We start from the raw sequence: 72,089 nt of genomic DNA on the forward strand, positions 1-72,089 counted from the left end.
TTATCCTGCAATTCTCACAAACACATTAGTCCCTCAACTAGGTTTGTCGTCAATACTCCAAAACCAACTAGGGGTGGCACTAGATGCACTTACAGAGACTTCAACCCACGAAGGTTAACGGTTGCGCGAGTCCACGGAGGGCTCCACCCACGAAGGGTCCACGAAGAAGCAACATTGTCTATCCCACCATGGCCATCGCTCACGAAGGACTTGCCTCACTAGGGTAGATCTTCACAAGTAGGTGGTCTCCTTGCCCGTACAAACTCCTTGGTTCAACTCCACAATCTTGTCAGAGGCTCCCAAGTGACACCTAACCAATCTAGGAGACACCACTCTCCAAAAGGTAATAGACGGTGTGTTGATGATGAAATCCTTGCTCTTGTGCTTCAAATGATAGTCTCCGCAACACTCAACTCTCTCTCACTGATTTGGATTTGGTGGAAAGAAGATTTGAGTGAAAAGCAACATGCAGAAAGCTAGAGATCAAGATTCATATGGTTGGAATGTAATATCTTGACCTCAACACATGAGTAGGTGGGTCTCTCTCGGAAAATATATGTTGGAAGTGTAGGCATGTTCTGATGGCTCTCTCCACGAATGAAGAGTGGGTGGAGGGGTATTTATAGCCTCCACACAAAATCTAACCATTACACACAAATCACCAAACTTGGTGGGACCGAATAATGAAACTCTGTCAGACCAATTCAGTTCAAAATGTGAACGCTAGGATTTTTGGTGGGACCGACAAGTCAACTCGGCGTGACCAATTTCATTAGGGTTAGGGCTGTCGGCGTTCTGGGAACGGGGCTCCCCAGACATGCCTGCCTGCAGCCCGCGGCGTGGCTGGGCTGGCAGGTCTGTACGGCCCATCTTCATCGACGAGGTATTTAAGACCCTCGTGAAGGGCCAAGCCTCGCGAGGCGGACAACGGAAGACCTTGTCAGGAGCGGCCTCGCTAGGCAGGCTCACGAGGAGCGGAGAGATCAAGGCAAGGAAAACCTCGCGATGTCCTCATGACGTGAGCCATGACGATCGAGACCAGGTGGGCGCCAGGCGGGAGCCAGCGCACGCAGTGTCCTTGCTTCCTCTTTGGTGCAAAGGGGGCAAGCGTAGGCACGGAGTACCGAGGCATCAAGGAAAGGTTTCCATATCGATGCAACAAGACCAAGACTAGCAGGACGGCAAGACGGAGGTCACCGTGGAGCCCAAGACGGCGTCACCAACAGAGCCTTTTCCAGGCGAAGACTACTTTTGTCAGGATAAGCTGTACTAGCTGTCCCCTTTCAAATTGGCCATTGTTGGCTCCCTTCCCGCTCAATATTTGGGGAGAGGACCAGGGCCTGTATAAGTAGAACTAGCCACCACGGTAGGAGGGGGACAGATTGGACGATAGGGAGAAAGAGAGAGAAAAGGGGGAGAACTCATTCAGAGGCATCTCACCCACACAAGTTCACCAAGCACAAGAACACCTCTACCTCAGGAGGTTGTTCTTCCCCTTGTACTGTTCATCATCAGCCCAAGAGGAAATCCACCACCACCACACTGGAGTAGGGTATTACACCACAACGGTGGCCCGAACCAGTATAAATCTTGTGTCTTTGTCTTGTGAGTTCATCGAGTTCGTCCGCGAGATCTTAGAGAGCTAGGGTGTGGATCGATAGGGAGAAAACCTTCGCGCACATCCTAGTGTTCAAACCTCGACGGTTTTCCTAGAACCCGTGATCCGACATTTGGTGCGTCGGGTAGGGGTGCGCCGAAGCTTCCTTCCGCCGCTCCGCGCCCCGTTGCTCCGTCGTCTCCATGGCAGACGCGTGCCGCACTTGTGCTGAGCACCATGCTGCCCTCGCCGCCCGTGTCGCTTAGACGGCTCCCAACGGCGGGCCACCTCGTCGTTCCCTGTCGCCTACCGCCAACGCCGGCACCGGCCCGGCGGGGAACGAGCGGCAAGCATCCTCACTGCACCCCTCGGTGTGGCAGGACGGCCGCACCGCCACTCCATTGCTGACCCCGGACGGTTCTTCTTACCATGCACGTCACCCTACCATGGACGCACGGGTCATGCTCCTCATGCTGCACGAGCTCCTGCGCTACGGACCGGTCGACAACCTCTACGAGGACTGGCTCGACCGCATCGCCGAGCTTGTCTGCGCCGTAGGGGGCTCCCCTACGCCATCCCACTATCCGCCTCGCCCTCCGCCAGCTACAGGCGACGTAGCTCACGGAAAGCCTCCACCACCTCTGCCCCAAGACGGCGCCCTGGCGCCAAGGCGCACGGGTCGCGCCCCACGCCTGCGCGTGAAGAAAGAAGCTGTCAAGAAGTCCCTCGACCGCAAGAAAATGCTCCGCCGCTCCTCGCGCCACCGCGCCAGGATCGGCGGCTGCGGCAAGACCACGCGTCACCTGTAGCGGCAGGGCGCGGACCCCATCAAGACCAAGCTCCATGCCCATGGAGGGCCCCGGTGACCACAGCCGGCTGCCGCGCTTTCACCCCCGAGCTGCGTAGCGGTCCCTGGCCGGGCAAGTTCAAGCTGGATCTACCTCCTCGCTACAATGGCATCCCCGACCCCGCAGAGTTCTTGCAGTTCTACGAGCTGAGCATCGAAGCGGCCAACAGCGACAAGAAAGTCATGGCGAACTGGTTTCCCATGGCTCTCAAGGATGGCGCCCGCTCCTGGATCCTGAACCTGCCACCGGGCTCGATCTCCTCTTGGGACGAGATGTGCAACCGCTTCGTCGCCAACTTCCAGGGCACTCACGACCGCCTGCCAGCTGCGGCTGACCTGCGCCGCGTCAGGCAGCAACCGGGAGAGACCCTCCAGAAGTACATCCAGCGCTTCAACAACCTCCGCCTCAAGATCCCCAAGGTGACGGACGAGGCCATCATCTCTGCGTTCTCTGATGGCATCCACGAGGTCAAGATGAAGGAACAGCTCGCTATCCACGAGGAGTTGTGCACGTCCCTGGAGTTGTTCAACCTGGCGACCAAGTGCGCAAGAGCTGAGGAAGGGCACCTCTCCCACCTCGACCTCCCAGCCACAGACCCGGAGGAGAAGAAAGCTGTGACAGCCTGGGTTTTGCGCTTTCTTATTTGCTTGATTTTTCATTTGAAATTTTTTGAAACTTGGAGTTTCTGAATATTTTCATATGGACTTAAACACTTCGGCATCCTTGGCTTTCACCCAAGTGCTTCACTTCCCTCCTAAATCATCATTTCACTTCTGACCCACCCCAAAAATAATCTTTGGAAAGAAAAATATTCATTTTTTCTCAAAAACCCTAAGCCAGATCTGTTTGCTTTAAAGCAACCCCAATTTTTATGGCTCAGAAAAATATGAGATAATTCACAAATATTCTGTGAACCCTAGTGCACCTTCCTCAGCAAAAATATTTCATCACATTTTGGAATATTTTTGCAACAGAAAATCATTTCTGTTCTGGACAGAAATGGGGGTTTCTACAACAACTACCATTTTACTTGCTCCTTTTGACCTGAACTTTCTTGTGCATCTTTACCTTAGTAACTTATCACTAGCCTCCAAAGCACAGCTTCAAACTCCAAGCCATTTGACCACAGTAACATCACAAAGTTACTGACCAGAAACTTACTTGGTGTATGAAAACTTCTCTACTGCACCTGGATCCAAACCAAATAATGGTAACACTCAAAACTACCACGAACAACATGCTAGACATTGAGTTTATGCTTAGATCGACCTGATGTCATATTTCACGCGATGACCGTGTTCGTCCAGGCGTGCTGGCATGCAGCCGAGGCGCCCGAGCCTCTATTGCTCGCGTGCTCACTTCCCCGCCTGCCCAACCATGCCAAGCCTCGCCACCATCATCGTCTCAACATTCTTAAGTCCTCCCTGGCGCTCGCCGACGCTGGAGCTCGCTGCAGCGAGCACGGGCAAGGTCAGGCCAGCCCAACAGTGCGGAGCGCACTATGCTCGTCGCCATCCTCTTGATCCTGTGCTCGTCTCCGCCCGCCCACAGTGGCCGCGTGACCTTCGTCGCCTTCTCCCCCTCTCACTGACGCCGCTTGTCGCCGCGCGCCGTGGACAGGTGTCCACCGGCGGAGCCCAAAGCACCCTTGCCGCTCGCCTATAAATAGAGCCCTACCCAGCCTCCACGAGAACCATCCAGCACTCACACACACCCCACAATCGAGTAGGAAGCTGGAGCCCAGCCGAGCAGGCCTCGGCCCGCCGTCCCCGAGCTCGAGCTCGCCGGCGATCCCCTCTGGTCGCCGTAGTAGCTCCAGCCCCTCCCAGGCCTGGGCGACCCCTCCAGGGCCTCCGCCTCTCTCCAGTGAGGCCGTCTCGCCCGCTTGGAGCCCTTGGACTGGCCTCTGCTCGCCGTCTTCCTCAACTCCGGCGAACTCCATGTTCTGCCTCCGCTTGCGAGGTTGATTCCGACGCCGTCCGACCGCCCCTAGCTACGCTACGGGTACGGGCAGGTGTGCCTCAACCCCCTCTTGCCATCCCTCCCTCTCGTTTGGGCCAAGGAGCCCTCATCGCCGGTGAGAGCTCTGGCGAACCCGCGGCCCCCTCTGTTTCCTTCTCCTTTCCCCACCTGACTAGCGGGGCCCGCTAGTCAGCAACTCAGTATGCACGCGAAGCGGTACGAGTGGTGGCGCCCCTGGCCTTTACGCCTTCTACGTCACCCCTAGTCTATTTCTTTTATTCAAATTCATTTGAATTTACAGAGCACTTCAAACAGTTATAAATCTTCAACCATAAGTCCAAATGAATTGATTCTTTTTGCATTGTGTTCTTTGATTAGAAATCTAGCATCTCACCAAAGATGAGATTTTTTTGAGATGTTTAGAATTTCTGGTGATTTTCAGAAGTGTTCTTGTTATTTTGTTTTTTGTGTTTAAAATTATTTTCAGAAGGTGAGGCTTGTCTTGAGGATCACCAGGAGGCTTGTGAACCTCATCTGTACTAAGGCAAGCGACAACAACATTTTCATGATGCCATTTCAATATTTGTGATTTTCTTACTTGAATGAAATGATTAATCCATGCATTTAAATAATTATTGAGTTATTTATATTCTGTTAAATATTGGTTAGTTGTTATGCTTTATTTACAGAATGTTTGAAACTAGTTTAGTGGATAAAGCAAGTTAAGATTTATTTGAGGTGATGTTAGAAATAATTTTGTTATCCATGTTAGCAATTATTTAAAGCTATGTTTTTGCCCTCTTAGATTGATAAAAATTTGTCAGAAAATGTTCTGTTAAATACTTGTTTAATCATATTACTTGTCTTACAGAATGTTTGAACCCAACTTAGTGATAAAGAAAGTAAGATTTGTTGATAGGGAAATCTTTTTGACAAGCATATGAGAAATTTATCAGAGTTACTTTCTTGCATAAGAAATTAATAAGACTTGCTGCAAAATATTTTGGTTAAGTTGTGAGTCATTTGAGCAAGTAGAGTAATTTGAGTTGTTGACGTTATGCTTGGTGTGTATAAGGATGACATCGGTCATTTTTTATCATTATATGATGCATGTGTTGTTTTGCATTTCATGGCATTCTATGACACCGGTCATTTTTAGTTTAAAGTTAAACCTGAATATAAATCAACTTGAATATACCCTTGACTGGGTCATGGTGCCGCTGAATCGAGTTACTTTCTAGTGCAACCACATTTGACTTTGTGGGGAGGCCTTGACTCGGTCCATTGACACGGCCTCTGGTCGGTGCCTCCATCTAGGGAAGGTTATGTCGTGCTTGCCCTGGCCCGGTAAGAAGACATTATCTTGTGTGCTCGTTGATGAGATTATGGTACTGAGTCCCCGAGTGGGAGTGTTTTGACCACGACGGTGGTCGGGGTGTCTTTGGTAGACACGGGGCCACCCAGGACCAGCCCGTTGGGGATTTGGGTCGGAGTGCCCGGGAGAGTGCTGTGGCAATGGAGGGGTTTTGTCGGAATGCCGTTGGTCCACCCAAATGGGAGTGCGAGGCCATGGGTTCCGTGGTGTGGGTACAGTGTGCTACCTCTGCAGATTGTGTAATCTATCGATAGCCGAGTCCATGGTCACGGACACCTCGTAGTAGGTCCCACCATGAGTCAACATTTAATAAAAATTGCACACTAAGATATGAACTTTACATTGTTGATGGATGGCAGAAAGGCCATCAAGGCATTTGGGACCTAATGATGGTCGTGGTTGTGATCCCCGTAAGAATCACGAGTTGTTCTTGAGAAAGACCACTTTGGTGGTGTGTTTGTGATCTAGAGATGATCACGGTTGTTAAGCTATCCCGAGGGACGTTCGAGCATGATCACAGCATGTTGACATATAGTGTTGCATTATTCATAATTGGTTAAATATCATGATATTGTTTGACATTATGATTATGCCTATTGTGAGCTTGCAAGTACATTCAATGCACTGACCTGGCGTGTCATGCCAGATTTCAGGAAAGTATCATTGGAAAGGAGCGCTGTTCGAGTCTAGATCGTGTCCACATCGGTGACCCTATGATATGGAGCTTCCACCACGACGTTATTCTGCTGCCACGTAGTTGTTCGGATCGAGGCCCCTTTATGTTCACTAAATAATGTACATATTGTTCAGCCGCACCGAGTGTGCCGCTTGGCCTCGACAGCTATTGTAATGTAACTCTGTTTCGCTAGCATCAATAAATCAGTTGTTATTCTGTACCAAGATGTTGTGTGTTGCCAGAAGACATGGTCTCTAGGCTGGCAATGCATGGTAAACCGGTCGCTCTGAGCTGGGGTGCCACAATGCTTGGTATCAGAGCCGCGCCGACTGTAGGCCACGCTAGACTATGACGCGTTAACTGGACACTAGATATGAGTTTTAGTTGAGTGCCAGTAGTAATTTGTGCTGATTGTTGTGTTGCATGCATTCGGTTTATATATTTTTATGCTAACCTGCTAATGGTTGTGGGTGTAGATGGCTTCGGTGCCGTATTCGTGCCAGTTGCAGCTGATGCCGTACACATCGCCGCACCTCCTTCGCAACATGTGGCGTCGGCTGTACCCTCTCGGAGACGACCCGGTCTATCATGTGTACCGGGAGCATCTAGCTGATTTAGTATATGAGTATCACGTAGTGGTCACTCTGTGCACTAGTTCCGATTCCAGCTCTTACACTCGCACTTCTTGGAGAGGTTATGCCTCCACCACTTCTCAGGAAGTCCAGTTTGCTACATTCGAGGTCCTTGTCGAGCTTCGCTGCAACGAGGTCCGAATGCAGAACCACCCAGGTTTCTACTACTACCCATCTCTACACGACAATGGTCGTGTCCGTTTCCCTCTCATTGATCCAGAGTCTGATAGTGTTGCTAGCCACCTTGCTCGTTATGTGACTGCTAGCTATCTCATGATCCACGAGCTGGCTCATACTCGTACTGCTTTAGCCACTACTTTGGTCACTTCTAGATCCGCCACTACTCTGTCTTCACTGGGATTTACCCCTTATGTCCCAGTCAGTTCTAGCTCCCCTATTTCGCCGGTTACTCCCCCGAGTAGCACGGGCGTCTTGGTCGCGAACCCTCTCAGTACTCCTGCCGAGTGGGTCTCACTTATCGCTACCCCTGTAGCCTCGATGCTTCATCCTACCCCTTCCCCTGAGGGAGAGCCCTCGAGGCAGCGCCGTCGTGTCACCTTTAACCCGGAGGTTTCCGTTAACCACGTCAGTTCGGGATCCGAGACCACTTCAGGGGAGGATGCCGCAGCACCAGCAGAGCAGTAGTATCTTTGAGTATTCTCAGTTGTCTGAATGATGTATGGATGTAGTCGTACGAGTCATGATGTTTTGTTGCATGTATGGGAGTAGTGAACCAGTCATGTTGTTTACTTTTCATGTATGAGTCTATGTATAATTATGTTGAGACTTTATTCGCCGTATTTTTCGCTCTTCTGCTTTCTTCCGGGATTTGTCACTGGCTTTTCCCCAATTTTATTTTTGGGTGTTTCTCATCTCGATTGTGTTGTCTTGGGAAAAATTCACAATAGGATGACACGGGTAGGCAGCAGTAGCAACATTCGTGAGGGAACTCCTGTTCGTCGTTCCGCACGACAGGCAAGATATTCTCCCGAGCCGTACGTTCAGCCACCACCTCCACCACCTGATCCTCATTCCGCCGAGCAAATTCTGCGTATGGTTGAAGAAAAAAGGAACAATGATCTGATTGTAATATTGATAAGTGTTCAAGCTATGGTTGGACATAATGGAAATCATAATGGTCATCACTCAAAGTTGTCAGATTTTCAGAGGACTAATCCACCCAGTTTCAGTCAGATTGTTGACCCATTGGATGCAGACGATTGGTTGCGCACAATGGAGAAAAAGCATGAGATTGCCCGTACTGAAGGAAATTCTAAAGTTCCATTCGTAACTCATTACCTCGAAGGCGCAGCTGCCATATGGTGGGAAAATACAAAGGCCATGTGGCCGATTGATGAGGAAATCACCTGGGAGAAATTTAAGGATAAGTTCCGAAAATATCATATCCCTACTAGAGTTATGAAGGCCAAGCAGCGTAAATTTCTCGCGCTCGTCCAAGGAAATCAGTCTGTGGCTGAATATCTGCAAAAATTCAATCATTTGGCCCGTTACTCTCTGTATGACGTGGCCACCGAAGAAAGGAAGATTGACAGATTTCTTGGAGGTTTAAATCCACAATTTTGGTGTGCTCTCAGTATGTTTGATTTCACGGATTTCCAAACTCTGGTGGACAAGGCATTCATTGCTGAACGGGAGCACAAGCTTCTATCCGATAATAGGCCTGCTAACGACAACAAGTGCAAGTTTGAGCCAAAGAAGGATGGGCCACCTTTGCAAAAGGCTCATACCTGGCAGCAGACTCAGGTGGAATACAGGCCAAATTGGCAATAGAATGTTAACAAGACTACCACTCAAGTCAAGAATGTTGTGGCCAATCCAATGCATGAGGAGCGTCGGTGCAATAATTCTTGTTTCATTTGCGGGCAGCACAGACATTATGCCAAGCAGTGCCCCCAAGAACAACAAGACGAATGCCCTAAGCCGACCGCAAGTCAATTTTATGGAGTCGCGGCAAAACCAGCAAAACTTCACCAGGCACGTGCATCATATCTCCGCCGATGAAGCCCAAGAGAAGCCGGAAGTCGTCATTGGTATGTTTTCTGTTAATGACATACCTGCCCTAATTTTATTTGACTCTGGGGCTTCCCATTCTTTTATTTCTCGGAGTTTTTCCGCCCAAAACAATTTTCCTTGCACAATTTTGGGCAAAAATGTGCTGGTACAAACCCCGGGATCTATAATCAAGAGCAATCTGGTCTGCCGTGATCTGGAGATCAATATCAACGGGGTCTGCTTTCCAACATCTCTGATAATCATTGAGTCTGAAAAGTTGGATATTATATTGAGTATGAATTGGTTGACCAAATATCAAGTTTGCGTAAACTGTGCAACCCGAGAAGTCAATCTGACCAGTCTGGATGGGCAGCTCACCAAATTCTATGCTTGCAAGAATATACCCAAGCCAGAATTAGTGTGCACTGCTATGGTTGAATTGGAATTTATTCCTGTGGTGAGTGAGTACACTGATGTGTTTCTAGATGAACTGCCAGGCATGCCACCAGATCGGGAACTGGAGTTCGCCATAGATCTTGTGCCTGGAACTGCACCGTTATACAAGAAGTATTACCGGATGCCCTCATAGGAATTAGTGGAGCTAAAGAAACAGCTTGACGAATTACTCCAAAAAGGTTATATTCGTCCCAGCTCTTCACCGTGGGGATCACCTGCAATTTTCGTGGGCAAAAAGGATGGCAGTCTCCGTATGTGCATAGATTACCGCCAGCTGAATGAGGTCACCATCAAAAATAAATACCCGCTGCCAAGGATTGATGATATGTTTGATCAGCTCAGTGGGGCTAAGGTATTCTCTAAAATCGATTTACGGACCGGATATCATCAGCTCAAGATTAAAAAGGAAGATATTCCTAAGACCGCATTCACTACTCGGTACGGTCTTTACGAATATACCGTGATGTCCTTTGGTCTAACCAATGCCCCTGCTTTCTTCATGCATATGATGAACAAAGTATTTATGGACTTCCTTGACAAATTCGTAGAAGTCTTCATCGATGACATCCTCATTTACTCCAAGGGTGAAGAAGAACACAAGGATCACCTCCGAGTAGTACTACAATGGCTCCGCGACCATCAGCTATACGCCAAGTTTAGTAAGTGCAAATTTTGGCTCAAGAAAGTTGGGTTTCTCGGACATGTACTATCCGCTGAAGGTATAGCCGTGGACCCAAGCAAAGTAAAGGATGTGCTCGATTGGGTACCACCCACGACCGTGACACAGATCCGGAGTTTCCTCGGATTAGCTGGATACTATCGTCGTTTTATTGAAGGGTTTTCCAAAATTGCTAAACCCATGACGGAGCTGCTCAAAAAGGATACAAAGTTTAAGTGGACAAAGGACTGTGAGAAGAGTTTTAATGAGCTGAAGATACGACTGACAACCGCACCTGTATTGACTCTTCCAGACATTTATCGCAGCTTTGATGTGTACTGCGATGCCTCCAGACAAGGTATTGGTTGCGTGTTGATGCAAGACAGCAAGGTAGTAGCATATGCATCGCGACAGCTACGACCTCATGAGGGAAATTATCCTACTCATGATTTGGAATTGGCTGTAGTGGTTCATGCGTTAAAAATTTGGAGACACTACCTCATTGGAAAAAGGAGCCAAATTTTTACCGACCACAAAAGCCTCAAATACATTTTCAATCAGCCAGATTTAAATCTCTGTTAGTGAAGATGGTTAGAGTTGGTCAAGGATTATGACCTTGGAATAAATTACCATCCAGGCAAGGCCAACGTCGTTGCTGATGCGCTCAGTCAAAAGCCCGTCAGCTTAAATGTCATGTTAAATTCATTGCCCACCAAACTCCAAGAGGAGATCGCTCAGCTCAACTTGGTCATCATAGAGGCTGACCTCGCTAATATTTTGGAAGTTACCCCCACACTTGAGATGGAGATCTACAAGGCCTAGCCAGCTGACACGAACCTACAAAAATGTGCCAAGGGTTAGATGGCAAAGCAGGCCTCTGACTTCTCTAAGGACGAATTCGGTACCCTCCGATTCCGTGGACGCATTTGTGTGCCAAATCAACCGGACTTGAAGAAGAAAATCATGTTAGAAGCCCACGGATCCGCATATCCCATTCACCCGGGAGGTACGAAAATGTATGAGGACCTTAGACAAATATTCTGGTGGGATGGAATGAAGAAAGACATTGCCTATTTTGTAGCCTGTTGCGACATATGCAACAAGGTGAAAGCAGATCATCAGAAGCCAGCCGGGCTTCTCTAACCACTGCCAGTTTCACAATGGAAATGGGTTGACATTTGCATGGATTTCATCACAGGATTGCCTAGGACTCAGCGAGGCAAGGATGCAATCTGGGTTATAATAGACACCCTGACCAAGGTTGCTCATTTCATTCCGATCAGCACCAGATACAGAGCAGATGAACTTGCACAACTGTATGTATCCAGGATCGTCAGTCTGCAGGGAGTACCCCGAACTATCACTTCCGACCGAGGTTCTTTGTTTACCTCCGCTTTTTGGTCCCGTCTCCATCAAGCCTTGGGGACAACACTGAAATATAGTACTGCCTATCACCCTCAGACAGATGGACAGACAGAGCGAGTAAATCGAATACTCGAAGATATGTTGCGAGCCTGTGTGCTAGCCAAAGGTGCTAAATGGGAAGACTGCTTGCCGTATGCCGAGTTCTCTTATAACAATAGATTCCAGACGAGTCTAAAGATGTCACCACACGAAGATCTTTATGGCCGTAAGTGCCGCACTCCTCTAAATTGGTCTCAGACTGGAGATAGCCATATCTTCGGAACGGAACTCATGCTGGAAGCTGAGAAACAAGTTAGGGAAATTCGAGACAGGCTGCAATTGGCCAAATCTCGACAGAAGAGTTATTATGATGCCAAACATCGGCAGGTCAGTTTTGAACCCGGAGAACACATATACCTCCGAGTCACTCCTATGAAAGGAGTCAAGAGATTTCAAACTCGTGGAAAGCTGGCACCCATATTCATTAGTCCATTCCCGATTATGTCTCGAGTGGGAACGGTTGCATATCAACTGGAACTACCCCCGGAATTGGCAGACATACACAACGTGTTCCATGTTTCGCAATTGAGACGATGCATATCCCTGCCTGAGAAAAGAACTACAACGGCTGAGATAGAATTGGCAAAAGATTTAACTTATGAAGAAAGACCGTTCAAAATTTTGGATCAGATGGAAAGGGTCACTTGCAGTAAAGTCAGAAAATTTTACAAGGTTCAGTGGGAGCATCACACAGAGTCAGAAGCAACCTGGGAGCAGGAAGAATTCCTTAGGGATCAGTATCCAGAGTGGTTTTCCCAAGCAACCGAATCTCGAGGGCGAGATTCATTCTAAATGGGGGAGGTTTGTGATAGCCTGGGTTTTGCCCTTTCTTATTGTCTTGATTTTTCATTTGAAATTTTTTGAAACTTGGAGTTTCTGAATCTTTTCATATGGACTTAAACACTTGGGCATCCTTGGCTTTCACCCAAGTGCTTCACTTCCCTCCTAAATCATCATTTCACTTCTGACCCACCCCAAAAATAATCTTTGGAATATTTTTCTTAAAAGAAAAATATTCATTTTCTCTCAAAAACCCTAAGCCAGATCCGTTTGCTTCAAAGCAACCCCAATTTTTATGGCTCAGAAAAATCTGAGATAATTCACAAATATTTTGTGAACCCTAGTGCACCTTCTTGAGTAAAAATATTTCATCACATTTTGGAATATTTTTGCTACAGAAAATCTTTTCTGTTCTGGACAGAACTGGGGATTTCTACAGCAACTACCATTTTACTTGCTCCTTCTGACCTGCACTTTCTTGTGCATCTTTACCTTAGTAACTTATCACTAGCCTCCAAAGCACAGGTTCAAACTCCAAGCCATTTGAGCACAGTAACATCACAAAGTTACTGACCAGAAACTTACTTGGTGTGTGAAAACTTCTCTACTGCACCTGGATCCAAACCAAATCGTGGTAACACTCAAAACTACCACGAACAACATGCCAGACATTGAGTTTATGCTTAGATCGACCTGATGTCATAGTTCACGCGGTGACCGCGTTTGTCCAGGCATGCTGGCATGCAGCCGACGCGCTCTGCGACGCGCCCGAGCCTCTGTAGCTCGCGTGCTCGATTCCCCGCCTGCCCAACCATGCCAAGCCTCGCCACCATCATCGTCTCAACGTTCTTAACACCTCCCTGGCACTCGCCGACGCCGAAGCTCACCGCAGCGAGCACGGGCAAGGTCCGGCCAGCCCAACAGTGAGGAGCGCACTGTGCTCGTCGCCATCCTCTTGATCCTGTGCTCGTCTCCGCCCACCCAAAGTGGCCGCGTGACCTCCGTTGCCTTCTCCCCCTCTCACTGACTCCGCTCGTCCCTGGGCGCCATGGACAGGTGTCCACCGGCGGACCCCAAAGCACCCTCGCCGCTCGCCTGTAAATAGAGCCCTCCCCAACCTCCTCGGGCACCATCCAGCACTCACACACACCCCATGATCGGGTAGGAAGCTGGAGCCCGGCCGGGCAGGCCTCGGGCCGCTGTCCCCCAGGTCGAGCTCGTCGGCAATCCCCTCTGGTCGCTGCAGTAGCTCCAGGCCCTCCCAAGCATGGGCGACCCCTCCGGGGCCTCCGCCTCTCTCCGGTGAGGCCGTCTCGCCCACTTGGAGCCCCTGGAGTAGACTCTACTCGCCGTCTTCCTCAACTCCGGCGACCTCCATGTTCTACCTTCGCTTGCGAGGTTGATTCCGACACAGGCCGACTGCCCCTAGCTGCGCTACGGGTACGGGCAGGTGCGCCTCAACCCCCTCTTGCCATCCCTCCCTCTCGTTTGGGCCAAGGAGCCCTCATCGTCGGCGAGAGCTCCAGCGAAGCCGCGGCCCCCTCTGTTTCCTTCTCCTTTTCCCCCACCTGACTAGCAGGGCCCGCTAGTCAGCCACTCAGTACGCGCGCGAAGCGGTACGAGTGGTGGCGCCCCTAGGCTTTACGCCTTCGACGTCACCCCCCAGTCTATTTCTTTTATTCAAATTCATTTGAATTTACAGAGCACTTCAAATAGTTATAACTCTTCAACCAGAAGTCCAAATGAATTGATTCTTTTTGCATTGCGTTCTTTGATTAGAAATCTAGCAGCTGACCAAAGATGAGATTTTTCTTAGCTGTTTAGAATTTCAGGTGATTTTCAGAAGTGTTCTTGATATTTTCTTTTTGTGTTTAAAAATATTTTCAGAAGGTGAGGCTTGTCTTGAGGATCACCAGGAGGCTTGTGAACCTCATCTGTACTAAGGCAAGCCACAACAACATTTTCATGATGCCATTTCAATATTTGTAATTTTCTTACTTGAATGAAATGATTAATCCATGCATTTAAATAATTATTGAGTTATTTATATTCTGTTAAATATTGGTTAGTTGTTATGCTTGATTTACAGAATGGTTGAAACAATTTTAGTGGATAAAGCAAGTTAAGATTTATTTGAGGTGATGTTAGAAATAATTTTGTTATGCATGTTAGCAATTATTTAAAGCTATGTTTTACCCTCATAGATTGATAAAAATTTGTCAGAAAATGTTCTGTTAAATACTTGTTTAATCATATTACTTGTCTTACAAAATGTTTGAACCCAACTTAGTGATAAAGAAAGCAAGAGCTGTTGATAGTGAAATCTTTTTGACAAGCATATGAGAAATTTATCGGAGTTACTTTCTTGCGTAAGAAATTAATAAAACTTGTTGCAAAATATTTTGGTTAAGTTGTGAGTCATTTGAGCAAGTAGCGTAATTTGAGTTGTTGACGTTATGCTTGGTGTGTATAAGGATGACATCGGTCATTTTTTATCATTATATGATGCATGTGTTGTTTTGCATTTCATGGCATGCTATGACACCAGTATTTTTAGTTTAAAGTTAAACCTGAATATAACTCAACTTGAATATACCGTTGACTTGGTCATAGTGCCGCTGAATCGAGTTTCTTTCCAGTGCAACCACATTTGCCTTTGTGGGAAGGCCTTGATTCGGTCCATTGACACGGCCTCTGGTCGGTGCCTCCATCTAGGGAAGGTTATGTTGTGCTTGCCCTAGCCCGGTAAGAAGACATAATCTTGTGTGCTCGTTGATGAGATTATGTTACCGAGTCCCTGAGTGGGAGTGTCCCTAAGTGTGAGTGTCTTGACCGCGACGGTTGTCGAGGTGTCTTTGGTAGACACGGGGCCACCCAGGACCAGCCCGTTGGGGATTTGGGTCGGAGTGGCCGGGAGAGTGTTGTGGCAATGGAGGGGTTTTGTCAGAATGCCATTGGTCCACCCGAATGGGAGTGCGAGGCCATGGGTTCCGTGGTGTGGGTACAGTGTGCTACCTCTGCAGAGTGTGTAATCTATCGATAGCCGAGTCCACGGTCACGGACAGCTCGTAGTAGGTCCCACCATGAGTCAACATTTAATAAAAATTGCATGCTAAGCTATGAACTTTGCATTGTTGATGGATGGTAGAAAGGCCATCGAGGCATTTGGGACCAAATGATGGTCGCAGTTGTGATCTCCGTAAGGATCACGAGTTGTTCTTGAGAAAGACCACATTGTTGGTGTGTTTGTGATCTAGAGATGATCACGGTTGGTAAGCTGTCCCGAGGGACGTTCGAGCATGATCACAGCATGTTGACATATAGTGTTGCATTATTAATAATTGGTTAAATATCATGATAGTGTTTGACATTATGAGTATGCCTGTTGTGAGCTTGCAAGTACATTCAATGTACTGACCTGGCGTGTCATGCCAGATTTCAGGAAAGTATCGTTGGAAAGGAGCGATGTTCGAGTCTAGATCGTGTCCACATGTGTGTCCCTGTGATATGGAGCTTCCGCCACGATGTTATTCTGCTGCCACGTAGTTGTTTGGATCGAGGCCCCTTTATGTTCACTAAATAATGTACATATTGTTCAGCCGCACCGAGTGTGCCGCTTGGCCTCGACAGCTATTGTAATGTAACTCTGTTCCGCTAGCATCAATATAGCGGTTGTCATTATGTACCAAGATGTTGTGTGTTGCCAGAAGACACGGTCTCTGGGCTGGCAATACATGATAAACCAGTCGCTCTAAGACGGGGTGCCACAAAAGCCAAGGCCAAGGGCGTGAAGTGCAAGGGAGAAGTCGTGCTCGCAGAGGAACCAGACACCAAGCGTGGCAGAGACCAACTAGAGCCATCCAAGAGCAGCCGTCCATTCTGCGCCTTCCACAACCTGAATACCCACAACACCAGCGACTATCAAGAGCTCAGAGCCATTTGCGAAGGACGCTTCGGTCGATGCCCCGAGCGCGGCGACCGGGGCTACGGCCCAGGAGGAGGACGTGGTGGCAGACGCTGGGACGACCGTGGCCCGCGCCAGGAGTGGCGCAACCGGCCTCGTGAGGACCACTGTCAGGATCAGCCTCGCGAGGGCGCTTGGAGGGATCATCCTCGTGATGATCGTCCTCAAGGAAATGCCGGACTCCCTCCACTGCCACCACCGCCAAGCTGGAATGACGAACACCATCAAGACCAGGGGGCTGGGGGCTTCCAGGAACCGCGTGCTATCGCCTGCATCTTGGGTAGAGCCCAGGCCCAGCCTCGCAGCATATCTTCAAGCAGTTTGCTCGTGAAGTGAATGCAGTCCTCCCCAAGCTCGAAGCCACACGCTCGCTCAGATGGTCCTAGTGCCCCATCACGTTCAACTCGGCGGATCACCTCAAGTGCGCGGCTACCGCTGGAGCCCTCCCAATTCTTTGCTCCCCAGTCATCAGCAATGTGCAAGTTACCAAGACCCTCATCAACGGCGGCGCAGGGCTCAACGTTCTATCCATCGACACGTTCGACAACCTCCAGGTGCCATATGACCAGCTTCAGCCTACCAAGCCTTTCTCAGGAGTGACCGACGGTTCCACCACACCGATAGGGTAGGTCCGCCTCCATGTCACCTTCGCGGAATGCAAGAACTACCGCACCGAGCTCATCGACTTCAACGTCGCGCACATCCGTCTTCCATACAATGCCATCCTCGGGTATCCAGCCCCGGCCAAATTCATGGCGGTGACCCATCACGGCTACAATGTCCCCAAGATGTCGGGAAAGCGACGGGATCCTCACGGTCCCATGTGAAGAAAGAGATGTGGTGTGCTCCCTCGAGCGTGCCTACCAAGCTGCAACAATCGACGACCCCGATAGCAAGGGCGAGGGCCCTCCTGAGCTCATCCCTAGGAAGAAGAAGAAGCTGCCCCGTGCAGTACCTCAGGAGGGTGGCGTCGCAGTCGGAGCCTCGTCAAGATCAGCGCCCGCTCCCGGGGCGCCTCCCTCCATCGCATAGGAAGGCGCGCCCGGCTGCCTTCTCGGGCAGGCCTTGGGGGCTTTCTTCTGGAAGGCCTCAGACCTTGCCCACATCACGAGGGAGGCACTTGGGCACCACTTGGAGGCGTGCTTCATGGCACGATTCCCTCAGGAGGGCACAGGGCAAGGATCGTCCACCCTTCAGGAGTTCATCACCAAGACCACCCAGGAATTGCAAGACGCAAGGGCCATGCGCGACGACCGCCGCTCACAAGGCGCAGCTTCCGATCCAGGTGAGGATGCCGGGCTGCGCGTCAGCATTGATGTTCTAGGGCTCAACAGGGTCGCTTCTCAGGAGCTTTTCTGGCCTTCGCGCGCGGGACGATGCGATGGCCCACCGCACAGCTACATTCGCATGCCCTTCGGCCTGCCGAGCATGTCGTCCGCCTACCAGTGCAACTTGCGGCGCATCGTAGTGGCTCAGGAGGCTAGGCATCACGCCGTCCAGATGGAGATGCAGACGGTCCTCAAGGAACCACCTGAGCCCCCAGAGCCTCCTGAGGCTCAGGGCCCCGGTGGCTTGCGAGGAGCAACCCCTTCGCTACGCACCTTCAGCTGCCCCAACTCTCCTTCGCCAACATAACCAGGTGACATTTTCCAAGTTCATTTAGCTGGGAGCGCCCCTCGGGCTAGATCATTCCTAGGCCGCGTGGGTCCGTCCCTGTGGCTTGTATCCCTTTTTATGTCTTTAGCTTACCTTGTTGGGAGTGCCCCTCGGGCTGCATCATCCCCAAGCCGCTCGGGCCTGACCCAGTGGCACGTATCTCCCATGCACTAACTTAAGCCTGCTACTCACATGTTTAATCTACCTATGATTACTACTTGCTCGATCGCCACCCATCATGGGGACCGCGTGCCGACCGTCTTTCTTCCGGACCCTTCGCGTGAGTAAGTTGAGCACGGCGTCTGTGCTCGGGCCCGTCCCTGCAGCGTCGATAAATCCAATGGTTGAGCTCTGTCTGGCGGGCCGGCCCCGTTTACGTCACCTCTTGGGGCCGTTGGTGCTCGGCATTCTCACGCGACGCGGGTTGTCTGACCACCTCGCAGGACCAGCACAACGAACAAGAACCAAGACCAGGCACAACCCGCCTTGAGGAAGGGCCTCGTGAGTCCCGCACTGGCTCACGAGTGCCCAGATACACCTCGTCTAGCCCTGCCATGCAAGTCACCTGTCAGGGCAGGGCTGTACACACCCCGGGGCTCTCCGTAGAGGGAGCCCCCTCCCACGCACAAGTGGAAGCACCATGCTCCGCGCTGGCCGTCGACACTGCCGAGGAGCGGCTATGCCCATGCATAAGCGGAAGCAGTATGCTCCGCGCTGGTGATAAACAACTAAGGGCAGCTTCATGGTCGTACCAACCTCAGGGAGCCCCAGAGCTCAGCGTTCGGCCTCACTACAACACCTCCCCTTGGGAGAGTCGTGCGAGGGGGCTGGGCACGAGGGCTGCGCTCGGGTCATGCCCAAGCATACGCCACCCAACCAGGTCTCCCGGACCTGGGGGCTACACTTGGGTCATGCCCAAGTGCATGCCACCCAACCAGGTCTCCCGGACCTGGTCATCACACGCCCCTCCCGAGCCGAACCTCGGCGAGGGCAAAGGTATAGAGATTGTTTGCACGTCAAGGGGGACTCCTGAGCATCGCAACTCAGGAGCCTAACTGGTCACGTAGCCCCTCACTCCTTGGTCCGTCCTGGTCTCTGGTCGGCCCAATGGTGGTTGAGGTATGCGCGGGGCCGGGCTCTGCCGACGTAGAACATTAACCTATCCTCACGTACTCTCCCTGTAAGTTGTTCGCGCGTCAAAGGGGACTCCTGAGCATCGCGACTCAGGAGCCTAACTAGGCACGTAGCCCCTCACTCCTTGGTCCGTCCTGGTCTCCGGTCGGCCCAACGACGGTTGAGGTAGGCTCTGCCGACGCAGAACACAAAGCAAATAGGAATAAAATCGCAAAATCTCGAAGCAAATATTACAAGAAATATTGTCCTCACAGTATCAAATGAAAGTTTTAAAGCCTCCACGAGGCCTGATGCGTATTGCGGGAATGAAACAGGAAAGCAGCCGCAGGTCACCCCTGGACACCGCCATCGCCTTTAGAAGGTGCTCCTCCCTTGGTAGCGTCGTCTTCACCTGCACCGCCAGCTACATGATCGGTGGCATCGCCGGTCGAGGGCGCGAGGACGAAGTCGCGGAACATCTTCAGCAGGGCCTCCACCTAACCTTTCACGGCTGCGGCGTCGGCCGCACAATGTTCATCAGCTACAGGCTCCAGCAGCTCGTCGAGACGAGCATTGGGGTTGCGAAGGTACAGATGGCTGAAGACACACATCAGCGCAACTGAAGAAAGGACACGAGCCTCTACCTCAGCCATGGGACCGATGTCCTCCACAACTTCCTAAAGGGCCTTCACCAAGTGGGGAAGCAGCTGAGCAAGGTCATCCTCGTCGGTGGTCAGCGGCTTCTCCAGGCCCTTCTCGTACAGTGACTTCAGCGCCACGCTGGACCTCTTCTCAATAAGCGAGAAGACCATGTGGTCTTCGGCCAGGACCTTCGCCTTTGCGTCGAGCTCGGCCTCCCTCACCTTCGCCTTCTACTCCAGCTCCTCTAGTCGGCTGCGCTCCGCGGCCTGTGCCTTCGACATCTCCCCCAGCTCGGCATCGCAGCCCTTGATGGCGTCCTCCTGAGCCTTCATCTCCTCCTCCTTCTCTTTTCCGTCACGTGCTTCTTTTGCATTCTCGTCGCGCAGGCTCTTCAGCTCACCCTCCAGCTTTTGGCAGCAGTCGTGGGCGGCCTCGGCGTCCTTCAGCACTGCCTCATGATTGGCCGCACCTCTGGCGGCAGCCTGCTTCTCCTTCTTGGAGGCCGCCGCGGCCTGGCTCAGCGATGCTCAAACGGCCGAGTCAGAGTGAAGCCAGCCTGAGGCCAGCTTCAGGCACGCGGCCACTAGGTGCGGGTCCGCGCCTAAGAGTCTTCCCGCAGCTTGGCCATCCCCGAGCAGAAGAATTTGGGACCAGAGGCGCAGCAGGAGGAGGGGGCGACGTCGTTACCAGAGCCTCGAAGATCGAGGGCTCCAGAGCCCTTGGGACCTCATCAGCAGAGCCGGGTGCCGGCACTTCCGGATCCAGCGGGGCCACGGGGACTGATTCATCATGTCGATGCTCCTCTTGGCCTCGCGAGGGCGACCAGGCTGGGGAGGTGCAGGTGTTGTCGCCTCTCTTCTCCGCAGATGGGGAACACCCGCGGCATCCTCCTTCCTCTTCTTCGCCGAAGACATCGGCCTGATCAACCAAGGGTGAATGTCAGAAAATAGCAAGTATGTCGGGGTATGGGGTCCCGGCAAACCCTTATGGTTCGAACACTGGGGTGCGCGCGAAGTCTTTCCCTCCAACCGACCTACGCTCTAGCTTGCTAGGATCTCGCGGATGAACTCGACGAACTCACAACACAGATGGACACAAGGTTTATACTGGTTCAGGCCACCGTTGTGGTGTAATACCCTACTCCAGTGTGGTGGTGATGAATTGCCTCTTGGGCTGATGATGAACAATACAAGGGCAGAACAACCTCCTGAGGTTGAGGTGTTCTTGTGCTTGGTGAGCTTGTGTGTGAGGTGGTCTCTCTTTAGCTCCGATCTTCTCCTTTGAGCTCAGATCTCCCTCTCTTGTGGTGGCTAGTCTTACTTATAGAGGCCTTGGTCCTCTTCCCAAATATCGAGCGGGAAGGGAGCCAACAATGGCGGGCTAATTTGAAGGGGGGCAACTAGTACAAGCTATCCTGACAAAACTAGTCTTCGCCTGCACAAAGTTCTGGTGGTGATGTTGTCCAGGGCTCAACGATGACCTCTATCTTGCAGTCCTTGGTCTTGGTCTTGTTGCACCGAAATGGAAACCTTTGCCTGATGCCTCGGTACTCCGCGGCTGCGCGTGCCCCCCTTTGCACCAAAGAGGAAACATGAACACTGTGCGCGCTGGCGCCCGCCTAGTGTCGATCGTCACGGCTCACGTCATGAGAACCTCGGGAGGTTTTCCATGCCTTTATATCTTTGCTCCTCGTGAGCTTGCCTGGCTAGGCCACTCCAGAGGAGGTCTTGCGTCGTCCGCCTCGCAAGGATCTTGGGTGCTTCGTCGGTGAAGATGGGTCGTACGGCCTGCTGGCTCAGCCACGCGGCGGGCCGCACGCAGGCAAGTCTGTGGACCCCCATTCCCAGAACGCCGACAGTAGCCCCCGGGCCCAAGGTGCGTGCGGGCTTGGCTTCGCAGCGAAGCCAAGGCTTAAGCTCGAAGCACCGCGGGCCCCCAAAGCTACCTTTGAATCCTCCTGGCTATGCGGCCCCGCTTCTTGCACGGTTATTCCTCCCCCTCTGCGCCTGGCTTTCCAATCTTCCAATCTCCCTGCTTCCTCGACGCCCTACTCCACCTTCCCAGTCCAACCAGTGTTCCGCCTGCTTTACCACCATGGCGCCGAAACAAGCCAACAAGGGGAAGAAACCTTTGTCCTCGCCAACTGCGCCTCCATCCTTCGAGCCGGCGCTCAGCTGGCCTCGAGTGCTCAACGACGAGGCGATGGGCAAGGTGCGCCCCATGCTCGCCTCCGGCTTCAACGAGCGGGGAGAGACGCCGGCCTGGCCTATGTCTCGCTCCAGCATGGCTCGGGCAGTTACCGAGATCCCGATCTTTATTGACGCCCTCTCGGCTGGCCTCCTTCCTCCCTTCTCCGCCTTCTTCAACGCGGTGCTTGAGCACTATCAGATTCATATGCTTCATCTCGACCCTCAATCCGTGACCCTTCTTGCCGTCTTTGACTTCGTGTGTGAGGCCATGGTGGGCATCACCCCCTCCATGGCGCTCCTCCGACACTTCTTCTTGCTACATCTCATCGGTGCCCGGCAGAGCTCAGGGTGTGTGGGCTTTCAGGCCGTGGCAGTGACGGCAGGCATGGGGATCGACTTCGAGCTTCCTTCATCCGCGAGCGAATTCTGCATGCGATGGGTGTTTGTTGATGCGGGCATGCTCAACCCTCTTCTCCAAGCTCCGGCAGGGCCTGCCATTCCAAACTCCGGCTGGGGTCACCAGAGGCTCACGAGTCCCTGTCTTGCCCCCGTCTGGGCCAGGCTGCGGTGGTTGAAGGACCTTGGTGTGACTGCGCCCATGGTGGTGAGGGAGTTCGTCAGGTTGCCCCGCTTCAGCGTCACTCTCGCCCGATGTGGGACTTGCTCAGCAGTCGGGACAACATGACGTTTCAGGAAGAGGGGCTTCCTCTTGCTGCGCGGCAGACTGTGCTCATGGTGCTATCCAGTGTCCCTCTGCCGGACGAGATGCCTAGGAAGAGCTGCAAGGTGTACCGCAGCGAGAACAAGGTTACCTTCGTCGCGACCATGCCTTCCTTTGATGAGCGGGGGCTGCATCCAATTGGCTTGGAGGGACCCCGCGAGAATCCCGTCATAGTGGTCCCATTCTTCGCCCCCGGTGACGAGCTCGCCCCAGGTGATGGTGCGGGGAGTGAGCTGCGACAGGGGCCGGCTACTCAGGCGCTGAGGAGCACGTGTCGAGCAGTGATCCAGGGGCGTCATCCCCGGGAGCTTGCGATGCCTCTCCTAAGGCGCCAGTCGCTGATGAGGTGCGGCATGCGGCTCCCAAGGCTGAGGCTTCAGGGGCCTTGGGAGGTCGCAGCGAGAGAGAGCCAGGCTGTTTGCCACAGCTAGGCTCGCCTGAAGCCATCCCTCTTGGTTCTCCTTCGGCTCTGCCACGCGCCGGCTGCCACGTCCAGCGCTTCTGTCGCCTTTGCGTGGACTTCGAGGAGCTCCGCAAGAGGAATAGATCCCCTAGCGGCAGCAACATCTTCGGACCGTTGAAGCGACGGAAGTATATCGCCATCGACGAGTAAGTACCTCTCCTTGGTGATCTTCTATGTGCTGCCTTCCCTTCCTGACGATTGCCCCCTCAGGTCCCCTTCAGCTAGGGCCGCGAAACCTCCAGAGAAGCGGCTCCCTCTCGTTCCATCGCACTCTCTAAGCTCCAGTGCTTCAGGCTCAGAAGCTGCCCGCGGCGCAGGGTCAACCTCGGGAGTTGGTCCGTCGTCAAGGCGCCCCGAGCTTGTGCCTTCGCCGCGCTTCCTACGCGGCCTTGCTTGGAGCGTAGCGGGCGTGCCAAGGGCTCCTCCCTTGGTCACGGTCGGTGGATGGCTAGCCTCGATGTTGGAGCCTCCTTCAAGCAGCGGGCCTTGCTTGGCCCGGGGCCCTCGCGAGGGTCAGCCGGCGCCTGGGGCCGTGCCAGCCCCCAGCCCCTAACCGGGAGACGGCGCGCCACTTGATGCTCCATCCGCAGCCCCCGAGGCGGAGGATGAGATGGGGCGAGCATTGGAGCTCGAGCACGGGCGCAGCATGGTCCGCCACGAGATCTTCGAGGAGGCAATGGGCGCGATAAACCGCCTTGGTGAAGAGCTTGCTGGTGTCGACTCGCGTCTTGAGGCCGAAGGTCTTTGGTTGGTGGAGGAGCGGCGCAAGCTGCGCGTGGCCATCAACCTTGGCCGTTATCATCGCGACCTCGAGAACGTGAAGGCTGAGGCATCCCTCATGGTTGCCAATGAGGCCCGCTCGCGAGCTTTGGAAGAAGCTCACGAGGCCGCGGAGGAGAGCGGGTGGGAGCTACAGGCCTGGAGCGCGTCCCTTGAGCAGCAAGTCGAGGCGCGTAGGGCCGCCCTCGCGTCGATGAGGGGGACGCCTGCGAAGGAAGAGGAGATCCGGCGTCGTGAGGAGGCGCTGGCCCTGGAGGCCGTGGAGCGCAGCCTCGAGCTCGAGCGGCTGGAGAAAAGGGAGCGTCAAGTGGTTCAAGCTGAAGATGCCATCGGGGCCCGTGAGGCCGGAGTCAAAGAGGAGATCAATCGCCAGGTAGCTGTGGTTCGCGCCGACCTGGAGGGCAGGTACGGCTTGAGGCTGGAGCTCGCCGGACAGGAGGGTGCGGGCAGGGCCGCCGCCCTCAGGCCCAGGTTGGACGAGGCCAAGAGGCGTGCCGAGGCCACAACCGCCGCCCTGGTTACGTCGCCGGCAGACCTGGCCTCCGCCCGCGCCGAGCTGCTTTCTCTTCGGGGGTGAATTGACGATGCCGAGGCCGTCGCTCGGCACAACAGAGAAGAATTGAATTGCTCCAATGCCGAACGCTGGAGCACGTGCATGGCCCTATGCTTGAAGACCTTCAGAACAAAGACAACACCGCCCTGGGCTATGTCTGCGACGAGAACGCCCCGACCCCTCACTCGAGTGACTATGCCAGCCACCTGACCTTCTTCACCGAGGTGGTGACGCGCCTGGAGGCTCAGTCTGCCAGAGCTCGGCAGCTTGTGAAGGAGAGGGGTCGTGGCCTGCTTCAACACGCCTTCTCCTGTGTCTTCAGACACCTCCTGTACGCCGACCCTAACTTCGACTTCGACGCTGCCATTGCTCCCGTGCCCATCGCCGTCCGAGGCGACTTGGCGCGTTGGGTAGAGGATCATGTCGACGTGTTGGTCAGGGCCTTCACCTCAGAGGACGATGGGGTGGTGGTCGTCGCAGATGAAGGTGACGTGGTCAACGACAGCGATGGGGGCGTTGCTGACGACGGTGACAATTCCGACGAAGACGATGACAATGCGAGTGACGCGTCCCTGGGTGATGCAGCGAGCGATATCTCTTGCTGATCCCATATTCTCCTGTTGTTTTATGTTGCACGCAAAACTCGGGCGTGGCCCTAGGAAAAACTTGTGACAGCATTTTGAGAGGGGGAGCCCCTCATGTAAATGAATCGCAGTTTTTACTTTCCTGTGCGATGTGGGTATGTGTCCTTGTGAGTTTGTGAAGCTGTGGGTGAGTTTCCAGACGTTGATTACCTTAGTCAGCGCCTGTTTAGGGCTGGGTCGTGAGGCAATGAGTTCTAGAGAATCTTGCGGGGCTTTCTGCCCCATTTGAAGGGGGGTCCCGGAAAGGGGAAGCACCAGGCGAAGTGCTAGCGCTTGATCTGCGCGGTCTGGCTCACGAGGAGCTTTGCGAGGGAGAGGCGACGGACGTGAGTCCCAAACCAAACAAGACCCAGAAGGCGAGAAATGACTCGAATGAGAAAAGGCACCCCCGCGCACAATGATAAAAATTCAGCTTCAACTTAAATCCAGAACAAGAAAGCAAAGCCACAGAAAGAGAGATCCAAAGCAAAAGGCCGCGTCCGGCACCTAGTCTAGTCTTCGGGTCTTCAAGTCTTCTCACCAGCGCGGAGCTAAGTGTTGTCCACTAGGCGTGGGAGGGAGCCCCAAGGCCTGAGGCCGGCGCTCCTGAGACTCCGGGTTGTGTACGGCCCCAACTCATTATTACGTGAGAGTGTCACGGGAGGCGAGCTTCACAGGCACCGGGCCTTCTCCACAGGTACTGGCCTTGCTTCATATCGCTAGACGAGGGCCCCGCCTTGCGCCACTCTCGACCCCCTTTGAGCCATCCGGAGACCAGGATGGCACAAAGGAGGGAAAGAGGACGCCAGTGGTTCCCTCAGCGACCACGGGTCCTCTGCTGGAGGAAGGGTCGTTGAAGCCACCCCGGCAGAGGGCCTACCTCCGGGTGTCCCCTGGTTTCGCATGCCTTGGGGAGGGGCCTTTCTCCTGGCTCCCTCTCGAGGGCGGCATGGGGGCATTGGAGCCCCCTACGCCGCTGGCTGTGCTGACGTTGGCTAAGCCCGTAGGCGTAGTCGACGACACGCAGATGTGGTGAGGCTCGCTGCGTGACCTTGCATTGGCCTAGGGGGGAAGTCAATAGCTGAAGGGTGGCGCTCTTGATGCTGCTGCGTCCAGGAGCTCTGCAACACGCTCAAGCAGCGTGTCCCGGCCGCTCTCCATCAGCCTGCATTGCAGCAGCTTCCTTGCAACTGTGAGTGCCGCCCGCATGTTCGCTTGCTCCCGCCGTGAGTGCGGCGCCGTTGCAGCGGCGTGACTTGCTGCTCTCGCCGCGGCTCGTGCTTGCCGAGGGGTGAGTGTGGATGATGCCTGGACGCGCTGTCCGCGCCCGGCAGAGCTCGGTGATGCCCGCACCACCTGGAGTGCGGGGTCGAGATCTTCGTGGGCAGGCGGCGCCGTCTGGGCCGGCCAGGCTGCCCAGCGGTCGGGTCCGGCTCTTGGGTCGCCAGACATCGTAGCCGGTGAACGTCGGGGAGCCGATTGGCGCAGAAAAGGCTCCGGTGCACCCCTACCTGGCGTGCCAAAGGTAGGGGTATGGGGTCCCGGCAAACCCTTAAGGTTCGAAGACTGGGGTGCGCGTGAAGTCTTTCCCTCCAACAGATCTACGCTCTAGCTTGCTAGGATCTCGCGGACAAACTCAACGAACTCACAACATAGAAGGACACAAGGTTTATACTGTTTCAGGCCACCGTTGTGGTTTAATACCCTACTCTAGTGTGGTGGTGGTGGATTGCCTCTTGGGCTGATGATGAACAATACAAGGGCAGAACGGCCTCCTGAGGTTGAGGCATTCTTGTGCTAAGTGAGCTTGAGTGTGAGGTGGTCTCTATTTAGCTTCGATCTTCTCCTTTGAGCTCAGATCTCCCTCTCTTGTGGTGGCTAGTCCTACTTATAGAGGCCCTGGTCCTCTTCCCAAATATCGAGCGGGAAGGGAGCCAACAATGGCAGGCTCATTTGAAGGGGGACAGCTAGTACAAGCTATCCTGACAAAAGTAGTCTTCGCCTGCACAAAGTTCTGGTGGTGACGCTGTCCTGGGCTCCACGATGACCTCCATCTTGCAGTCCTTGTTCTTGGTCTTGTTGCGCCGAAATGGCAACCTTTGCCTGATGCCTCGGTACTCCGCGGCTGCGCTTGCCCCCCTTTGCGCCAAGGAGGAAACAAGGACGTTGTGCGCGCTGGCGCCCGCCTGGTGTCGATCGTCACGGCTCACGTCACGAGAACCTTGTGAGGTTCGCCTTGCCTTGATATCTCCGCTCCTCGTGAGCCTGCCTGGCTAGGCCACTCCAGAGGAGGTCTTCCCTCGTTCGCCTCACGAGGGTCTTGGGCGCTTCATCGGTGAAGATGGGCCGTACGGCCTGCTGGCTCAGCCACGCGGCATGCCGCAGGCAGGCAAGTCTGGGGACCCCCGTTCCCAGAACGCCGACAAAGTACAAGCAGGAACAAGATGGAGCTTGAAGCACTTACTGATCCACTGCGACATAGTCCACCTTCCGCTTGGGGATCCTGAAACCCGAAAGCGTCGGGGCCTGAGGAGTGGGCACACAAGCTCCGGGGGAAGAAGATGGCGCAGCAGAAGGGCCGAAGCCGGCTCCAGTCGGTACCAAGTCGGAGGCAACATCCCGAGAGACCAGCGACGATCTACCCCTTGTCGGGATGAGGGGCAGCTCCCTCTCCTCCTGGCGGGCGTCGACCTCGGTGTCGTCTGGCAGAGCGCGGAGGATGTCGGCCTTGCTCAAGGGGGAATTCTCCCCCATCTCCTCGGGGGTCTCCTCCGAGTCCTCCTCCCCCTCTTCCTCCCTGCTGGACTCGTCAGAAGTCACCTCCACCGGCTTGGACGTTGCAGAGGCCCCAGCGAGCGCCGGCGGCACCAGCCCATGCACGTCAAAGGTCGGCCTAGAGGCAACAATTGCTCCCAGTCCTTGAGATGGAACAAAGGAACAAAGGCGCTCGGCGGGTACTCTTGGTTATCCCCGACCAAGAGGCGCAGAACTGCAGTCAGCTCATCATCAGGCAATGCCACCGGGCTTAGTCGAATCTTGTCTTCTTCATCTCCAAGCTTCCACAAAGGGCGCGCACGCGCCTGAAGTGGAGCAACACGCAGCATTAAGAATTCCTTCAGGAGCATGTCCCCCGTCACCTTGGCCGCCTTCGCATTGCCCGGCTTCAAATTGATCTTCATCTCTCCAAGACCGACGATGCCCGCTCGTCGGTGAGCTCTACACGAGACCACCCCTAGTCGGACTGGGGCGCCTCAATTGGCAGTTCCAAGCATGGATGGACGCACTTGGCACTCATCATGACCCATTTAGCCCTGATGTTGTCAACCCTCTTCCAGGTGTTCGAGATCGAGTTGGCCTGGCCGGCCACGATGAAATTGGAGCACCTGGAGATATGGCTGCCGGTGAGGCAGAGGAAGAAGAAGTGGCGCAGCAGTGCCACGGACGGCATCACGCCCAGGTATGCCTCGCAATAGTAGGTGAAGATAGACAAGAGAAGAATGGAGTTAGGATGGAGATGCAGCGCCTGCATCCCAAAGTGGTCGAGGACCTCGAAAAAGAAATAAGAAAAGGGGGGAACAAACCCGGCGGCGATGCTGCTCGTGAAGAAAGGGAAGAAGGTGCTTCCCTCAGGCTCCGGCGCGTCGGAGGCAAGCCGGAGCTCCGTCTTCCCCCTCTCATTGCTCTCCCCCGCCGTCAGCAAGCGCGTGGCGGCCAGGTTCTTCTCCGTGACGTTGGGCACATCGAGGGCTCGCTCGAACCAAGCTGGCGTCGAGGAGGACTTGACCTTACGCAGTGCCATTGGTCGCAGATGCAGAGCGAGGTTGGAGCGGATCTGGAGGTTTCAGTCGCAAGGAGCAAGAAAGGGGATCTGGAGCAAGGCGAGGAAGAAGCAATGAAGGCAAGCACTATCTGCGTCAGCCTTTTTGTCAAGACGGGCAGTTGCCGAGGCAGCGTGGGGAAGCGGAGACACCCATGACCAATCAACCAGCACGCGTCAACCGAGGCCGCAGGCTTTTGGGGCCGGCAGCGCTCCACGCTTGACCATTGGCTTCGCCTTGAAACCAAGCCCAAGCGCGCCTTGGGCCCGGGGGCTACCGTCGGTGTTCTGGGAATGATGGTCCCCAGACTTGCCTGCCTGCGGCCGACGGCGTGGCTGGGATGGCAGGTCTGTACGGCCCGTCTTCACCGACGAGGTATTCAAGACCCTCGCGAGGGGCCAAGCCTCGCGAGGAGCACGACGCAAGACCTCCTCAGGAGCGGCCTCGCCAGGCAGGCTCACGAGGGGCAGAGAGATCAAGGCAAGGCAAACCTCGCGAGGTCCTCATGACGTGAGCCATGACGATCGAGACCAGGCGGGCGCCAGCGCGCGCAGTGTCCTTGCTTCCTCTATGGTGCCAAGGGGGCAAGCGCAGGCGCGGAGTACCGAGGCATCAAGGAAGGGTTTCCATATCGGTGCAATGAGACCAAGACTAGCAGGACGGCTAGACGGAGGTCACTATGGAGCCCAAGACGAGGTCACCACCAGAGCCTTTTGCAGGCGAAGACTACTTTTTTCAGGATAAGATGTACTAGTTGTCCTCTTTCAAATTGGCCGTTGTTGGCTCCCTTCCCGCTCAATATTTGTAGAACTAGCCACCACGGCCTATATAAGTAGAACTAGCCACCAGGGCCTATATAAGTAGAACTAGCCACCATGGTAGGAGGATGACTGATTGGACAATAAGGAGAAAGAGAGAGAAAAGGGGGAGAACTCATTCAGAGGCATCTCACCCACAAGTTCACCAAGCACAAGAACACCTCTACCTCAGGAGGTTGTTCTTCCCCTTGTACTGTTCATCATCAGCCCAAGAGGCAATCCACCATCACCACACTGGAGTAGGGTATTACACCACAATGGTGGCCCGAACCAGTATAAATCTTGTGTCTTTGTCTTGTGAGTTCGTTGAGTTCGTCCGCGAGATCTTAGAGAGCTAGGGCGTGGATCGATAGGGAGAAAACCTTCGCGCGCACCCCAGTGTTCGAACCTTGAGGGTTTTGCCGAAACCCGTGATCCGACAAGGGCATAACTTAATCTCAGTGAGACCGATTACACAAACTCGGTGGGACCGATTTTGGTAATAAGCTAACCAGAGAGTTGGTCAGGGAAACTCGGTGGGATCGATTCTCTCATCTCGGTGAGACCGAAACATTACGAAAGGGGAACAGAGAGTTTGCATTGCAAACTCGGTGGGACCGACCGCACATTTCGGTTGGACCGAAATGTTATGAAGGGAAACAAAGAGTTTGCAATCCCATCTTAGTGAGACGGAGATCCCTATCGGTAAGACCGATATGACTAGGGTTTCTCGCAGTGGCTATGTCAAATGAACTTGGTGGCGCCAGATAGAAAATTTCGGTGCGGCTGAATTTGACTTTTGGTATGGGACATATGTGGATATGAGAAATTGGTTGAGGGTTTTTGGAGCATATCACTAAGCATTTTGAGCAAGCAACCCATTAAGCAACACCTCATCCTCTTTTAATAGTATTAGCTTTTCCTATGGACTCAATGTGATCTTGGATCACTAAAAGTAAAATGTAGAGTCTTGATATTTAGAGCTTGAGCCAATCTTTTGTCCTTAGCATTTTGAGGGGTCCACATTTCTAATCCATGCCATGCCAATCACTGAGCTTTCCTGAAAAATTTATCTTGAGATATCATTAGCTCAATGAGCTATATGCTGTTAAGAATTACCAAAACTACCTAGGGATAGTTGCACTTTCAGAGCTCAAGGAGACCCTCCTTAGGATGATCCCCTCTCAATACATAGAAGCCATTAGAGTTTCCATCAGACCCTGTGCTAGCATTGTATGTCTTGTCAATAGGCCAATGCGATTGCGTAGCTCAACGGCATGATCCACGATGACACATTGAGTAAAGTGGTCCCCGAGAGTATAGTGCGCCGCGTCGTTGAGTGGATGAAAGTATAGGAAGCCTCTATAGGTTTCATGTCCAATTCTAGGAAGTAAATTGGAATCAAGTAACTGAGTCAAGTAGGTAAACAGAGAGGAAACATGGAGAGTACAAGAACAATGTATAGTTTAACACCACATGTTCCTTGATAACCCACAAGTATAGGGGATCGTTTGTAGTCTTTTTTGATAAATAAGAGTGTCAAACCCAACGAGGAGCTAAAGGTAGACCAAATATCCCCTCAAGTTCTATCGACCACCGATACAACTCTACGCACACTTAACGTCCGCTTTACCTAGAACAAGAATAAAACTAGAATTACTTTGCGAGAATAAAAGTATGAATAAATTGCAAGATAATAAACTTAGTAGTTTAGTAAAATGATTTTTTCAAACAAGAAAGTTATTTGTCCCTAGGTGATCGATAACTAAACCGGTAACCATTATTGCAATTTTAAATGAGGGAGAGGCATGAGCTAACATACTTTCCGTACTTGGATCATATGCACTTATGATTGGAACTCTAGCAAGCATCCACAACTACAAAAATAATTAAGGTAAAACCCAACCATAGCATTAAGTATCAAGTCCTCTTTATCCCATACGCAACAACCCCCTTACTCGGTATGTGCTTCTGTCACTCAAGCCACCCACCATAAACGAATCATGAACGTATTGCAACACCCTACATCGGGGATCCCTCAAATTTGTGCGACATAGAGGGAACCATAGGACAACATCAAAATAAAATATACAACTCAAACCAATCACGATCATCAATCAAACCATAGGACAAAACAAATCTACTCAAACATCATAGGATAACCACATATCATTGGATAATAATATATAGTGTTGAGCACCATGTTTAAGTAGAGAATTGCAGCGGGAATAGAGAGGTTACACAACTTCATAGAGCAGGATAAAGTTGGTGTTGATGGTAGCAAGATTGTTGATGTATATCGCCATCACGATCCTTGCCCCGGCGAGACTCCGGCGCCATCGGGAGAGAGGGGGAGAGAGCCCCCCTCCTTTTTATTCTTCTTTGGTCTCCCCCTAGATGGAAGGAGAGTCCCCCCTCTGGTCCATGGCCTCCATGGTGGCACAGGGGCGGGAGCCCCTCTGAGATTGGATCTATCCCTCTGTTCTCTTCTATTTTTGGTTCCTATTTTTTGGCCCTTCATTGTTTCTTAAATTCCTGGAGATCCGTAACTCCGATTGCGCTGAGATTTTAACACATTTTTTTCCGGATATAAGTTTCCTTGCACCCTAAGTAGAGCCCCAACCGACTTACAAGGTGCCCTCAAGGCACCACCGCGCGCTAGGGGGGAGTCGTGCCCTGGTATCTTCTGGAGGTTGTGGGCCTCCATTTGTGTTGATTCCACCTCCCAAAAATCACATATATTCTAGAATAATTCTCCGTCAATTTTTATCGCATTTGTACTTTGTTTGATATGGATATTCCGTGGAACAAAAAACATGCAACAAATAGGAACTGACACTGGGCACTGGATCAATATGTTAGTCCCAAAGAATCATTTAAATTTTTGCCAAAAGTATGTAAAAGTTGTATAATATTGGCATGGAACAATCAAAAATTATATATATGATGGAGACGTATCATTCCTCCGCTCGGCTGCTGGCATTACCGACAACCCCCTCTAGTCTCTCAATGGCTAGGTCATTTGCCTCCTATTGCTCTGCCTTGCTGCATTGCAGGTCATGCTCCTGGCCTCATGAGACCATATGCTTTCATGATTGTGCTTAACTCTTGCATAATAATATATAGAAACCTTCCCCTTGTTGTCTTTGGAAACATCCATTGCATCCAAGTGTACGCCTGTGAGCGCTTCTAGAGTAGAAGAATAGGTAACAAGGATGATAATAAGAATTTTTTGCCACCCTGGGAATCATCAAATGACTTCCGTAGGCCTTCATTCCTCCCACACTCCTCATGGCATAGAACCTACATCCTACGAGCCTCCATACATGACATGAGTTTTTCATCTTCGACATAGTGCAAGGGGTGAGGCAAACATCCAAAGAATAAGCGTAGACATCATAGGGAAAAATCACTCACTCACACAAATTAAAGCTTATTACAAACCCACGTCCTCTTGAATTAATATATTAGTCCCTCAAAAGGTTTTAAAATATTTTAAATTATAAAAAACAGCAAGAAAAATACAAATATTGTAGATACATTGAAGACATATAAGCAACCCCCAAGCTTCATCCATGCTCCTCCCTGAGCATGAAGATGACAACAAAGGTAACTTTGCCATGTGATTGCGACCTATCGTAAACTTGATCAACTAATGCGAACACTTTCGGTGAGTATAAATCAATAGTAGAGTCATTTGACAAATCTTTGTATTAACAAACTCCAAATACCTCGACCCATATAGAAGAAGCACTCAAATATTCTTTGATGATTAAATGTATGAAGTCAAAATTACCATCACCAAAGGTTTAGAAAGAATCTTGACCATGAGCTGACATTTGAGCACCTGAATGAACCATGCACCGGCTAAGACATTTCAATTTGGTCAAGTAGAGCAGCAAAATCAAAACCAGTGGATGGCTCAAGCATAGGTGCAGCTCCTGGAGTCGGGGAAGATAGTTGGCCGACACTTGTTGGTGACCTGCCCAGGCGAGCAATCGAATGGATTTCTAGGCATGTGATAGAAAACTTTATCAGCTTCAAATACTTGCCTAATGATTCGGGTGGTAAGCTTAGCAATCCAGCAAAGACCGGCCCACCTTTCTTCGATCACCTCGCCTCAACCCGAGGCCCCGACACGTTGAAAATGCCAAATGCATCTTCGAGTAGATTCATCATAGGTTCAGTACAACCAATATACAATTAACAAGGACATGCCTATATCAAAATCGTGACTCATAAGGTTCCTAAAATAATAAGAATTCGAGCAACGAACATGCATTCTATTGGAACCTCAAAGCAAGGGAAGACCGTATCAGGAAATATATGCACACACGAATCGATACTTGGCAACATAAGAAGTTTGCTAGTGCCATGGCATCTCATTGGAAACCTAGCGGAAACTGGGTCTGCTCCTCTCTGATGATCCATCGTACTTGCTTCGCTCGGATCCCACACTTAGTTCCCATTGTATCCTGCGAATTAGACCCCGTAGCTTTACGGCTCCATTGTAAGGCTGATTCATTCCTGCCTGATCTTCACCATCAACTGAAGGAAATATACCCTAGAGGCAATAATAAAGTTGTTATTTATATTCCTTTTACCATGATAAATGTTCATTATTCATGCTAGAATTGTATTAACCGGAAACTTAGTACATGTGTGAATACATAGACAAACTGAGTGTCCCTAGTATGCCTCTACTTGACTAGCTCGTTAATCAAAGATGGTTAAGTTTCCTGACAATAGACATGTGTTGTCATTTGATGAACGGGATCACGTCATTAGAGAATGATGTGATGGACAAGACCCATCCGTTAGCATAGCATAATGATCGTTTAGTTTTATTGCTAGTGCTTTCTTCATGACTTATACATGTTCCTCTGACGATGAGATTATGCAACTCCCAAATACCGAAGGAACCCCTTGTGTGCTATCAAACGTCACAACAAAACTGGGTGATTATAAAGATGCTCTACAGGTGTCTCCGATGGTGTCTGTTGAGTTGGCATAGATCGAGATTAGGATCTGTCACTCCATGTATCGGATAGGTGTCTCTGGGCCCTGTCGGTAATGCACATCACTATGAGGCTTGCAAGCAATGTGACTAATGAGTTAGTTACGGGATGATGCATTACAGAATGAGTAAAGAGACTTGCCGGAAATGAGATTGAACTAGGTATGAGGATACCGATGATCGAATCTCGGGAAAGTAACATACCGGTGACAAAGGGAACAACGTATGTTGTTATGCGGTTTGACCGATAAAGATCTTCGTAGAATATGTAGGAGCCAATATGAGCATCAAGGTTCCTCTATTGGTTATTGACCAGAGATGTGTCTCATTCGTGGCTACATAGTTCTCGAACCCGTAGGGTGTGCACGCTTAATGTTCGATGATGATTTTATTATGAGTTATGTGATTTGATCACCGAAGTTTGTTTGGAGTCCTAGATGAGATCACAGACATGACGAGGAGTCTCGAAATGGTCGAGATGTAAATATTCATATATTGGAAGGTTGCGTTCAGACATCAAAATGGTTCCGAGTGGTTCGGGCATTTTTCCGGAGTACCGGGAGGTTACCGGATCCCCCCGGAAGAAGTATTGGGCCTATTGGGCCTTATTGGAGGAGATGAGAAGGGCCACATGAGAGGGGCGCCGCCCCCTTGCCCAAACCGAATTGAACTAGGGGAGATGGCAGCCCCCTCTTTCCTTCTCCCTTCCCTTTTTCCTCTCCGGTGGAAGGAAGGAGGGGGATGAATTCTACTTGGACTAGGAATCCAAGTAGGATTCCCCCCTTACACTACAAGAAATATGTCAACTTGTGACCACCACTATTGGTCACTGAATGGTCACAAATTTCCATTTGTGACCTTTTTGTGACCAAAAATAGAAGGTCAAAAGCTGGCCGTCGTAAACTGACTATAGCGACCTTTCTTCTGGAATGGTCGCAAACGTTTATGACCAAAATAAGTCCACTGTGGCGTTTTGGTCACTAGCAACCTTCCCAGGCCACGTAGGCATCCAGCGTGGCAAGCTGATCTGGCACAAGATTCAGCCCGGTCCAATTCAGTTTTCTACATGGGCCTAGCCCATTAATTCAGCCTTTCTATATTTTTTTCCGGTTAATTTTTCGTTGACTTCATGGGCCAAGCCCAACATTGCAGCCTTTTTATTTTTGGGCCATGGCCTTTCTGTCTTAGCAGTCCCATTTTTTGTTTTTTATAAAATGGGTCCCCGTTTTGAGGTTCTGGTAACTGGGTCCTAGCTGTCAGGGTCATATTCTTCATTTTTTTCAATTTAACATAAATAAATACCCAGTATGTCTGAGTCGTCGGACAAAACAATTCTACAAGTAACACTTCAAATATTATCAGCCAGATTCAATACAAAGCTCCTGCTGTACAAAATAAGCTCTAACATACACTTTGCAAGCTCTGCAAGTGTAATAACAGTATGCCAGTCACAGCTACAAGCTCCACAAGTTCAATAATGAGATACAGTATTTTACAAGCTCTACAAGTGTTATGTTCTTCAGCATGGAGCTCCTTCGACAGCTTTACTGGACGACCTGTTACATGAATCAACAAAAAAGAATCAAAAAACTGAAGCCAATATATTATGAGCAGACCTTTCAAAAAAGGGCAGTTATTAAGAATGCCAACACAAATTCAGCTAGTACCATGCTTTTTATTCTCTAGCTAGTTAAAATGAGATACTCATTCATACAAGAAAACAGAGACACAATATGAAAATTCATTGCACAAGTGCAGGCCATGCAAAATACTTCACTGCCACACATTACACCTAAACTTCACAGAAGATATAATTATAAAATTCAGCTTGCTGCTACTGACATTGGAAAACTGCTGCGGGTTTGTTTTGATCACAGAAGATAGAACTGATAACATTAGTTTGCTGCAACACTGTCGTAGATTTGTTTAAATCGCGGAAGATAGAATTGTTAAAATTCAATTTGCTCTACTGTCATTCAATAACTGCAACTGCAGCGAGACAAGTTCTCTTACCCAGAGAGCCTACGTGCATGGACTTGCGCATCAGATGACAGAGTCGTCGTACTATCATCAATACCAAATTCCCAAACTCAATATAAAAGAAGAGAAGTAACAGCCAACGAAAAAAGTATATGAAGACAAGGAGTGAGCATAAACAACAATTTTATTTACTTTTACTTGTTAGTTGAGGGGTGATGCACAAGGAGTCACAAGTATCTGAAAAACTGACACACGTGAGCTAGGAAGCAAGCACTGGATCAAAATTGGAAAGCGTACGTGACTACATACAACATCTGATTATATAAGGAACTGTACAACGCAGCTATGTGCTAATTGCAGGCCCTGTTTGGATGCAAAGTATTTTCAAAGCATTACTAGAATACCATAGATTTTGAAAAACTGTAGTTTTGAATACTTTAAGGCATTTGGCTATACCAAAAACAATGGTTTCATAAACAGTGGTATTGTTGTTACTGTGGTTCTCTTGGAGTATTAAAAAAAGTGGTCTAGACCTCTTTTTCTCAAACTGAGGAAAAGTCGCTCGTGTCATTGCTGGTTGACTACCGTGCATCTTGGTTCACAAGCATAACTAACCACATGTCAGTATGCTTTCAATGGCATGCACCACACTAATTAAAATAAGATACTGATTCCTATTCTTTGTAATTAGCTACTGCCGATCACGTCTGCAACTTCGTAGCTCAGCTGTCAGAAGACCATACAGCGTTGCATGCAGCCGGCCGGCACACACTGATTCATGTAGCTCCGTAGGTTAAGTATAAGTTAGATTAAGTTGTGTGACTATCGATCAAAACTACAGTAAAACAACATGAGCCAAACGCATCGGTAGTTTTTCTAAAACTGAGAAAAATGTATTTTCTTTAAAACCGTAGTATTCATTGCCCACGCATTGCAATACCGAAGCTTTGAGATACTATGGTATTTTAAATACAGCGCTGCCAAACTAGGTTCAGCCGATGACTACACAGCAGCAACTACGTCAGACATTGGCTGGAGAAATGCTTATCTTTTTTATTATTCAACGACATAAAAAGAAATGACAACACAGCACCAACAACAGTAGACTCTCACCCAACTAATATACTAGAACTAGATCAACCAAGCATCAGTTTTAAAAAGCTCGGTTTAAGATACTTCAACGGCATAAAATCTCAGTAGCATCTCCTTGTAACATCATATGCTCAGCTGACAAACGAGTCACATGCAACTCCTCTACATTATATCACACCAACACACAGAGCTGCATTCTAGATGAGGAACAAAAAAACGTTGATGGCATGCTAGGCATCAGTTTTAAAAAGCTCAATTTTAGATCATCAAAGACCGGAAAGGCCTCAGCGGTCTAAATGTTTCACATCCTCTGCCCAGCACAACATCATCATCGTCACGGAAATTCCCTAAACAGTCAGCTATCCACAAAAACATAGTGACCCACATCACCAACGAGCTACTGTGAGCATGCAAGGACCATATACTATGCAGAGCTACTAAGCAAATGGGATTGGTAAGGAAGGGCAAAGAGAGGGAGGTGGCTACCTACTCCACAGGGGAACTTCCTGGTGGTGATGTTGAGCAGCATCCTAACGGGGCCATTGACCTTGAGCTGCTTCTCCTTGGCACCCTTCACCAGATCCGAGGTCACTGTTCAACATACGCATGCACAAACGCATCAGAATGGAGACGCACAAGTCCAGCCAAATTACAAAAGAAAAAAGAACATCTATTTCGGTGGCGAGGCAGTAAATGAGGCAGGCAGAGCAGAGCACAGGACCTTCTGTGGCACGCCATCATGGTCAGACTGGACGATGCCCTCCTCGTCGAGCTCGAGGTCGGACTCGACTATGTCCTTGTCGAGCTCGTTGGGCTCGGGGGTGGGGTCGCGCATGTCCTGGTCGTCCTCCTTGTCCTCCTCTTCATCGTCGATGTCGTCCTCCTTGTCCTCCTCTTCATCGTCGATGTCGTCCATGGAGGTCGCCTGCGCTTCCAAATCCAACACAGTAAAATTAACCAAAAAACACATGGTCCTAGATAGTATAAAATTAACCTAAAACGAACTAATACACAGAATTAGTTCAGGAAAATGGATACAAGCGGACGAATCATCCTAACTAACCAGAAACAAAACATTATTTAGTCGCTAGGCGCTAAAGCGATAGATGTTAAACACTAACTGCCTTAATAAAAAAGAGCAATAGTAACAACCAGCAGGTACTAACGAACAGCTAGCACACCAACCATGCATCAACCGGAAACCAAAATATGCATGCAATATGTATCATGATATGACATACTTTGTAAGTTACATGGACTTCCAGAACAGGAATCAAACATGAGAAATGTAACAACTGTTACAACAGAAATATTAGAACTAACTCCGTTGCCGGTGAATCCCTGATCTTCACTGCAGTGGCAAGATAAAACCGCACAGAGTAATAAGCCTACACAGATTACATGATCTAGTGTACTAAGCTAAATCTACAAGGACGTCATTTACAAGGACCAAATCATCACCGAAAACAGCACCAAACAGATCATGGTCCTTGATCTGTTTACAGAGGGGTCACCTTCTTGTCCTTCATCTCGCTGGACTGGATCCAGGTCTTGATCTGGTCCCAGTAGTGCTGCAACTTCTTGATCTCCTTCTTGAGGTCCGCCTCGAACTTCTTCTGGTTCGCATTCTCGGTGTCGTAGACCTGCCCCGAAATCATGCAAAATCATGAGAATCTAGCGTGGGGGTTGGGGAGAGGAAAGAAGGAGGCGCGTGCGTGCGTGCCTTGTTCCAGATGTTGTCGAAGACGACGACGCCCTCCTAGACCTTCTTGAGGACGCGGTCGATCTCGCCCTGCAGCTTCCAACTGGCGCCCATGGCATCCGGCGATTCATCTCACGGCGTCAAACCTCCTCCTCCAGCTCGTTGCCAGCGCAGGCGAGCCTCACCCTCCAGCCCGTGTCGTCGGCCCTGCTACGGCGGATGCTCACTACCTCCATCCCGAATCAGACCAGCCCGAGGAGGTCGAACCGCCGCGCGAACTCCTCGAGGAACTTAGTGCGGGTCGGCTGAGGAGCCCAGCTGGGTCGCAATCTGCGGCTTCGAGGAGCCCAACTGCACGCCGGCCGCGGCCTCCGCCGCTTCCATCTCTCACCTTCTTCTCTCTTCTCCGGCGAGGTCGCCGATGGGCTGTGCGGGTGCGGGATCGGTCCGGCGTGTGGTCTGGGCGAGAGAGTGGATGGGGCGACGCGGATCCAGGTAGCGGGGAACAGGAGCCACTTGAGGGCGGGGAGGCATGGGTACTCAGGCTCCTCATCGTCGATGCAGGGGTGGAGGCCGGCCATGGTGCGGGGGCGGGGGCGGTGGCAGCGGCGTGGTGGGAGACAGAGGTGAGGCGTAGAGGGAAGGACGGTGGCGGCGAGAGTGTGCGTAGATCTGGGCAGCGCGAGGGGAAGGACGGTGGCGGCGGCGATGGGGATAAGGGAGCGGCAGCGGCGATTGGGAGAAGGGGGCTAGGGTTTCGTGTGTGGACGAGGATGAGAGGGATTCGGGAGGGGGTGACAGCGACGAGGGGGGCGTGGGCTGCCGTTGGATCCAGGCGCATCGGACGGTGTTTAATCCATGATCCGGGTGAGATGATTTTAGACCAATCAGAACGCAGTATCTCCTTTGATGATGTTAAGACCATTTAAATTGGTCATAATTGATTAAAAATAAGATTTTGAATCATCTCTGCTATTTGACGACCTAAGAAATTTGTAAAAATAAATAGAAATAAAAAACCTTCGCATTTTGTCAACAAGTCTAACCTACTTTTCAGCAAAAATAAAAAACTTTGAATAATGTAAATATCATTAAAAAAGTGTTCTATGATATGAGTTTTTTGTAAGAGAATCATTTTTCGAGTGTCCAAAATGATATTTTTATAAAGAACCTAGCAAATATTTGTTGCAAATTTGGAGCACATCAATTTTATTACTCACAATCATAGCACATCTGGGCGGCGAGCGGCTTGAGTGTGCGCGGGCGGCAGAGGATGAGGGGGGAGAATGAGGCCGGTTTGAACCCAAATGATTAAACTTATCGCCAAGGAAGTTTTGAGTTTTTGTGAAGGACCTACCACATATTTGTTGAAAAATTGAACCAATTCAATTTTTCAAAATACTAGGCCATATTTAATGCATAATTGACCAAATGGTTGGGTGTCAAAAGTTTTGATCCACCTCTCGTGAAAAGACTAATTTCTGCCGATTCAGCTGGAAGCGGGTCAAATTTGAACCGTGACTGCCTCATAGTTTGCTATTTATTTTTCCCAAAAATCATTTTTAGGTACAAAAGTATCTATTTAATCAGAGAAACAACAAAAGTTTTCAGGGATTCAACTAGGAACAACCATGCCCACCGTTTTGACCGCGTTTTCAAATGGGCATAGAAAATTCAAAAAAATCAAATAATTGGAGAACCTTCGCGTTGTGTCATTATATGTGACCAAGTTAGCAGGAAAAATAATAAACTTGTAATACGGCAATTCTTTCAAAAAAAAGTGTTCTCAGAAATGAGCTATCATCTCTGAAGATTCATGGCTTTCAAGCCAAATGATCAATCTTATGGCCACATTCATGGCATAATTTGTTCAAATGATCTCATATTGTGCACAAGGGTGCATATTGGAATGGCAAATATTGTTGCCTAAGAAAGTTTTCATTTTCTTTGGACGAAAAAACCATTTTCCATTTTTCGACTGCCTGAAACGAGGTTTTTTTGTGAAGGACCTCCAAAATAATTGTTGCAAAATTGGACCAAATCATTTTTATAAAATACTAGGACATATTTAATGCACAATTGACCAAATGGTTGGGTGTAAAAAGTTTTGATCCACCTCTCGTGAAAAAGAAAAAATTTCGCCGATTCAGCTGGAAGCGGGTCAAATTTGAACTGTAGCTGCCTTGTAGTTTGCTCTTTATTTTTTCCAAAAATCATTTGTAGGTACATAAGTATCTATTTAATCAGAGAAACACCAAAAAAATTCCAAGATTCAACCACTAGCTAGGAACGGTCATTCCCGCCGTTTTGACCACTTTTTTAAACGGGCATAAAAATTTCAAAAAAAAATCAAAAAATTATGAAACCTTCGCATTGTGTCATTATATGTGGCCAAGTTCCCAGGAAAAATAATAAACTTGTAATACGGCAATTATTTTTAAAAAGTGTTCTCAGAAACGAGCTATCATGTGTGGAGATCAATGGCTTTCAAGCCAAATGATCAATCTTATGGCCACATTCATGGCATAGTTTGTTCAAATGATCTCATATTGTGCACAAGGGTGCATATTGGAATGGCAAACAATGTTGCCTAAGAAAGTTTTCATTTTCTTTGGATGAAAAAATCATTTTCCATTTTTCGACTGCCTGAAAGGAGGTTTTTTTGTGAAGGACCTCCCAAATAATTGCTGCAAAATTGGACCAACTCAATTTTATAAAATACTAGGACATATTTAATACACAAATGACAAAATGGTTGGTTGTAAAAATGCTTGTTCCACCTCTCGTGAAAAAGGCAAATTCCCGCCGATTCAGCTGGAAGCGGGTCAAATTTGAACTGTAGCTACCTTGTATTTTGCTCTTTATTTTTTCCAAAAATCATTTCTAGGTACATAAGTACCTATTTAATCAGAGAAACACCAAAAAAAATCCAATATTCAACCACTAGCTAGGAACGGTCATTCCCGCCGTTTTGACCGCATTTTAAAACGGGCATAAAAAATTCAAAAAAAATCAAAAAATTCGGAAACCTTCACATTGTGTCATTATATGTGACCAAGTTAGCAGGAAAAATAATAAACTTGTAATACGGCAATTCTTTCAAAAAAAGTGTTCTCAGAAATGAGCTATCATCTCTGAAGATTCATGGATTTCAAGCCAAATGATCAATCTTATGGCCACATTCATGGCATAGTTTGTTCAAATGATCTCATATTGTGCACAAGGGTGCATATTGGAATGGCAAACAATGTTGCCTAAGAAAGTTTTCATTTTCTTTGGACGAAAAAACCATTTTCCATTTTTCGACTGCCTGAAACGAGGTTTTTTTGTGAAGGACCTCCCAAATAATTGTTGCAAAATTGGACCAACTCAATTTTATAAAATACTAGGACATATTTAATACACAATTGACAAAATGGTTGGTTGTAAAAATGTTTGTTCCACCTCTCGTGAAAAAGGCAAATTCCCGCCGATTCAGTTGGAAGCGGGTCAAATTTGAACTGCAGCTGCCTCATAGTTTACTATTTATTTTTTCAAAAAATCATTTCTAGGTACATAAGTATCTATTTAATTAGAGAAACACCAAAAAAATTCCAAGATTCAACCACTAGCAAGGAACGGTCATTCCCGTCGTTTTGACTGCATTTTGAAACGGGCATAAAAAATTCAAAAAAAATCAAAAAATTGGGAAACCTTCGCATTGTGTCATCATATGTGGCCAAGTTCCTAGGAAAAATAACAAACTTGTAATACGGTAATTATTTAAAAAAGTGTTCTCAGAAATGAGCTATCATCTCTGAAGATTCATGGATTTCAAGCCAAATGATCAATCTTATGGCCACATTCATGGCATAGTTTGTTCAAATGATCTCATATTGTGCACAAGGGTGCATATTGGAATGGCAAAAAATGTTTCCTAAGGAAGTTTTCATTTTAGTTGGACGAAAAAACCATTTTCCATTTTTCGAGTGCCCGAAAGGAGGTTTTTTTCTGAAGGAACTACCAAATAATTGTTGCAAAATTGGACCAAATCATTTTTATAAAATACTAGGCCATATTTATTGCATAATTGACAAAATGGTTGGGTGTAAAAGTTTTTGATCCACCTCTCATGAAAAAGACAAATTTCCGCCGATTCAGCTGGAAGTGGGTCAAATTTGAACTGCAGTTGCCTCATAGTTTGCTATTTATTTTTTCAAAAAATCATTTCTAGGTACATAAGTATCTATTTAATCATAGAAACACCAAAAAAATTCCAAGATTCAACCACTAGCTAGGAACGGTCATTCCCGTCGTTTTGACTGCATTTTGAAACGGGCATAAAAAATTCAAAAAAAATGAAAAAATTGGGAAACCTTCGCATTGTGTCATCATATGTGGCCAAGTTCCTAGGAAAAATAACAAACTTATAATACGGCAATTATTTCAAAAATGTGTTCTCAGAAACGAGCTATCATGTGTGGAGATCAATGGCTTTCAAGCCAAATGATCAATCTTATGGCCACATTCATGGCATAGTTTGTTCAAATGATCTCATATTGTGCACATGGGTGCATATTGGAATGGCAAACAATGTTTCCTAAGGAATTTTTCATTTTCATTGGACGAAAAAACCAGTTTCCATTTTTCGAGTGCCCGAAAGGAGGTTTTTTTGTGAAGGAACTACCAAATAATTGTTGCAAAATTGGACCAAATCATTTTTATAAAATACTAGGACATATTTAATGCACAATTGACAAAATGGTTGGGTGTAAAAGTTTTTGATCCATCTCTCGTGAAAAAGACAAATTTCCGCCAATTCAGGTGGAAGCGGGTCAAATTTGAACTGCAGCTGCCTCATAGTTTGCTATTTATTTTTTCCAAAAATCATTTCGAGTTACATAAGGACCTATTTAATCATAAATACATGGTTTGGTGGCGATACGTCGAGTTTTGCGCGGTGGCCAAGGGCCCCAACTCTAGAGCACGTAAACTCGCATGCCCGTCGCGTGGTCACCGCGTGACCGTAATGTTGCCATGTGTTCTGGGCGGCCTAGGCATGTCTAGTGGGTTGGGCACTCCCCAGGTTGGTGTTAGGAAGAAAATTACAACATAAGATTCTCACGAGGAGACCGATCGATGCTCAAACATGAATTAGCAGCCAAGTGTTTGATTAGCGGTACGGAAAATGCACATGGCCAATGGGCGTGAGTTTTGGCTGAGGATGATCATCTACAAGGAGAATGTCTTCACAAATTTTGAGATCAAAAGGAGGATCCTAGGTGGTACTTGCTTTGCAATGTACCACGCTGGACAAAATATGAATGTTGAAGCTGGGCTCAAAATAATGAATGGAGTGAGCTGAAATTTTGTGGAGGATGGTTATTTGGGCATAGGAAAGCATTGTAGAAAATTGATACCATTTGGACATGCCAAAGTAGTACTTCCTTCACAATGCTCTTCTATGGACAGAAACTTGGGAAAACTAGTGAGAGAGATTTGATGAATGAAATGAGCTCAAAATTGGTGTAGGTAAGTTACTTAGGTATGGTCATGCGCTGGTAAATTTTCAGATCATTTGGGTAAGCCTAGCTAGTACTTACTTCACAAAGCTTCTCTCGAGGTAGAAACTTTGGAAATTTCCCGAGAAATATTTACTAGGAAAATTGAGCTGAATATTATCATGTGGAAATGATTTGGGTATGGAAGAGTGCCCGAAAAGTTTGAGGGTAATAGGAGGGGTCTATATAACACTTGCTTTGCAACGTGCCAATTTGGCCATAAAATATAAATTGAACCTGGGCTCACATAGATGATTTGACTGAGCTGCAATTTGGAGGAGGGTGATAATTTGGGCATATGAAGGAACTGTATAAATTTCATGTCATTTAGAGATATAAAAAAGGTACTTCCTTCACAATGCTTCTAGGTGGATACAAACTTTGCAAATTTGCCGAAGAAGATTTGCTAGGCAAATGGAACTGAATTTTGTCATGCGGTAATGATTTGGATAGGAAAGAGTGCCCAAAAATTCCGAGGGCAATCAAGAATATATAAATAGCACTTCCTTCATAAAGTGTTGTTGTGAACAGAATAGGAAAATGAATATTGTTGAATTAGTTTTGAACTAGGCAAGGAAGGATTTTTACATATTTGATGAAGATATGCCCCAAAGAATTTATGAGATTTTTTTGGGAATTTTGGGAATGATAGAAATATAGGTTGCTTCACAACCTAGGGCAAAAACTGCCACATGGACATAACACATAGGCAAAACTGATGAGATGGCACCTAGTCATCACAACCCACCACAATCTACAAGGCTATGACCATCTATATTGGTCATTAACAACTAGAAATAAGGCAGCGGACTAGCACTGCTTGCTTTGTGACCATTTCGTGTAAGGAAATTACGACCTTTCTGACCAAAATGGTCGCAATGGTTTAGGGTTTGGAGCCCCCTGAACAGCTTTTGACCAATTGGTCTAAAATGGTCATAAATTTATGACCAATTCTTCGAGGGTCACTGACAGAAGGTCATAACTTGACATATTTCTTGTAGTGGCATCTACACGACATGGCCACCGGCTTCACTGAGAAGTCCGCCTCTGAGTGGTTGAAGAGCACAACGCCCACCGGCCGCGCTAGTCAGCGTCGATCACCCCTGCGCCCATGTCGAGAAAGTGAAAACTTGTTAGTACGCAAATTGTATCAGTTCAACTAAATGGTATATTCCAATTCACAAGACCCATTAAGTTAAGATTATTTCTCATCTAGCAATTTAAAGGGGTCATGCCGAAAATATATGCTTAATTCCTCACTGGCTATTCAAACTAAATGGTCCAAGAACTTTGGGATAATCAACCTTTCCACTTGATCTTTGCTAGCTACTTTGGATTCAACAAGAAAAGGAACATTTATTGGAACTGAAAAGAACAAGCAGCCAAGCATGCTATCAATCTTCTGGCTAAAATTTCACAAAATGCACCTGTTAAGTGTACTCTAACAATCAACGTGTCCCATCTCCTCATGATTAAGGACTCTAGCTGAGCCGACAACATGGAGCAAGATGTAGTCGTTTTCGAGCATCAACCCTTGGCTGTCATCAATGAACCTGCTGTAGTGGGAACGTAGTAATTTCAAAAAAAATCCTACGCACACGCAAGATCATGGTGATGCATAGCAACGAGAGGGGAGAGTGTGATCTATGTACCCTTGTAGACCGACAGCGGAAGCGTTATGACAACGCGGTTGATGTAGTCGTACGTCTTCACCGCCCGACCGGTCAAGCACCGAAACTACGACACCTCCGAGTTCTGGCACACGTTCAGCTCGATGACGATCCCCGGACTCCGATCCAGCAAAGTGTCGGGGAAGAGTTCCGTAAGCACGACGGTGTGGTGACGATCTTGATGTTCAACTGTCGCAGGGCTTCGCCTATGCACCACTACAATATTATCAAGGACTATGGTGCAAGGGGGCACCGCACACGGTTAAGAGAACGATCTTAGAGATCAACTTGTCTGTCTATGGGGTGCCCCTTGGCGCGCCCTGGAGGAGTCCTACTCCCATCGGGAGTAGGATTCCCCCCTTCCAAGTAGTAGGAGTAGGAGTCAAGGCAAGGGAAGGGAGAAGAAGGAAGGAGGGGGCGCAGCCCCTCCCCTAGTCCAATTCGGACTAGGCCTTGGGGGGGCGCCCAACCTCTCCTCTCTCTTTCCCCTAAAGCCCAATAAGGCCCATATACTCCCCGGCGAATTCCCGTAACTCTCCGGTACTCCAAAAAATGCCCGAATCACTCGAAACCTTTCCGATGTCCGAATATAGTCGTTCAATATATCGATCTTTACGTCTCGACCATTTCAAGACTCCTCGTCATGTCCCCGGTCTCATCTGGGACTCCGAACTACTTCGGTACATCAAAACTCATAAACTCATAATATAAATGTCATCGAAACCTTAAGCGTGCAGACCCTACGGGTTCGAGAACAATGTAGACATGACCGAGACACATCTCCGGTCAATAACCAATAGCGAAACCTGGATGCTCATATTGGCTCCCACATATTCTACGAAGATCTTTATCGGTCAGACCGCATAACAACATACGTTGTTCCCTTTGTCATCGGTATGTTACTTGCCCGAGATTCGATCGTCGGTATCGTAATACCTAGTTCAATCTCGTTACCGGCAAGTCTCTTTACTCGTTCCGTAATACCTCATCTCGCAACTAACTCATTAGTTGCAATGCTTGCAAGGCTTAAGTGATGTGTATTACCGAGAGGGCCCAGAGATACCTCTCCGACAATCGGAGTGACAAATCCTAATCTCGAAATACGCCAACCCAACATGTACCTTTGGAGACACCTGTACAACTCCATTATAATCACCCAGTTACATTGTGACGTTTGGTAGCACACAAAGTGTTCCTCTGGTAAATGGGAGTTGCATAATCTCATAGTCATAGGAACATGTATAAGTCATGAAGAAAGCAATAGCAACATACTAAACGATCGAGTGCTAAGCTAACGGAATGGGTCAAGTCAATCACATCATTCTGCTAATGATGTGATCCCGTTAATCAAATAACAACTCATGTCTATGGTTAGGAAACATAACCATCTTTGATCAACGAGCTAGTCAAGTAGAAGCATACTAGTGACATTTTGTTTGTCTATGTATTCACACATGTATTATGTTTCCGGTTAATACAATTCTAGCATGAATAATAAACATTTATCATGAAATAAGGAAATAAATAATAACTTTATTATTGCCTCTAGGGCATATTTCCTTCATTTACCTCCATCAAGAGGGCCCGAACCTGGGTAAAACATCGTGTCCCCTGCCTCTTGTTACCATCCGGCCTAGATGCACAGTTCGGGACCCCCTACCCGAGATCCGCCGGTTTTGACACCGACATTGGTGCTTTCATTGAGAGTTCCTCCGTGTCGTCACCGTTAGGCTTGATGGCTCCTACTATCATCGGTAGCGATGCAGTCCAGGGTGAGACTTTTCTCCCTGGACAGATCTTTGTATTCGGCGGCTTTGCACTGCGGGCTAATTCGCTTGGCCATCTAGAGCAGATTGAAAGCTACGCCCCTGGCCATCAGTTCAGGTTTGGAAGTTTGAACTACACGGCTGACATCCGCGGAGACTTGATCTTCGACGGATTCGAGCCACAGCCGGGCGCGCCGCACTGTCACGATGGGTATGACCTAGCTCTGCCGCCGAATAGTACCCTAGAGGCCGCGCCCACATCAGCTCCGACCCTTAGCTCGGAGCCAACTGCGCCAATCGAGGACAGGTGGTTAGACACCGCCTCAGGGGCTGCAGTCTCAACGACGATCGAGCCGAACACCAGCCTTATCCTTTGCGCAGCCCATGACCCCAAGGTGTCGGACTCTTTTTCTGACTCCGAACCGCCCGCGCCCTGGCCAATCGAATCCGATTGGGCGCCGATCATGGAATTCACCGCCGCGGATATCTTTCAGCACTCGCCCGATGACATTCTGAATTCACTAAGGTCTCTCTCTTTGTCAGGAGAGCCCTGGCCGGATTATGGCCAACAGGATTGGGATGCGGACGATGAAGAAATTTGACGCCCACCTACCACCCACTTAATAGCCACTGTCGATGACTCAACCGACATGCTTGACTTCGACTCTGAATACATCGACGGTATGGACGATGATGCGGGAGGCGAAGAGGAACCACCGCCCACAGGGCGCTGGACGTCCACCTCATCATATGACGTATACATGGTGGACACACCAAAAGAAGACGACGACGAGGAACAGACGGACGCTTGTTCCCTCGAGAAGCAGTCAAAGCGGCGGCGCAAGCGCCGCCCCAAATCCCGCCTCGGCAGAAATAACGATCATACAGACCCAACGTTGGAGCAGAGCGAACCACCGCCGGACCACGGCAATATGGAGAATCAAACCGGACAAACCAATTCTGTCAAAGATGATAGTCCAGACGACATAACGCCGGACAAGCACCCGGGGCCGCAGAATGCCCGCCAAAGGCTCGTTGCCACCGCGAGGAGTCTGAAAAAGCAGAAGCAAAGGCTCAAGGCTGCGCAGGACACACTCCAAATCAGATGGAGTAAAGTACTCAACACAGCAGCGAAGTACGGCGGCAATCGCCCCACCAAGAGCTACCCAAAGTGGAAGTTGCTACCTGAATTCGATGAGGAGGCCTCAGACCCCCCACAACCAAAAATTAAAACAGCCATCTGGCCAAATAGACGACCTCACGGCCAACATAAAGCGGCAAGAAACGCCGCACATTAGCCAATACGCGGTCTACGCGAGTGCTCACATCAAAAGGAGGGCGAAACCAGATCCATCTATGGACCACGCAAGCGTGCTCCAGCATATGATGCAACACAACAAACATCCGAACAACGCGGTACACCCAGATATCGGGGTGCCGCACACCCCCTATGTTTCACAGATGAGGTGCTGGACCATGAATTTCCAGAGGGATTCAAACCCGTAAACATAGAGGCATACGATGGAACAACAGACCCTGGGGTCTGGATTGAGGACTATATCCTCCATATCCACATGGCTCGGGGAGATGATCTCCACGCCATTAAGTATTTACCCCTCAAACTCAAAGGGCCAGCTCAGCACTGGCTTAAGAGCCTCCCCGAAAGCTCCATTGGAAGTTGGGAAGAGCTCGAAGACGCCTTTCGGGCAAATTTTCAAGGGACTTATGTCCGACCTCCGGACGCGGATGATTTGAGTCATATAACTCAACAGCCCGGAGAGTCAGCCCAAAAGCTTTGGAACAGGTTTCTTACTAAAAAAACAAATTGTCGACTATCCGGATGCCAAAGCCTTGGCAGCGTTTAAGCATAGCGTCCATGACGAATGGCTTGCCAGACACCTCGACCAAGAAAACCCGAGAACAATGGCAGCATTAACAAGCCTCATGATCCACTTTTGCGCGGGTGAGGATAGCTGGCTAGCCAGATGCAGCACCAGCGACCCCAGTACATCCGAAGTTAGAGATGGAAATGGGAAATCACGGCGCAACATCAATAACAAACACCGGAATAAAGAAGACAGCACGAAGAGCACGACAGTAAACGCCGGATTCAAAAGCTCTCGTCCAGGTCAGCAAAAGCCGCCCTCTATAGGCGCCAGAGACGAATTGTCCAGTCTAAACAAAATTCTGGACCAAATATGTCAGATCCATAGCACCCCTGGTAAACCCGCTAATCATACCCACAGAGAATGTTGGGTCTTCAAGCAATCCGGGAAGCTCAACGCCGTACACAAGGGGGAGGATACACCAAGCGAAGACGAGGATGAGCCTCTCAAGCAAGACACTGGGGAACAAAAGAAATTTCCACCAGAAGTCAAAACAGTAAATGTGTTACACGTGATCAAGGGAAGAAACAAAACGACACTCCAAGAAAAATATGCCCAAGGGCCTATCACCGCGGAGTCCTGCCACTGGTCGTCTCAACCAATCACTTTCGACCATCGTGATTACTCAGCACGTATCCAGCGTGCAGGATGGGCTGCCCTGGTATTAGACCCAATAATTGACGGATACCACTTCACACGAGTCCTGATGGACGGTGGCAGTAGTCTAAACCTGATATACCAGTATACAATCCGCGAAATGGGGTTAGACCCAACAAAAATTTGCCATAGCAATACTACCTTTAAAGGAGTAACGCCAGGCCCAGGGGCTCATTGCACGGGCTCCCTGCTACTAAAGGTTATATTCGGCTTCCCTGATAACTTCCGTAGCGAACATTTAACCTTCCACATCGCTCTGTTCCAAAGTGGCTATCAAGCACTACTCGGACGTGAAGCTTTTGCTCTCTTTAATGCAATACCGCACTACGCTTCCCTCACACTCAAGATGCCCGGCCCACGTGGCATCATTACAGTGAACGGAAGTATTAAGCGATCTTTGCGCGCCGAAGAGAGTGCGGCTGCCTTGGCAGCTGCACACTAAAAACGTCCTGACGAACTAAAGCATTTAACAGGTCGTCAAGACCTCGGACACGGTTAGACGAGTCCGGCACAGCTATATGTAATTCATACCGGATCAATGGTCACACCCCTATTACAAATACAAGGGGCTCAACGCGCGCAGACAAGTGGCAATTTTTACTCATCTTGAATTATACATGGTTTCTTTAAAAACAATATTTTTGCACGACAACTTTTTCACCTAAGTTCCTCTCTTTTACAGATGATCATCGTGCTACACCCGTCCAAGATACGGGACAGCGGAGACACAGGCGCAAACGTGCAGCAGGGACTCGCTCCAAGGATTCTTTTTAGATTAAGACCCTGCGTAAACCTTTTTTACTGTCTCTTGTTGATACACATCCACCGAATTCTCAGCACAATTGGGAAGGATGCTAACGTCTTGGCATGTGGCCACGTCAGAATAATGCACGTACCTAGACATAAGGGGCTTCTTACAAAGCGCACTATTTAGGCCCGGTTTATACCATAAAGACCGAATACCTTAGGGAGTGTTCGGCGTCGCGATTTTGGCCTTATATGCATCAGCTCCGAATCATTGTCTTTGGTCAAATGTTGGGTTTGCCCGGCTCCTGTGTTTTTGTGCCTTATGTTCCGCTTTATCGGCTAAGGCAGCACCAGGAGAACTACTGCGATTGTGCCCTGGTTCATCCGGACGAGCACCTCAGTAGAGAAAGCCGAAAACTGACTGTCATGATATAGCGTGAGACTGGTCAACCACTCGATGACCTATCCGAATGTTAGAATTCCTCTGCCTTAAAGAAGGGCCGTTTTTTGGCCGGGCATGTACGCACCCCGAGATCGGGAGAGTGCGGAGCCACCAGGGGCTATCTAGTAGCCCCATTGTCAAACTCCTATGGCTAAGTGAAAGTGTTAAAGCATTATAGTCCGGTTGCCTCGTTCGCTGCGCTATGACCTCCTTAATAGAACCAAGACGTTGGGTTAAGTGTGAACACACGTTTTTTGCGAGCACCTCCGCATTATATACGTGGGGGTTGAAGATGACGACTGCAATCTTTCAGGTTATATACATATATACACAAACGGCCGCATAGGAGGCATCACATTACTTTCCGGCAAAAGTATAAATACAGCCTTACTAATGGGAATACATGTCATTCAAACATAATATTCTTTGAGCACTGGGACTCTATCAAACGAGCACCCTCAAGAACCTCTTCAAAATAGTGCTCGGCAGCTACTCGGCCTATGGTCGAACCTTGTGCCGCAACAGTGGTAGCATCCATCTCCGCCCGGTATGCCTTGACACGGGCAAAGGCCATCCGCGAGCCTTCTATGCACGCCGACCTCTTCATCGCGTTGATGCGCGGCACCGCACCAAGGAACTGCTGCACTAAGCTGAAATAGCTGTTCGGCTTCTCCGGCCACAAATGATCTAAAACAGACCTCATGGCGAGTCAGGACAACCTATTAAGTTTGGCCCATTCGGCTAGCTGATCAGTCAAGGGAAGCGGACGCTCTGGAACGTTGAATTGCAACCAGAATAGCTTGTCCACTTCACGATCTGATTGATCTTGGAAGTATTCGACCGCATCTAGAGCGCTCGCCGCCAAGTCCATATATGCGTCTGCTGAACTCCACAGCCGATACAGAGGGGCATACCGCGGATCTCCGAACATCCTCCGCAGTAGAAAGGGCTTCCCAGCCGCAATATCCCTGGCTTTGCACAGCTCCTCCTTCTTCGCCCTCATAGCAGAGCGACTGTCTTTGGTCGCCATAGTGGCCTTCTCAAGGTCCGCGGCCTTCACTCGGTTTTCTTCTTTAAGGAACTGGCAACGGTCGGCAGTGCCTTTTAATTCTACGGCCATCTTGGCCATCTTTTCATTTCTTTTGCAATGGGCGGCCTTCTCGGCTCTTAAATCTTCGGCCACCTTCAAAGCAGCCGCATTACTAACCCTCGCTTGTTACTTGGCTCGGGCGAGTTCCGCCCGAAGGGTCTCCACGGTGGCAGCTCCGTCTGCAGTCACAACATATTAAAGATACTGGCATCATGCTGCTCTTATTGTGTGACATTCACCAGGAAACATTACTTACCCTGTGATTCGTCAAGCCGCTTGTTAACAAGCTCGATGTCGGTGTCTGCCGCATCCAGTTGCCGTTTTAATTCGGCAAACTCACTAGTCCGGCTAGCCACCGGAGCTTCCACCACCTGCACATAAAGGCAGTCTGGTTATTGCCTGGGACTATGATCCTATGTTCGCCGCTGTTCTCGACGACAACCAGAGTCTCAGGGGCTACTATCTACACAGGGCACACCTAACATGTGCGGTACTATCACATATTATTTCACGTACCTCAAAGCCTGTTAGTAGACTCATAAAGGCTTCATGTAATCTGCTTTCGGCGGACGAAATTCTTTCCATCACCGTACCCATCAGCGTACGGTGCTCTTATGAGATGGCCGCTCGCCCCAACAGCTCCCTCAGAACGTCCGACCGCATACCAGACGGTGCTGGACTCTTTTGTTTGCTCTCTTCGGGAGCCTAACGTTGGGGACTTCGGGGATCTATGGGATTATCTTCTGGCTTCACCAGATCCGGAGAGGCCCTCCGTGAAGACACTTTAGGGTCGCCCGCTTCTTGAGCGGAGGAGTTCGGGGGAGGCGTTTCGCTCTCCATCATCTCCGGAAGAAGATCCCCTGAAGACGAGCTCAGCTAAGAAGGGCTAAGACCCGAACTGCAAGATATATGCGGCAGTTATTTTCTCAGAGGAAAGATAGTATACCTTCACTATTAAAGTATTTTTTGGATCACTTACGACTCGTTGGAGGGCTGATCCCCCCGCGGACTTTGTGCGGCAAGAGCACCCCCCGAGGCAGGACCCTCTGTTGGAGACTTCTCTCGTTTGGAGGCCTCGGCTTCCGGATCCTCAGAAGCAGTCCTCTTCCTCCCCCGGTTATCCTCCTTTAAGGAGGCGTTCATTCCCTTGGTTGAAACTGGCAGCGACGGGGGCCCGCTTCCGCCCATACTATTCCCCCCTGTATCTTCCTTCGAGGGCTCCGGGCAAGGTGCGAGCTCGAGCATCTTTTCCAATACCGGATTCTCAAAACCCTCAGTGAGGGGGGCCTAACACCGAATCATCTTTGCCTTTGTTAGCCAGTCCTGGTCAAAGAGCGATCTCTTAGAAATAACTTCATGATGAATAAAATGCGGTGTGTTCGGCTAGAGGATTTCTTACTTGTTCAGCGGTACGGTTACTGCTCAGGCCCACGTCCTCAGTAGCATCCGGACACTCTATTTGAGGTCCAAAGAATGACTTGTACATCTCCTCTTGCGTCAGGCCGAGGAAACTTTGAATGGCACGCGGTCCTTCTGGGTTGAACTCCCACAAGCGAAGGGGCCGGTGTTTGCAAGGCTGGACTTGACGAACCAACATAACTTGTATTACCACTACCAAATCAAAATCTCCCTCGAAGAGATCTCGAATGCGGCTTTGCAGTATCAGCACGTCCTGGGCTGGAACCCAGCTCAGACCTCTGCTAATCCATGACATTAGTCGTGGTGGGGGGGCCCGAGCAGAAAGCGGGGCAGCCGCCCACTGGGCACTTCTGGGAGCTATGACGTAAAACCACTCCCACTGCCATAATTCGGACACCTCTGGAAAGGAACCTTTCGGCCATGGAGCTCCTGCCATCTTGCCTATTGATGCACCTCCGCACGCTACATGTTACCCCTCGATCATCTTCGGCTTCACTTCAAAGGTCTTGAGCAATAGGCCGAAGTGAGGGGTAATACGGAGGAAGGCCTCACACACGACAATAAATGTCGAGATGTGGAGAAAGGAGTCCGAAGCTAGATCATGGAAATCTAGCCCATAATAGAACTTCAAACCCCTGACAAAGGGATCCAGGGTGAGGCCTAGGCCTCGGAGGAAGTGGGAGACGAACACGACGTTCTCGTTAGTTTCGGGAGTAGGGATGACCTGCCCTCGAGCAGGAAGCTGATGCGAAACCTCGGCGGTCAGTTATCTGGCCTCCCTCAACTTCTTGATGTCCTTTTCCGTCATGGAGGAGGGCATCCATCAGCCTTGAAGGCTGGATCCGGACATGATTGAAGGTCCGGAGCACCTAACATGGGCTTTGGGTATTGGAACTCGAGGCGGGGGAAGGGTTCGATTGAGCACGAGAGGAAAAAAGCGAAAACCTTGTCCCTTTATAAAGAGGGTGAATATCAAGCGACCTCTCCATAGCCGTTTAGGACTTGCCTATAATCTAGGAGTCCTAGACACGGTTGGGTTACCCACGACCGCATTAATGAGAATCCCATAATTGGGGAAACATGATCTCTGCTTTGACAAGACGTGTCAAGAAACCGCCTCGCGTTATGTGTGGAGCTGGTTGAAGAAAAACGGTTCGAATAATCACCGTGCCATGACATAACGTCATGCTGCCAAAACGAGTCAGCAAATTGGATTTGCGAAAATATTGTTCTCTCTACGACGGTATGTGGGACTTATTTTGCAGGGTCGGACACTATCATCGTATTCAAATTCTTCTCTGATGTATTCGGAGAAGGAACCCGCCTTGCAATGCCAAAGACTATACTGTGCGCCGGACTCATCGTCATTGAAGCCTGGTTCAGGGGCTACTGAGGGAGTCCTGGATTAGGGGGTCTCCGGACAGCTGGACTATCTCCATTGGCCAGACTGTTAGACTATGAAGACACAAGATTGAAGACTTCGTCTCGTGTCCGGATGGGACTCTACTTGGCGTGGAAGGCAAGCTAGGCAATACGGATATGGATATCTCCTCCTTTGTAACCGACCTTGTGCAACCCTAACCCTCTCCGAAGTCTATATAAACCGAAGGGTTTTAGTCCATAGGACAACAACCACAACATACAATCATACCATAGGCTAGCTTCTAGGTTTAGCCTCTCTGATCTCGTGGTAGATCTACTCTTGTACTACCCATATCATCAATATTAATCAAGCAGGACGTAGGGTTTTACCTCCATCAAGAGGGCCCAAACCTGGGTAAAACATCGTGTCCCCTGCCTCCTGTTACCATCCGGCCTAGACGCACAGTTCGGGACCCCCTACCCGAGATCCGCCGGTTTTGACACCGACAGGCGCCGATTAGGCCGCAGCTTCATCCGAGGAAACGGCGATGATGATGCTCTTCTGGTGGTGCAGGTGAAGACGGCAGTGTGGGAATGGAGGTGGTGCGAAAGACGAGGGGAACGTCGGGGCAGCTCCTTGGAGGTGGAGGACGGGGTGGCTGAACCGGCTGGACGATGAGATCGACGACGGATCCTCATCCCGTACGGTTGATGAGGGACATCGAGGTGTTGCTGTGGACGACGTCGTCGGGAAGAGGCTCCGGCTGGCTGGCGTACGGAGCAGGGTGTGGGGTTTCGTCGCGGGTTTTCGCGGCCTCGGTGTACGAATGGGTGGGGGATGGGATGGCAGTGGGGAACCATGGCTTAGAGATGCGCTTGTCCGAAATGTGGGGTAAGTTACGAAAGTACCCCCACCGATTTGAGGCGGTTCTTTCGGTTCAGGGGTACCACGGGCATTTCGCGTGTCGGGATTTCACAGGAGGTGGGAGTTTTCGTGCGTGTTGTCATTTCGGAATAGCAAGGCGCTGGTTGAGATGGAGGGAGTTGTGAGAGCACAACAAGACAAAGATATATCTTAAATATTTCGGGCTAACAAGGCGCGGGTTGAAATTTCCGGACAGGCCTAACATGTACTGTACCAAATCAATGCGCACTACAAATGTCATTCAAAACTTTGAATTCATGTTATGTTCAATTAAAATATTTCGCTACGTGTATAATGCATGCAACCTACTACTCGAATGAACGTTTTAGTGCATTCCAAATGTATATACTACCGCTTCAATATGAACTAAATTTGAATTTGTTTCTCCATTTGGATAAGATCTACAGTAATGATTGTTGTGAAGTCAAAGCATTTGAATTCGTTTCTCTATTTTAATAAGATCTACAATCATCATTATTGTCAAGTTAAACCATCGTTTGTGTATTATCTTCACAGCACACCACATGATTAGTCTCGAGTTAGATATGAACTATGTGTACTATATGAACTCGAACTAGATTTTTTGAATCCACTTTATTTTGATTTCAAATCACATTACATTTCTAGCTCTAGCTAGATCTTCATAATCTAAACCATGTCTCATATGTATAATATGTTTATCACATTATGTATGGTGCCCCGCCCCCTACGCCTACAAGTATTTAGATGTGAGTTGCAAACACCACACATTACCACAAATTGAAATAAAATGTGAGAATGTTCGATATATAGTATTGTTTAGATTATTCAATATTTAGTTCTAAGCTGCAAACGCCACACATTATCACAAATTCAAATAAAATGTGAGATTGTTTGATGTATAGTTTGGTTTAGATTGTTCGGCATTTAGCTGTGAGTTGCAAACACCATGCATTATCACATTATGGTATAACATGTGCACAACACGTGTATCACCGCTATGTTCATGCATGCAATGTTTAAAACACTATGATCTCCTATTCAAATATATGAATCTGCTTTCATGTCAAATTATGATCTTTGTTAGTCTCTTACACCCACACAATCCTCTAACCTTTGTAGCAACCACTAACTTTCTCTCGTGCATGCACACGCCCTCCTCGCCCTCCCCCTCCCTCGGCATTCTATACACCAGGCACATTCATTTTTTTTCTTTAGGTTGTTCTCCAAGAGTCTCCACAACTCCTTTCCGACACACACCGATCGATAAACCTCTCCAGCGATGCCTGCCTACAACATACACACACACACACCTTCAATCTCCTCCTTTATGTGTCCTTGCCTCGTGTCTCTCATATGGTCAGACACACGTGTAAACTCTCGCCCCTCTTTTCATCGATCTCACAACCGCACACTCCTCCCCCTGTCTAGCGAGTAGTTGGGCCTCTCGCACCACCTCCTAGATCCATTCTCTCTATCTATCCGTCTCGCTGGGCCTTATTTACCTCTAACAAATGGACGTACACCGACCGATCTCTCGCTATACATATAGCTAGCTAGGTCCTTATAACTCGTTTTGACCCACACATCAATCGATCTACCTAATTAGTTGTGTCTATCCTTTCCTGCGACAAACAACAATTGATCTACCGATCTAGTTAGGTTTGCTTACCAAACACATGGTTCCCCTTCATCATCCATGGATGCGTCCCGACAGATCTATCACGCATAGGCACACACAGAAACACATCCCCACTCTTATTCATAACATTGCAGTTCCACCCTCAGTTTGTCTAGTAGGCCTCTCCCACCATCTTCGAGAAGCAACTCCATCACCCATCCAGCACTCTACCCCTCTCCCTCCCTCTCCCTCCCTCTCTCTCTCCTCTCTCTCTCTCTCTCTCTCTCTGTCTCATCATATTTCCCGTCCTTCAGTTATGTATGGATGTCGACCGATCTCCCTCAAGACATAGCTGGGTCTCTCCTTCTCAACACATATACGAGTCGTTCTACCTCTATAGTTAGGCCTCTGCCTACCCCTCCCCCCACACACACCGATACATCGAGCGCTCTAGTCATGTCTCCCTGCCACACACAAACTTGACATGTGCCCACTAACGTTCCGGTAGGCCAGTCACCCTGTATCTTTGACTTACACACACACACACACAATTTCGATGGCTCTCTTCATCGATCTCACACCCACCCACTTGATCCTCTCTTCGACTCTATCGATAGCTATGACCCCTCCCTCTCTTCTCGTGGATTGCCCGACCCTCTATGTATGATATGGATAGGCCTCCATTTCACACACATTGCATGCAAAATTTTGTTTGAGATGTCATCGACACATATTCCCACAAATAATTCACGAAATCAACCCCCCACCCCACCCCCACCCCCACCCCAAAACAAAAAACACTCACGAACACGGTTTGTATCTCTCACACACACCCACGTAGGTGGGGGACGTGCATGAAAAGAAGAGGTGCATGCACGGCGCACGTACTCCCATCTCTTTCCCAACCACACCCGCGCGGGTACATGGTGGAGCTCATTTCTGTACGAAAAAGGCAGCCCACATGGTAATTTGGCACGTGTACTGGTTGTCCACTTGGTGGAGGGAGGATCGTCTACCAGAGGTGAACAAACAAATTGCGACTTGACGTGTTATGTTAAAAATAAGAGGCAAACCATGTGGGGCCTACCTTAGAGGCAAGGCTCTATACACTGGAGTACTTTTGATGTGTCCCATCAACTCGCAGAACGAGGAGAAGCTTGCTTAGTACGCCGTCTCCCCCATTCCTAAATATAAGTCTTTGTAGAGATTTCACCATGAACCACATGTGGATGTATATAGATGCATTTTAAGTGTAGATTCATTGATTTTGTTCTGTATGTAGTGGAATCTCTACAAAGACTTATCTACTAGTAATAGCTAGCCCCCACTACTAGGAATTCTCTATCCTCTCCTTGAGCCACATCATCAAAATTGATGTAGCCGTTAGATGAAGTAAATCAGTCCAATAATAGCCGTCTGATCTAGACGTTGAGAGGCTCCGCACTAAGCGACATGCAAGCATGCAGAAATACCATGGCACCTGCATGTGAGTGGGTTTTAAATCACATCAACATGCCTGCATGCAAGCATGCACCGGTAGCATGCATGTAAGTGAGCTTTTAAGTCCCATTAACATGTCGAAAAGAAAAATATAATCCCATTACGCAGTAGGAGTTGGCTGAACTTTTTTCCTTACATGGGATGATCTAAATGATGATGGGAGTATATTTAGTTTGGCTACGACATTTTTCATGCAGTTAGGTGTCGCACGGTGATAGTGTGAGGTGGGCCATGTAATCAATGAGCCTCCGTGTTTTCACTGCTCTTGCACGCCTCTGCTGTAAGAATGGAGAAAATTGTGGTCTAGTAGTAGTACCTCCTTTCGCCGAAAGCGTGGGACATCCAGCAGTCCTACCACCTCAGTAATAAAGACCAATGAGCTGTCAAATCACATAGACCTAGCAGTAAGTTGGACAGACGAAGCAACCATCACTCTTGCGCCAGTGAGAGGTCGCGTCCGCTCTACCCGGGCATGAATGCGGCATCGATTCTTCGGAGCGGCGCTGACCGTTTCGGGCAGGAAGCGCGCGGGCGATGGAGGGGCTTTGGGTGGGCCAGGCTGGTCAGCAGCGGGCGTGGCAGCTGTCCGCATGTCCCTACCGGACACGCCCAGAAACAAGAGGATGCACCGACTCTCGTGGCCAAAATCGTACACTACACAACATCTCTCTGTAGGAGTAGGTCGATCTGTCGCTCTCTCTAACACACACATGCTGTTAAACACACACACACACACACACACACACACGCCGCGCGCACCTTGGTCCCGTTGCACCTTCTAACGTGACTTATTACACCTAGACGGAGGGAGTAGTGAGTACACGAGATATGGTGGCACACTGACTTAAGTCGAATACAAGTGCCCAAATTTTGTGTGCATGTTATAATAAGGATTCACTTAAAATAGTACGTGAGCGAACAGAGGGATCAATTGGACAATGTTCCTGAGCAGTAGCGAGATGTGTGAGGTAAGAAACACCGTTGTCGCTTTTAATTTTTCTTATTAATTTGTTTGTTTCACCCTCTGACTGGTGGGACCCAACATACTATGTGGAGAGAGGTAAGGTGACTAAGGCTGCATTATTTTTGCACCACTGTGGATAGTCTTACCACCAAAGCCACATGACACGATTATGATTGAAATCCCAATGACTCCCACACACACAAAAAACATGGCATGCTTATCACACGAATGCAGGAATGTATAAAAGGTTATTTCCCTCTCGTTGAACAAAACGGGAGGGTTGTGTAGCTGGTTAGCCTGTTCGCTCATCAAACTTGAGGTCTCGGGTTCGATAACTACACTTGAGCATAATTTGTGCCAGGAGGATTCTTTGACTGGTCAAAATGTTTTCTAGGGTTTGCACGCTTCACACTCTCTCTCCAATATATATATACACGCTGGAGCCTCAGCGCTTGTAGTTGCTCTCTTCACACTCTCTCACCCTCTCCCGCTGGAGCCTCAGCGCTTATAGTTGCTCTCTTCACACTCTCTCACCCTCTCCAGATCTAAACAAGACTTCGTTGGCCTCTCTCTCCCCTCACTGCTGCTCAAAGAGCCGGCCGGATCCGTCCGCCAGGAAGGGAAGGAGGCTTAACGTTGTCGCCGTCGGCGAGGGACTACCGGCGCAGCTGTTCACTTTACACCCAGCGGCGGCGCGGGAGGGCCTCCGACCCCTTCTTCTTTGCCGCCGTCCCGTCGCCCACCGAACCACGCCCCAAGAACCTTAAGGTATAATTTACTTACTCCACATGCATTTCTCTAGCTGCATGTATACCATGAATCTAGGACGTGCTTCAAAGAGGAAAGGAGTGGGGGAAAGTAGTGGTAAAAGATATATATAGCATGAATCTAGGACGTGGTTCAAAGAGGAAATGAAGGGGGAAAGTTGTATAGCATGAATCTAGGATGTGGTTCAAAGAGGAAAGGAATGGGGGAAAGTAGTGGGGAAAGTTGTATCGCATAAATTTAGGACGTGGTTCAAAGAGGAAAGGAAGGGGCGAAAGTACTAGTTCAAAAAGGAAAGGAAGGGACAAGGCTGTAGAGGTTGAGCAGGACTAGATTTGCTGCACTCACATATGGAAAGGTGTCTAAAGATAACAAAACTGGGACCAACACAAATATGCTCCTTGTTTGTTTGTTCTTTGTTGCAACAGACTGTGCATGACCACAGTACATCGGTAGATGCACATGGTGCTGGTGCGTCCACTGTCCCGTGCAACTCATTAGCTGTTGTTAATCTAAGGTCCTGTTTGGTTAAGAACTCCCTAGTCCCCACCTGCGTGGTTCCAGGGACTAAACATGGACTAGAGGTTATTAAATGACATGCTAAAAGACCATGTTACCCCTAGTAATGAACTAATAGAGACAAGGTGCGATGCGTGGCAGGGGCAACTGTTGGAAAAAGTCCCAAAAAGACTCCCTCGGGGTCTTCTTTCTTTAGTCCCAAATGCCCACTTTTAGTCCCTAAAAGTCCCTCCTGTTTGGTTTAGATGGGACTGACACAGAGTTTTTTTAGTCGCTACACCAAAATGTCCCTGTGAACAAACACCCTCTAATAATGCCGCTAGAAAATTAATGCAATGCCATAGTTAAAAGCAAATTGCATGTTTAACAAATTTTATTGTTAATATAATATCTATGTTAATATTAATCAATGCCACCGTTTGATAAAGGCTATTGTCTTGCTTTCTTTCACATTTAGATAAGGTAGATGCTTCTTTTTGTTGGCTTCTATGTCATCCACCATTATTAACCACTAATTGTTTCCTTTGCACCTCTGTGTAAACAGGGTTATCTACTTCACCTCGTTGCCATTGTGACCTTTTGTTGCACTGCACAAAACACTTTTGTTTTAAGAGTGTTTTGTGCAGTTCAACCAAAATGTCACACCGACAACGTTGCTTGATTGCTTGATCTTAGTGGAACTGTACAAGAGGAGATCTTACTTCCTATCCGTTAAGGCGAATTTGGTTCAGATCTTCTTCTTGTGAGTTGTTTGAGTTTCGCATCATGAGAGGTCAGTACTAGCCTTCTTTCACATGATTCTGCAGTGTGCTTTCATATGTTGTGCTACTTATACGATAATGTTGCTTGATTTTAGTGAACTGCACAAATGGAGACAAGACTTCCAATCTGTATGTGCACCGTAATATCCCATTGAGGTAAGATAAGGATATTTCACAACTGCTGGCCTGTATTTTGCCACTTTCATCAGAAAATTAAGTTTAGTACTATACTTGTGCTCCCTAATTGACATGCCAAATCTTACATTGAAGGCGAAGCTTGACTGTTATTGAACCAAGTGATGAAGGGGAAGAACAAGCGGAAGAAAAACAAAAATCAACTCTCGGTGCTGTAATGAAGCACTGGAACTATGACGACACAAGTAATGATATAGTTTTGCATCTTAATCTATTGCTATGGCTGGAACGAGCAATTGTTTTGCCACTGATTTGATGCCACTCTTAATGTAATATGTAACTATCTCTACTTGTGCAAACAGGGATCTTCTTTGAAGATACCAAATATTTTAGTGGAACTGCACAAGAAGATGTTGGAAACATTAAACTAATCAAGGAGTATATAGTAAGCATGGCCACCACCGTAGATAGCAACAGATGGTTCCAGAGAAGTGCTTCATCTGTATGCTCTACACAATAAGCCTCCTGACAAAGGTTGGTACTCGCCCACTGATTTCATCCATATGATTGAGCTTTGTCATCTCTATCGGTGTTGTGCTACTGTTTAGATACTGTCATGAAAAAGTGGTATTGTCCTTGAGAAGTGCTTCATCTGTGCTGTTTTAAATATTTCCTTTCCTTTTTTTCGAGCAAACAGGGATGCTAGCATTTAGTAGTCCTCTTGTCTTTGCATAACAGGATCATCTTCCTCTGAAGAAGAATATGGAGTACGTGAAGTGACTAGTTCCGATTATGCCAGGATGATGAAGACCTTCTATCTTCTCATCAGAAGGAGCAGTTGAAGGATGGTTACATTACTCCCCACAAGACCAAACTAACTTCAGCTCAGAAGGACTGACAAATCTCCATTTTTTGCTATGATGCGCGAGTACAATGTTGTTCTAGGATTCTTTTTGGTGAGTTCCATTTTTCTAAAAGTGTGCTCTACATGGACCATGTATGTGCCCGTTGAAACTGTCAATTCATAGTACAGTTTGCTTTATACTAATCACTTTTTTGTATATTTGCAAACAGGGGTTCTCAGCTTGATTTCAATGGGAACTGCACAAAATGTTCATGATACATCGAATCATTCATTTCCACCACAAGAAAGGAGGTGCTGATAAGTTCAAGGCGTTGCAACATATAAGGGCGAAATCATACAAGCTACGCGCGAATTTGGTTGATTTTGGTGGAACTGCACAAAAAGTACAGCTGGTTTATTTAGCACGAGGTGCCATGTCAATGTCCGAACTGATGGCAAACCTTGCCCATTCCACAATCGTAGGCATTTGATATTTTGGAATGGGACAACCTTGTCAAATTTTGCTCATTGATTTTAGCAAGACATGCATTTGATATTTTCGAATGGGATGCCCTTTGCTGTCAGCAGCGTCGATCAATTTTTTCTTTATTCTTTAGTTGTGAAGTAAATATTGCCTCTGACATGTGAGTCGCTGAGATGCATAATCATCGATTGCTTTGAATGTTCTCTATGAATTGCCAGGCCTGTGTGTTTGATTGCAATGTACAGAAACGCTAAAAAGCTGCTCCAACTCTTTGTACTCCTTCTGTTCCTTTTTTACTTCGCACATTGTGAAAGTGCATACTTTTTTGTATAAGATTGGTCAAAGTAGAGATACTTTGACTGCAAACAAAACTTGTAGGCAGACTAGAAAGGACCGGAGGGAGTACATGTGAAACTGCTGCAAACGAGGTGATCACCCTGGGAATAATGCTATTACGTATTATTTTGCATGTTCATCCAATGCCAGTGATACAGGAATTCAAACTAATCGAAATAAATTCATTCATACACGGTCGGATTTCATATAAACATGCCAGATTTCATTACATTTCATACATTCTTCAACTAAAAAGGGGTGCGCCGGAGGTATAATTAATTAACCGAAGCTACCCACCTGTGTCCCGCTGAGCCGAACAGAAGCTTCAGTGACTTAACTGCAAGTGCAGTTGCGTAACTGACATGTGGCCTGTTGGGCCCATGTGTCAGTCAGCCAACTGCACCAGCAGTTAAGTAGAAGTAGTGTTCTTCTCCAGCGTAGCTCTCCGACTCCACGTCGCCGCCAAGAAGCTAACCGACCATCAATGATCAACCCGCCTAGCTTGGCTTCAACCGGAAGGTAGCAGCGGTGGCCTTACTTGGACCCGAGCGGCGGCGACCTACCGTGTTCGACTCTTCCTCATTTTCTGTGTGGCGCGACCTTGTTGGCAGCGGGGCGGGGCCTCGGCGGAGTCGGCGATGTCCTCTGTCTCGTTGCCGGCAGGGTGGGGCCTCGGCTGAGCCGGCGATGTCCTCTGCCTCGTTGTTGTCGGGGCGGGGCCTCGGCGGAGCCGGTGGTGTCCTCTACCTCGTTGTTGGCGCCGCGGGGCCTCGGCGGAGCTGGTGGTGTCCTCTGCCTTGTTGTTGATGCCGCAGGGCCTTGGCCTCGCAGGGCCTCGTCGACGTCAGCAGAGCGGGGACTCGTCAGAGCCGGCATTGTCCTCTGCCTCGTCCTCAGTCTCGCCAAACAGCGCCTCGCCCGCTTCATCGCCCTCTTTGCTAGCCTCTCTTTAGGCGGCCGCAGCCTCCGCCACCTGCATGCGGTACCGCCAGCGCTCGAGGCGGTCCTTGCAGGCGGAGCGGTATGAGTCGAGCAGCGCCTCCTGCTCCGCCCGCTCCGCGACGATCTGCTCCTCCGCCTGCAGGTGCTCCTGGAGGAGATGGTGGTTGTAGGCGGCGTCGGCCTGCGCCTCCCGGAACTACCCCTCACGCATCTGCCTCACCCTGTCCATATATTGGGCATGGGCCTCGCCGATGGGCATGGTGCAATGCACCGGCGAGGATGGCACGGAGGAGGGGGTTGGCGCCGGATCATTGACTACCATGTTCTCCATTGGGACGTCGTCGTCCTCCGACTGCCTGCCGGCCAGCCGGTCGGCAGCAATGGATGCCATCTCCTTGGGGTCCGTCGTCCGCCCTTCCCGAAGAACGCTGCAGCGCGAGGAAGCCATGATGGGCAGTAGTGGTGTGGACAGGAGAAAGGGAACGGATGCGGATGACTGCTGCTATGGCCGGCGCAGTAGTTTATATAGCAATGGTGGGCGGGCGGAGGGACAGACGTGTGGCGCCAGAGTAGCCACCTCGGCAACCGCGTATCATTAATGTGGGCGGTAGATGGACGAACGGACGACACTTGTGTTGTTTGAAGGCAGAGCAATCGCCTGCGCTGGGAAGCGGGGCGGGCGGCGCTGACTGTTTCGGGCGAAAAGCGCGCGCGAGCGAGGAGATGACTTTACTTGGAGAGGATGACAATGGGGACCCACCAGGTCCATAGCCTCACGTACGCAAGTGCCTACTTATTATATATATATAACTATAATTTATTTTGCTTCCTCCTGGTTTCCTGACATCACGGTCCCACACCATTGTCAACCTTTGTAGCACTCCCTCCTTTCCGGTTTATAGGGCTTATCTCAAAATTTTAGTTTTTCCATTTTATAAGGCTCAATTTGGTTGTTCCCCATCACATGTTCAGACTTCAAGGTGCATTAAATCATTGCATGCAAGTATTAAGAGAAAACTGACCAATGCATGCACTTTATGCATGCATGCATTGCAATTAATGCATTCGTAAACATAATTTTTTGAGGAAAACAAGAGCATTAATTGGGTGCTTTTGTAAACTACAAAAAATATTCCACCACTCATCATCTACCTTGGTTGGTGAGATTTTTGAATTGAGCCTTATAAACCGGAAAGGGTGGAGTAGTCAATAAATGAGAGTATTGCACAAGAAGCGGCCGACAGATGGGACCAAGCAGCTCGAGCAGTATTTGTGTTTTTGAGGTGTGAGCACTGCAGAGTTTTTCGATGTTTAGCCCAGATATTAATTTTTCTCCTCTGAACAACAACAAAAACATCGCTGCAGGTATTAACTGGGCGGGCTGTGGCCCGTCTAGCCCAGGCTAGATATCCAGCCCAGATATTAATTTTTTTCAAGCTAAAAATGGCTAGCCCAGCTATACTTTTTTTAGGAATACCCAGGCAAGGTCAAGTTGTTATTCTCCGCCTCGCTGGGCTGCAAATCTTTCCTAGGAGGGATGCATTAGGCTTAACAAGAAAATGGGCTTTAAGAAATAATAAATGGGATGTAATTATAAAAACTGGGCAGTAACTATAAAAAAATGCACCAAACACATGATTACTTTATAAAATATTATTTTTGGATATTGAAAATTTTAATTTCATTAATTGTTGCGAGCGCAATGTTTCATTGGATTTTTACTTAATATAAATTTATATTGAAATTGTATTTAATCTGACTAGAAATTTCGGGATAAAAATATTTCGGATCCCATCAAAATGTGGGAAATTTTATTGAATTCTGTTTTGAACGGTTGGTTGAAATGGGCTGTACTTTTAACAAACTATAAATGGGCTGTAGTAAATTCCATTAGAATTCAAAAATGGGCTACACATTCTTACAAATCTCAAATGGGCTATAAGTTCTCTCCCACACACTTCTGGCCTTACTAAGTTGACGTGTCCCCTAAAAAAACAGAGTTGACGCGTATGCAAGGCTTTGTCAACTTATAGTCAACACACGGTTCTAGCAGCAGTGGCCGTTTGATGTCCATCCAACGGATGCCGTGCTTCTTCTTCAATCTCGGATATTCTAGCTTCACCCACCCAAAAAATGATTCCTACCCCTGACACCTGGGGCGCACCGTTTCGGAAGCTGACCCGTGGGCCTACTAAGTTGACATACCAAGGGCTTTGTCAACTTAGTCAATATAAATGATTCTAGCTACAGTAACCGTACGATGTCCATCCAACGGCCTTCATGCTTCTTCAACCTCTGGTCTTCTTGCTCCAGCCGCCCAAAGCAGCGCCGGTTGTACCGCCTGCTCCTGCCTCCCGTGGTCGGCTGTGTTGCCGTGGAGGCCTCACCGCCCCTACCACTCCCACCGCTGGCCAGGCCATCCCTCCACTCACCCACACCCCCTGTTATTCTGCAGCGATAGCAGCGCAGCCGAACCAGTGAACCCTCGTACTCCTCTCCGCGTGTGCATCCACTGCCGCGTCTTCCCCGGCTCCGCGTTGTCCCCTTCCTAGGCCTCGCCATCGTCCACAGCCCTGGTGCTCTCGGCGCGGTGTGGTCAATGTGGTCAAGGAACGACTTCCATCGGACATGGACTGTACGTGGAGAGGCTGACAGCTGGGTCCACGGCAGCTGCAAGGAAGTGCCTCCTTATTACGCGCAAAATAATTATTCCTCCACCTGACAGCGGGGACCCACCGGACGGGCCACCGTATTTCGCGAAAAAATGATTCTCCCCCTGACTGCTGGGACCCACGAGCTACATCTTCACATGCAAGGAAGTGCGTCCGAAATAAAACGATTCGCCCCCCTGACTGCTGGGACCCACCAGCTACATCTTCTCACGCAAGGAAGTGCCTGACAATCGGGACCCACCTGGTCGAAGCGTACGTAGAGTTGTCATTCTGGTTGTGAACGTGTATGTACATATATACTGGTGGATGTAGAGGTGCGCACGTGTCGTAGTAGAGGTGCGTACGTGTCGTAGTAGAGGCGCGCACGTAGCATGTACACGTACATACAGCGGCCAGGGTGCAAGAAAGAAAATACGGCCACGTATGTGTACATACGGGTGGGGTCTCGAACGCCTACTCGCGGATACGTACGGCCAGGGCTCGTGTACATGGCTGGGTCAAAACGGAGAAACATCGTCGTCGTCGTGTTCATGGGGAGGCAACGGAATGCGTCCTGTTCATGGGGAGGCAACGGAATGCGTCGTGTTCATCGGGAGGCAATGGACCGCGTGGGAGCCAACCGGCTGGGTTGGAACGGAATGAGTGATCGTGTTCATCGGGAGGGCATGGAAGGAATAGGCGATGGAAACGAGGCCTGGCATACCGCAAAATGGAGGAAATGGACCTCCTACGTTCAGAACGGGGTCCTGTTGATCGGGAGGGGTGTGGCATACCGCAAAATGGAGGAAATGGACCTCCTACTGTCGAAACGGGTGTCTTGTTGATCGGGGGTGGTGTACCGCAAAACGGACGAAACGGACCTCCTACGGTCGAAACGGGGGTCCTGTTGATTGGGAGGGGTGTGGCGTACCGCAAAACGGACGAAACGGACCTCCTACGGTCGAAACGGGGGTCCTGTTCATCGGGAGGAGTGTGGCGTATCGCAAAACGGGACTCCATGGGATACTGTTCATCTCCACCGTCGACCTCCTCCAGCCTCCACGGGCTCCTGTTCATCCAGCCTCCACCGTGCGCTACTCCATCGACTACTGTTCAACCACCCCTCCATGGGCACCCCTCCACCATCTACTATTCATCGAGCCCTCCACACCACGGGGTCCTCTTCAACCACCCCTCCACGGGCACCCCTCCACCGTCTACTGTTCATCCAGCCCTCCACCACACCACGGGGTCCTGTTCATCCAGAGGCAACGCCACCGCTCACTGTTCATCCAAACCCCCCCTGCAACACTCACTTTTCATCCCAGAGGCAGCATCTATCGGCTTCAGTTAGCAGTAGTAGCGAAGGAATCGCTCGATCGGGTTTAGTTAACAGCCATCGATCGATCGCTCGGGTTCAGTAACGCATAGCCTGCAGTGCAATCGCTCGGGTTCAGTTAGAGCCAACTGTCAGGACCCCAATTCCAAGTCACATCGATCTAGCCGGTAACACCTCATATCACTTTGCGGCCTCATGCACGGTATTCCCACGGGTGTCGCCTTACCATGGCCCGGGACCGTATGCGCCTTTTTGGCTCACGTATATGATAGTGTCGCTAGCATCCATATGACAGAGATCCCGGGCCGACATGGCTAGTCATGAACCCAAAGCGGCACTAACCTATGGGGACAGGCATACATGAATCATATCGAGCATGTCGATCAGCAGCGTGTGAATCCGGGCTGTAGCACTGGGCTAACAGGACTCCGGTAACCCGGGCTGTAGCAGGCTAGGCAGGACTCCGGATGTCACCGCGTGACATTTCCCCGAAGGGACAGACACAGGAACAAAGTGAAAGACATGCCAGCCAGTCAAGTGTCCTGAGCAGTAGTGCTGGGCTAGCAGGACTCCGATGAACCGGGCTGTAGCGGACTACTATGGCTCATGGAAGCACTAGACTACATTTCTCCATAAGAGAGGCTGCCAAGGATAAACCACTAGATTGTCGGATCCCACACATACCAAGCATTTCAATCATACACACAATATGCTCGATATGTGTAGATACAACATGGCATGACAACATAACTCTACAACTCAAGTATTATTCATTAGGCTCCGAGGAGCGAGATATTACAAACATGGGTCTCATGACCCAACAATCATAGCATACAAATCAAAGCACATGCGGAAGCTTAACATGTCTGAGTACAGACATCTACAAATGGAAAAGGCTGAGAAGCCTGACTATCTACCAGATCCTGCCGAGGGCACAAGATCGTAGCTGAGGTATCAAGCTAACGTCAAAGTCCACGCGGAACTACTAGCGAGACTGAAGTCTCTCTCTGCAAAACATAAATTAAGCAAACGTGAGTACAAAGGTACTCAGCAAGACTTACATTAGAACTAGCTACATATGCATCGGTATCAACAAGGGGGGTGGTGGAGTTTAACTGCAGCAAGCCAGCTTTGACTCAGTGGCTAACCTGAACTATGACTGCAAGCAACTCTTTTGAGGTGGCGCACACGAGTCCACATATTCACAATTCAATACACCACCATGGAACTGCTCCCGTCTCCCTACGAGAAGGCCACCCACATCACTCACACTTATCTTGCGAGTTTTAGAGTATCCACTTTCACTTGTCTATGAACTATGCAAGGGGTCCAAGTTTCCGTATCCGAGGAATCCGGCTATACGAATAGATAATGATAACCCTGCAGGGGTGTACTTCTTCACACACGCTCCCACCACTTACCACCATATACACGTCATGTATCTCGGCAACCTTCAAGCGGAAGCCTGGCGAGGGTGTCAGCCACGGCCTACCTAAACACTTTAGTCTCTAGTCCAGGTTTATCGCCTATCCAGGTTCCATCCGCAGGGAGTCCGGCCGAGGTTTCCACATACGGCCCCGAACGATGTGAACAGGGTTCCCGAGTCACCAAACGGGCGCCTGGTACACCGTGCCACGGTGTATCTACCGCAACATAGCCCACCCCTAGGGTCAGCGCTACGCACGGCCGCCAACACATAACCTACAAACACCAGAAACTACTTGCAACTCCTGGACAGAGTACTAGGGTGATTAAGAAGCCGAGAGGGTCAATTAAGGATCCCAATGAGTGGTAGTAGTTGTTCATGGATCACAGACACAGGACTCGGTTCCTGAGGACGGCTGCAGTGAGACAACCCACCATGTACTCCTACATGGCCTCTCACTGCTACCTTTACCAAAACGTGTTCACACACAGTAGGACATGTTCATCACTGTTCCGATTCACCCCCGATGAATCAGACCTGACTCAACTATAAGCAGTAGCAGGCATGACAAACAAGCATGAATGAATAGGCACATCAGGGCTCAAACAACTCCTACTCATGCTAGTGGGTTTCATCTATTTACTGTGGCAATGACAGGTCATGCAGAGGATAAGGGGTTCGACTACCGCAACAAGTAACAGATGAATCGTTGTTGTCCTAATGCAGTAAAAGAGAGCAGGAGCGAGAG

At 49.2% G+C, this 72,089-nt stretch overlaps 1 protein-coding gene, 1 non-coding gene and 1 pseudogene across 2 annotated transcripts; all 3 read right to left on the bottom strand.

The window, feature by feature from the left end:
* Positions 1-36,129: 36,129 nt before the first annotated feature.
* LOC125535503 (anaphase-promoting complex subunit 15-like) lies at positions 36,130-39,807 on the bottom strand. The gene is made up of 4 exons (XM_048698565.1): positions 39,718-39,807; positions 39,384-39,512; positions 38,356-38,794; positions 36,130-36,353 (listed from the first exon to the last, which is right to left on the bottom strand). The coding sequence occupies exons 1-3, from the start codon at positions 39,805-39,807 to the stop codon at positions 38,540-38,542; spliced, it is 474 nt and encodes a 157-aa protein (XP_048554522.1). The 3' UTR covers positions 36,130-36,353; positions 38,356-38,539.
* On the bottom strand, positions 37,919-38,002 carry LOC125541808. The gene has a single exon (XR_007297662.1). It is a non-coding gene; the product is annotated as a small nucleolar RNA SNORD36 (small nucleolar RNA).
* LOC125541811 lies at positions 38,101-38,185 on the bottom strand (annotated as a pseudogene).
* Positions 39,808-72,089: the final 32,282 nt, after the last annotated feature.

The sequence above is a fragment of the Triticum urartu genome, chromosome 2, assembly GCF_003073215.2.
Source record: "Triticum urartu cultivar G1812 chromosome 2, Tu2.1, whole genome shotgun sequence".
Taxonomy (NCBI): domain Eukaryota; kingdom Viridiplantae; phylum Streptophyta; class Magnoliopsida; order Poales; family Poaceae; genus Triticum; species Triticum urartu.

Bases quoted from the DNA above. Each gene is read 5' to 3' on its own strand.
- LOC125535503 (XM_048698565.1), bottom strand. From the start codon at position 39,807: ATGGAGGTAGTGAGCATCCGCCGTAGCAGGGCCGACGACACGGGCTGG. The intron at 39,513-39,717 runs GTTTGACGCCGT...ATTTCGGGGCAG, and splicing joins GCAACGAGCTGGAGGAGGAG to GTCTACGACACCGAGAATGC. The intron at 38,795-39,383 runs GTGACCCCTCTG...TTGGAAGCGCAG, and splicing joins GCGAGATGAAGGACAAGAAG to GCGACCTCCATGGACGACAT.